The 72,089-nt window shown below is 36.2% G+C and overlaps 2 protein-coding genes and 1 pseudogene across 3 annotated transcripts; all 3 read right to left on the bottom strand.

Annotated features, from left to right (window-relative positions):
• Positions 1–11,103: 11,103 nt before the first annotated feature.
• Positions 11,104–12,148, bottom strand: LOC143623178 (protein DETOXIFICATION 24-like). Its single transcript, XM_077094143.1, has 5 exons — positions 12,105–12,148; positions 11,667–11,905; positions 11,460–11,575; positions 11,282–11,371; positions 11,104–11,178 (listed from the first exon to the last, which is right to left on the bottom strand). Exons 1-5 carry the CDS (start codon positions 12,146–12,148, stop codon positions 11,104–11,106), a joined length of 564 nt encoding a protein of 187 aa, XP_076950258.1.
• Positions 12,117–16,921, bottom strand: LOC143623284 (protein DETOXIFICATION 24-like; annotated as a pseudogene). Its single transcript, XR_013151863.1, has 3 exons — positions 16,815–16,921; positions 13,040–13,292; positions 12,117–12,954 (listed from the first exon to the last, which is right to left on the bottom strand). The product of XR_013151863.1 is annotated as a protein DETOXIFICATION 24-like (transcript).
• A 34,665-nt stretch (positions 16,922–51,586) lies between these two features.
• Positions 51,587–53,168, bottom strand: LOC143623233 (putative F-box protein At1g49610). Its single transcript, XM_077094184.1, has one exon. It carries the CDS (start codon positions 53,099–53,101, stop codon positions 51,773–51,775), a length of 1,329 nt encoding a protein of 442 aa, XP_076950299.1. The 5' UTR covers positions 53,102–53,168; the 3' UTR covers positions 51,587–51,772.
• Positions 53,169–72,089: the final 18,921 nt, after the last annotated feature.

Consider the following 72,089-nt stretch of genomic DNA (forward strand, 5'->3'; position numbering starts at 1 on the left):
ACTTTACCACGATTTTTAAGATTTAATGTTGGAACAACTAGTCATGGTGGTTCATGAAAGTTTTCCTGCTTTTAAATCCTAACACACTATTTCAAACTTCAAAGATTAAAACTATTTAACATTTTATTTATTTACTTGATTTACTAACAAAAGAAGTTTTTTTTAACATCCTCATCCTCATAACTCTAGGACTCACAATCATTAAAACTCCATATTTACTCATTTTCCTCATACTTATATCAATTACCCCAAACTTATATAATTTCTCTTTTATTATTTTAGAATACCTCCTCTTCGACGCCACACTCGCAAGCGGAACTCCGATCGTCGGGTGGCCGCTATGGTTGTTAAAGAAATCGCCGCTGTGATTCCCGGACTAATAACTCAAATTCAAGCCACCCAACCCACCGTTACTCAAACCACACCTAACCCCACACCTTTCGCCTTGAAAATTTTCACCAGTGCCAACCCATCTCAGTTTCATGGCAATAACTGTGCCACTACCTTGTTGCAACGGTTCGAAAATATGGAAAGCGTTTTTAATCTTTGTGAATGTTCCGAACCCTAGAAAACCACGTACGCCTCAAGCATGTTCGAGGGAACCGTCCGCACTTGGTGGAATGGCGAAATGTTCGCCAGTGGGGCGGAAGTAGCTATGACCTACTCACGGACCAAGCTCAAGGAACTCTGATGAATAAATTTTGCCCAAAACATGAACTCCAAAAACTCGAATCCGAATTTTGGGAATTTAAGCAAAGAGAGTGGTGACAACTCCGCCTACTCCAACCGCTTTCATGAGCTTAGTCTCTTGCTTCCTCACTTGGTCACTCCCCTCAAACGGGCGACTGACAAGTATGTCGGTGGTTTGCCCATGCAAATCCGAGACTCGGTGATGAGTAGTAAATCACAAACACTCCATGATGCAATTACTTTACCTGGTGCTCTTACCGAAAACCATGTTAAAGCCGGTACCCTCACCATCAAAAAGCCCAAAAAAACCCAATGAGAAAAGTACACCCGAACCATCAAACCTCACCAAAGTTGACCCGCAACCTCAATCCATAAACTACTCCAACTCATCCCACAACTCCAAGAAGAAAAGCAAACCCAACTACCGAAACTATGCCATCACTTACCAATCCCAACCTCAATTTCAATCCCAAGCACTCCAAAACCAAAAACCGTATTCCGGCACTCATCCCTTGTGTAACACTTGTCAACGCCATCATCCCTCTTACTCCGCTTGCCGCCATTGCACAAAGTGTAATCGTTATGGTCACCTTAGCAACGTGTGTCGGGAAACCTCCCATGGGCAACCCCTTCCATCAAGGTGCGCTCCATAGAATCAAACCCGACCCGCACCATTTGGTAAAAATCCTCTTCCTCAACCTAGACCTTGTTTCAATTATGGAGACCCAAACCATTTCCGCAATGCTTGTCCCCTACTTACGTTTGTTAACCAAGCCCGAATCATACCCACACCCTACTACTAAACCCAAGCCTACCAAGTTCAAACCTATCAACCTCAAATCCCACAACTTTTGGCTCCTCTGGCTCATCCGCTCCAAGCAATGCAAGCCCTTCCTCCTCCGCCACTCCCGCAAGCAATGCAAGCCCTCCCTCCTCCTCCAGCTCAACAAGTCAACCACGGCAACCAAGGGGAACCAAGCTCAAGTTGCCAACGATGTGGTGAACGATACGTTTTTAGTAAATGAGCATTTAGCTTTAATTTTATTTGATACCGGAGCTGATAGGAGTATTTCTTTTAAATCTGAATCTATCCTTGTCGTACATCTCACTAAAATTTCTCGCCCTTTTTCTGTCGAAGTCGCCAATGGTATATCCATCACCATCGATTCGGTCATTCGAAATTGCATTCTCACTCTTTGCAAGCGCGAATTCTCCATCGACCTCATTCCGATGCAAATGGGAAGCTTCGACATCATAGTAGGTATGGATTGGTTAGCTTTGCACCGTGCCGAAGTCGTTTGTTATGATAAATTTATTCGAATTCCGCTCGTCAATGGCAAAAAACTCAAAGTCTTTGGCAAAACGATTCACAAGAAACTCAATCCCAGGCCATGCTCTCGATCTCGTAAGTACTCACGCTAAAAGTACGTTCCATTCCTAGCCCAAGCGGTGGTGAAAGACCCCGAAGAAAATAAAATTCAAGACATTCCCGTTGTTTGTGAATTTCCCGGCGTTTCTCTCGAAGACGTCTCTGGTCTCCCGCCCATTCGTCCGGTTGAATTTCGAATCGACCTTGTGCCCAGAGCGACTCCCGTAGCAAAGGATCCCTATCGTTTAGGTCATTCGGAATTGCAAGAGTTATCGAACCAACTTCAAGAACTCTCCGATAAGGGTTTTATCCGTCCAAGCTTTTCCCCTTGGGGCGCTCCCGTACTCTTCGTGAAAAAGAAAGATGGCTTGTTTCATATGTGTATCGATTACCATGAACTCAATAAACTCACCGTAAAAATCATTACCCTTTGCCTCTAATCGACGCCTCTTCAATCAATTCCAAGGCGCAACTTGTTTTTTCAAAATCGATCTTCGATCAGGTTATCATCAATTGCGTGTTCATGAAGACGACATTCTTAAAACCGCCTTTGTACTCGGTATGAACATTACGAGTTCATGGTTATTCCATTCGGATTAACCAATGCACCCGCGGTATTCATGGACCTGATCATGAACCGCGTTTGCAAACCATTCTTAGACAAATTTGTAATTATCTTTATCGATGACATCCTCATCTTCTCCAAGACCAAATCCGAACATGAGCGTCATTTACATTCCATTCTCGATCTCCTAAGAAAAGAACAACTTTTTACCAAGTTCTCAAAATGCGAATTTTGGATATTAGAAGTTCAATTTTTGGGACACATCGTTAACGATAAAGGTATTCATGTTGATCCCGCCAAAATCTTGGCCGTAAAAGATTGGAAAACTCCATCCACACCCACGGAAGTCCGATATTTCCTTGGTTTGGCCGGGCATTTTCGGCGATTCATTCTAAAATTCTCCAAAATTGCGTTACCCCTCACCGCACTAACTCATAAAGAAAAACCTTATGAATGGGGACCGAAACAAGAAGAACCTTTCCAAACTCTAAAGCATGTGCTTTTCACTGATCCGGTTTTAACCCTTCACGATGGAAACGACGACTTTGTGGTATTTTGCGATGCATCCAACCAAGGTCTCGATTGCGTTCTCATGCAAAGAGGTCAAGTTATCACATATGCCTAGAGACAACTTAAGGTTCACAAAAAGAATTACATGACTCGTGATCTCGAACTTGGTGCCGTCGTTTTCGCTCTCAAAATCTGGAGACATTATCTTTATGGCACGAAATGTGTTGTATTCATCGATCGTAAAAGTCTTCAACACATCTTTGACCAAAAAGATCTCAACATGAGACAACGTCGATGGGCTGAACTACTTAGTGATTACGATTGGAAAATTTGCTACCATCCCGGTAAGGCGAATGTCATGGCTGATGCCCTTAGTCGTAAAGTTAATGTCAAATCCGTTTTGCTTCATAGCAACATCATCAAAACCGATCTTCAAACCGCATCTATGAAATTGCTCACCAACATTCAGGTTGACAAATATTATTTTATGCATTGTTACATGTTTAATTATTGGTTGATAGGAGTTTGAAGATGCTATCTTATTTGAGACCGTTTAGGTTATTAGAAGAATGAATAATTAAATACTTATATTTGGTGTTATTTGTATGAACAAGATGTGTACTTTTGGTGATTGAATGAAATTAATGAGTTGTTTAGATATTGTCACATTAATAGTGTCTTGTGTTCATGGGCAATCCGTTGCACCCGGCATGTTCCGCCTCCTTTGGTCGGGGTGTGACATAAGTGTCATAATCTGCGGCTTTGGTCGGGTGCATGACGAAGGAGGTCAGTCTCGGGGTTGTGGAAACCGAGGGCGTAGTCGAGGCCTGGGTAGTGGCAAAGACCGAACCTAATTGATTGGTAAACAACCTAATCAAACTAAGGGCAAGGAGAAGGTCAAGAAAAAGGTTCTTCCACTTTTAGTTTCAGATTTTTTTTTTTCTTTTTTTCTCCGTCCCTCCCCCACTTTAAGTTTTAGTTCCCATTAACATTCTAGATCTTGTTGCGAGTTCATGTTCAGAACCCACACCTGCAATTCCCACGAAATACTTTTCGGGTCTTACGCAACTCCTTCAATCGATTTGTTACAATCCACTCGCCAATCACTGTTGCTATAACAAAATCAACTGTATTTGATATTTCAATGTTTAATTGCATCTCATTATTAATCAATTATTTTTAGATTCTTACGCAACTCCTCCTTACCTATTTTTCTATGTTTAACTTTTCTATGCTTGTTGAGTTATTTTCGGTGTTTACCGGTTCATCATAATTCAAGTAAATTTACAATTAACAAATTATAAAAAACATTTTCATACCAATTATTCAAACCTCTTTACATTACATACAAACAGACTTGTGAAAGCTTTCGTAGATCAATTAATTAGAAAGTTGCTAATAGTTTTCATATGATTTCAAATAAAATATTCCGAGATGTTACGAAACCTTCTTAACCTAGAGTTAGCAAGGCAGAACTGACTGATGTCTTCTATAAGAAATTTCGATAAATCATGTAAAAATTCCAAGTCAGCTATTAATTTATTGTGAACTAAGTTACCTCATCATCCCAATTTGCTCTCCAAATGATCATATATGCAAGGGTAATAGTTTGCGCTTAAAAATCCAAAACTTTAATAGATTTTGAATCCACACTTTTTTTAGGTTTTTGAACACTAACTGTCTCAATCAAACACGCACACACACTCACAAGTCCACACTTTTTCGTTTTCACAATCGGATTCGCAAACCGAATATTAGGTCTAGTCCATTTCAGGTAAAACAAAGTCTAAAATATTCCAAATCTAGAGTCTTACACGAATCCAAGCTCAGATTTACTAAACAACTCGATCAAAATCAAAAAAGATGACCCGAAAACCTCCAAAAAGTTGAGCCGAAGCTTTGATACAAATTGTGGATTCCCGGATGGATCTAACAACTTGTTTCGGATCAATCCATGGTAATAGTGAGAAGAAATCATGTCACACAAGTCCACATTTTTTTGCTTTCACAATCGAATTTGCAAACCCGAATTTGCTAAAATTCAAACTTAGATCTAGTCCATTTCGTGTAATACAAAATCCAAAACAGTCCAAATATTAGCGACTAGCACGAATCCAAACTCCGATCTACCAAACAACTCAATCAAAATCTAAAAAGATGAACCAAAAATGTCCAAAAAGTTGAGTCGAAGTTTTGATACCAATTGTAGATTCTCGGATGGATCTAACAACTTGTTTTAGATCAATCCATGTAAATAATGAGCGGAAATCATGCCCAAAAAGATCTCAACATGAGACAACGTCGATGGGCCGAACTACTTAGTGATTAGGATTGATTTGCTACCATCCCGGTAAGGCGAATGTCATGGCTGATGCCCATAGTCATAAAGTTAATGTCAAATCCGTTTTGCTTCATAGCATCATCATCCAAACCAATCTTCAAACCGCATCTATGAAATTGCTCACCAACATTCAGGTTGACAAATATTATTTTATGCATTGTTACATGTTTAATTATTGGTTGATTGGAGTTTGAAGATGCTATCTTATTTGAGACCGTTTAGGTTATTAGAAGAATGAATAATTAAATTCTTATATTTGGTGTTATTTGTATGAACAAGATGTGTACTTTTGGTGATTGAATGAAATTAATGAGTTGTTTAAATATTGTCACTTTAATAGTGTCTTGTGTTCATGGGCAATCCGTTGCACCTCGGCATGTTCCGCCTCCATTGGTCGGGGTGTGACATAAGCCTCATAATCTGCGGCTTTGGTCGGGTGCATGACGAAGTAGGTCAGTCTCGGGGTTGTGGAAACCGAGGGCATAGTCGAGGCCTGGGTAGTGGCAAAGACCGAACCTAACTGATTGGTAAACAACCTAATCAAACTAAGGGCAAGGAGAAGGTTAAGAAAAAGGTTCTTCCACTTTTAGTTTCAGTTTTTTTTTCTTTTTTTCTCCGTCCCTCCCCCTCTTTAAGTTTTAGTTCCCATTAACATTCTAGATCTTGTTGCAAGTTCATGTTCAGAACCCACACCTGCAATTCCCACGAAATACTTTTTGGGTCTTACGCAACTCCTTCAATCGATTTGCTACAATCCACTCGTTGCTCAGCCACCACTGACAATCACTGTTGCTATAGCAAAATCAACTGTATTTGATATTTCAATGTTTAATTGCATCCCATTATTAATCAATTATTTTTCGGTTCTTACGCAACTCTTCCTTACCTATTTTTCTATGTTTAACTTTTCTATGCTTGTTGAGTTATTTTCGGTGTTTACCGGTTCATCATAATTCAAGTAAATTTACAATTTACAAATTATAAAAAACATTTTCATACCAATTATTCAAACCTCTTTACATTACATACAAACAGACTTGTGGAAGCTTTCGTAGATCAATTAATTAGAAAGTTGCTAATAGTTTTCATATGATTTCAAATAAAATTTTCCGAGATGTTCCGAAACCTTCTTAACCTAGAGTTAGCAAGGCAGAACTGACTGATGTCTTCTATAAGAAATTTCGATAAATCATGTAAAAATTCCAAGTCAGCTATTAATTTATTGTGAACTAAATTACCTCATCATCCCAATTTGCTCTCCAAATGATCATATATGCAAGGGTAATAGTTTGCGCTTAAAAATCCAAAACTTTAATAGATTTTGAATCCACACATTTTTTAGGTTTTTGAACACTAACTGTCTCAATCAAACACGCACACACACTCACAAGTCCACACTTTTTCGTTTTCACAATCGGATTCGCAAACCCGAATATTAGATCTAGTCCATTTCAGGTAAAACAAAGTCTAAAATATTCCAAATCTAGAGTCTTACACGAATCCAAGCTCAGATTTACTAAACAACTCGATCAAAATCAGAAAAGATGACCCGAAAACCTCCAAAAAGTTGAGCCGAAGCTTTGATACCAATTGTGGATTCCCGGATGGATCTAAGAACTTGTTTCGGATCAATCCATGGTAATAGTGAGAAGAAATCATGTCACACAAGTCCACACTTTTTTGTTTTCACAATCGAATTTGCAAACCCGAATTTGCCAAAATTCAAACTTAGATCTAGTCCATTTCGTGTAATACAAAATCCAAAACAGTCCAAATATTAGCGACTAGCACGAATCCAAGCTCGGATCTACCAAACAACTCGATCAAAATCTGAAAAGATGAACCAAAAATGTCCAAAAAGTTGAGTTGAAGCTTTGATACCAATTGTAGATTCTCGGATGGATCTAACAACTTGTTTTAGATCAATCCATGTTAATAATGAGCGGAAATCATGCCACACCCCAACCTACGATGGAATATGTCGGGGTGCAACTGATTGCACGGTAGCTTGCAAGACACTGTTAATATTAACGTGACAATAACTAATTATTTAAATTCATATATTCAGAATACATGAAAAAATCCATATCAAAAGATTATCCAAATAAATTATTTATTTTTTCAACAACCTAAATCTAACTAAATGTCTTCTCGAACTTCTAATTCTTCAACAAGCAAACATGTAACAAGCGTGAAAATAAAGTTTGATCAAAATAAAGTTGAATGAGCAATACACAAGTTTAAGTATGTAATTATATTGTAAAACAAACAAATTCGTATGTGATTTTAAACTATTACAACATTAATGATATATGACAATTACCAAATAAAATAGATGTGGACCCTTTCGGTCTAACACAAAGCCAACTTACCAGGGTAATATATGCATACTAGATGAGGAGGTGGCCCAACCGCCAAACTATAAAAATGAACACATAACCATATAGCATGTCATCGATGATCAATAAATCCATAAACACATAATATCGAATTGTGAGTTGATTATATATAGATGTAAATAAATAACTTGATGTGTATGGGACACATATTACCCCTTAAAGTAAAATACGAAAAGGGTTGTGAATTTATAGCTTGAAAGTTGAAAATAAGCAAGTGACGAGACAGATAATAAAACAAGAAAACTAAAGTTAAGCGAGCCGACACTCTGATTCAACGAAAGATCCCTAACATGAGGTCAAAACCATAAATACATAAGACTTATAATATTTAAATAAAATATTTAATCAAATCTGAGATTTTTAAGCGAAAAACAGGAAGTTCATTTTTAAGCGAGTGTCGGTTCGTATCCGACCCGGATGTTGATTTGAGGTCAATTTCGGGTCCAACATGAGCAAAACACTAATACAAACACAAAACATTAAAGAAACATAAGCTAATTCTGGTCAATTCAAAATCTAAATGAAAAGCCCCAATTAGTTTCTAACATAAACCCTAGATCGAAATCGATTAAGTTGAACATGAAATCCCTCAAATCCTTTTGAATTAACTGAGGGCTTTCATTCTAGGCTTTATAATAATTCATATAAACATAAACTTACCCGAGATTTGATAATAGAACTAGAAGAAATAATATTTAGAGACCCGTTTGGCTTTGAAAAGTCAAAGCTTGAAGAACAATTGAAGTAATAACTTGAATTTGTGAAGTGAGAGAGAATTGTGAGTTGAGTGGCAATTAATGAACAACCTACCACCTCTCTTTATATTGGAATCGGATTTAGCTTCATGTTTATCATCAATTTGATGATAATTCGTTTAACACTCAAAATGAATGAGATAAACACAAATCCTTTATCTATAACTTGAGTTAGACGATAGAATTAGTAAGATTATTATAAAATATACCTAGGAATATTTTCGAATTTTTGTATTTGAATTACAACACGATTTTGAAAGATTTTGAAGGGTAAACGAGTCGGAAAACAAACTACACGAGCTGAAACACGAATCAAACTATTGCAGCTACTTGGACGTGTCACATGGCCAACAAGACCACCCTCGTCGCGTGTGGTGGTTTCCACTAGAATTCAATTTTTGTCATATTTGGTCTTAAGGATGTTTTAACATGTTTAAATACCAAAATAATATAAATAAATTAAACCACCCTAATTACTAATAAACACTTGATTTTATTAATAAAACAATTCAAATACAAGCCCGGGTCAGGTAAATGATTACAAATACACAAAACCGAAAATGACTGATGTCACAAATCATTACTAACACTCTGATCTCAGATCGATTATAAGCAAAACAAAATGAAATAAGAAAGAAAGATGAAGTTGTAAAAGTATGCCAAAGATGTCCAAGGACCATGGGCGAATAGTGCTCCTTATATAGGGAGCCCCATGCTCATAGGGTTTTTCATTGGATAACCCAAATAGGCTTGATGAGCTTACATATAAAATGGTATTAGGCCCAATACAACTGTTAAATGAAAGCAAAGATAACTGTAATATTATATAGTAAATCTATCAAATACATAATCCTTACATAACAAAATAACGCCTAACAGTTTAATTTGATCTCGTTATGCATCAAATATTATCTCTTTACCTATTAATTATTATCTATGAAACACCAAATTTTATTTTAAAATAAATAATACTTTTAAGATTTATATCAGAGTAGGTCCTAGATTATAACAATCCAAAATTCATCACTCATAGTGACGTGTCATTTTTTTTAAAACACATTTGTTTTGCAACAACTTTATTATACCAACTTTTAAACAAGAGTAGGGTTTGTTTGCCACTCCACCCACTTTCACGAAGCTACTATCTCTAAGGGTGTGTTTCCTGAAAACAATTTAAAATTAAATTTTTATTAGCTTTCGTTAAGTATACCTTTTATTTCAAAAGTATATTTTATTTATATATGAAATTAAACACCCAAATTCCTTAGGATTTCAACTCCCGAAATTCTCATTACTTTTGGGAATTCAACACTCATATTCCTTGTGCGATTGTTTTTAATCCATAAGGATTATTAACTTCTCTTTTTACTTTATTCGGAGTTCAATACCTAAACTCCTTGAGATTTCAACACCCGAAATTTGTTTATATGAAAAACCATAATTTTTAAAGTCTCAACTTCCGAAACTCTCAGGACTCATAACCCGTTTATTTTTATAGGGGCGTACCACCATAAATTATATATTTTCTTAAACCGCTCATTCACATACCTGGAACCACAACCTTATAAGTCTTTTCTAAAATAATCATGTATATGCATGCGTACTATGTAAACACCTATAGTAAGTTATAAAAAAAGTATATGATTTATTTTTGGTTGCATGTACTTACCTCTCAGATCAATACTATACAAGAAATGTGTTTGCCACCTTTCAACCCGTTAACGCCTTAGTAATTACACTCTTGTTACTACTCTTTTTACTTTTATTTGTTCCTCTCTTAAACTACCTATGCTTTCTCTATATTTATTTATACACATACAAGAGCTCCACAAATCTTACCGACGAAGAATTCTAATTCACAATTCTTCATGGGAACGTGTCCTCACTTATCAAAAAACTCTTTATGTGACATTCCTATCTCAATTTCCTTAGTTACTAAGGCTATCGTCCATTATTATTCTATAATTATTATTGTTTCAAATTTTACTACGTGAACTTTTTTATGTAGAAGTTTTATACCAAAAACAATAAAATTATTATTACTATACTAAATCACACTCACACATGCACTTTCATTTTTATTTTTACTCCTTTTAATAATATTAATAACTATTATTAATATTTTATAAGTATCTTTTAAGTGATATTGAATACCATCGAACGCTCGTTTACACATATCTTATTTGAATGAGTCGATTCACCCGACATTTTAACAATATTTGAAACATAAGTTTCAAATATTTTATTTTTACTAACAAAAAAATAGGATGTTACAATCGAGTTGTTATTAGTTAATTTGCATATAGACTTAACATGAGCGTTATCTAGTTAGCTTATTGACTTATTTCGTTATCTACTCGGTTCATCATAATTCAAGTCAGTATACAATTTACAAATTACAGAAAACACTTTCATATCATTTATTCAAACCTCCTTACATACAAACACACCTGTGTGGAAGCTTTCGTAGTTGGCTAGTTAGAAAGTTGCTCATAGTTTTCATCTGATTTCAAGTAGAATTTACCGATACGTTCCGAAACCTTCTTAACCTACAGTTAGCAAAGCAGAACTAATGATTGCCCTCTATATGAAATTTCGATAAATCATAAAAAAATCTAATTGCAGTTATTAAATTATTGTGAACTTAGTTACCTCATCATCCCAGTTTGTTCTCCAAATGATCATATATACAAGGGTAATAGTTTGCGCTACAATACCTCCTATCATTCCAATCCATATACCCTATCAAGCAAATCCAGTTGATTATCATACATAAAATTAAAAATCAAGACTTTGGTTTCTAAACGATAACATTTTATACATAATGTACCTTAACTTGAAGAGACGTATATCCGAGCAAAGCTCCCAATGGGATACCAATCAAGTAATAGCAAACAAGGTTAATGATTGCCACAGTTGCCTGCATACCTGCTCCAATCGCCACCCCTTCTCGATGACAAAATATTGTTTTACTCAATAACACGTAAACTTTCCAAAGTGGTAAGTGTGTAGTGTGCGGGCTATGAAAAGAAGTTACCTGAGAGTATGGGATATATGCTGTTTAACAGAACCGAAAAGGAGAGTAGCAAAGAAAGATCAGAGACTGTATCTGCGACTCTAACATCATCTGTAAACAAGTATGCAAGTTTTCTCCGAAACACCAAACACAGAACAAAGAAGAACACCCCTATCGCGATGGAAGTACCCAACAAGACTTGTACGGAGAACCTTACTGCTTTAGCATTTCCTCGCCCTAATTCATTTGCCACCCGAACACTTTAAGCATGTTCAAGCCACAATAGAAGTCGCATTAGTCATATATAGAAAAAAAAAAGATATTACAATGTATGATATAAAAATATCTTATTAAAAACAAACAATTTATCAGGTTCTGAACGTTAACCCTTAGGGAATCATTACTACACAAACTAAACCATTTTTAAAGAAGTTTATTTAGGAATCGTTGATCACTAACCACGCGGCACCTAAAAAAGCGAGGCTTATAGTAAACTCCCACATGTTAATGTTCAGGCTGCAAAAATAGCAGCAAAAAATGAGTTTTATTTCCTTCTAAAATTGATCAAAATAGGAGAAATAGTAACACGATCGAGTTGATACCAAATGGAGAAGGCGGATATTGCAACCCCAGCATCTTCTGTGTATCCAGCAAGCAAAACTAGAACAGCATTGTACCAGAACTCCAAACTACACGATAATAAAAATGGTCACAAAGAGGATGGGTCCGGTCTAGGGGTGTTAAATAGGTCGTGTTAAATCCTTACCAGACCATCACACCAGAGGATATTGAGAGCTTCACAGCAGGAACAAGATCCTTAAAATGCAGCTATTGTAAACTCTTTCCATGAATGAGGACACCATCCTCCAAAAATGTAAATGAATTCTCCGATCACAAGCAACCACGAAGATGTAGATAATGCAATCATGGCACCCGCGACCCCCATGTTGAGCTTATACACGAAAAGTATTGACAATAATATGTGGATAAAGAACTGAAAAGTCGCAAGCCATGCTATAATCATGTTCTTTACTTGTGCTTGTAGGTACATTTGTATAGTGAGGCTAAAAACATAGTTATAGATAAAAGGGATGAACCATAAAGATATGTATCCGCCACTGTTTGCTATCGATTCTTCCTCACCCAAGAGTTTGAAGATTTGGGTGCCAAAGATCAAGATCGGGAGCAAAATGGTTATGGTAATCAAGTCAATGACCCACGATCGTTGCAAGTGAATGCCCATCATGTGGTGTTGGCCGGCTCCAAATGATTGACCGCAAAGGGTTTCGGTTGCACTAGACATTCCCACCTGGAATAAAGACAATATTTCTCAATTTGAATCTTATGTCTTTGTTATTAATGACACAAATGCGTTCAGACTACGGTGAGCTTACAAGTAACCCGTTGATAAATCGGATGGCAAGTGTTTGAACAAGAGCGTAGCCTGCAAGATCTATGTCGCTGATATGGCCGATAAATGACTGGGTGACAACGAGTGTTCCGAATGAAGTAACCCTTGCTATGATGCTTGGCAATGCAACCCTCCAAATCTTTTTTGATTCGTCCCATATCCTGCGTTTTAGATCACCGTCTTCTTCTTCTTCATGTTGAAGAAGCTTTGCCTTCATCCCATAATCCATCCTGAAACTGATAAATTATAAAGTGAGTTAAGCTGCAGATTTCCTAATAAATTTATATTCACATATGAGTTTATTTACAAAAAAATATAATAATAATAATAATAATAATAATAATAATAATAATAATAATAATAGTAAAAAAAGGCACGATATTAAATTTAAAAAGGTTTGAGTTGGAACTGAAGGCACATCATGACAATAGTCTATTTTGGAATTAAATTTGTAAATGATGTAATTTAGTAACCTGATTAATATCATCTCTAATTACATATGTTTTAAAAAGAAAAAAATTGATGTCAACTGTCTCTAACCAACAGATCAAACAGTCTGATTTTACCTATTTTGAACTATTATTCATAAGCTAGCTCATTATTTTAATGTGCTCCTACTTTCGAAGTATCATTATCATAATTTCTAATTGGAGTCAGATGGACAAAAAAAAATGAATAATAATTCTTGAGAACAAAAGGCCCCTATTTTCCGGAATCCATAAATCAATCTACCTCAGACTCCTCCAAACAAGCTCAAACACTCCCTATACTCCTCAAGAGCTTCCCATTTTTTTAAATAAAGTCTTTTGACGTCTCACCTTAATCACTTGAGTTGGAGATAATTGACATGTATAAACTATTTAATTAACAAGTATTGTTTGGGCTAATCAGTTAATATTGGCCCAAACACATTTAACTAAACAAGTTAGTTCACTAGCTCAGTTAATCTAAGAGCATTCACATCCGTATTTATAAAGTCCTCATCTTTAAATTTTGAAAGAAATCACATAATTCTTGTATCTTTTTATATATATATATATATATATATATATATATATATATTAGCTTTCCCCATTATCCATCTTCAAATTTTATGGGAAACAAATAGTAAATTCCAAATTTGATGTTCAACTATTCACAACTATCATTATTTTTTTATATCTTTTTCTAGTGGAAGAAAGAAGAAAAATATAGTAAAAGTAGAATAAATAAGTAGTGTTGGGTTCAAATAAGAAGTTTAATTTTTCTAAGAGGGCTATGAAAGAGTTAATTTTAGTCTACTACCTTAATATCGAAACTCATTTAATTTAATTTCAAAAACTCATTTAATTAATCTTAAAAACCCACTTAAATTTTCACTCATCTCCTACAACCACCGCCACCACCTTGCCGGAAAAGTCTTCGGAAATTTCCTCGAAAAATTTCGCCGGAATGTCACCGGTAAAACACTATGAAAAAAACACAATGAAAAAACATAATTAAAAAAATACTATGAAATAAAAGCAAAATGACAAAAACACAATTAAATCACACAATGTAAAAAATACAATGCAAAAAACACTATGAAAAAATAAAACACAATTGTATAACACAATTTTGGAAAAACACAATTTGTAAAAAAACCACGAATTTTTTTTATTTTTATATAACAATATGGTACTCATACAAAATATAAAAAACACTCGTTATTAAGGTGAAATTTTTATTTAAAAAAATGTCGTATAAAAAATTACGGACGTTTTAAAATGATGGAAGAATTTGACATGTGTCTTGCATGTAGAGAGAAAGTCAAAAAATGTGTTATCCTATTATGTCATTACCCTTGTTTTACACTTGATTTTCTCTCTAATCTAATCTCAACCATTCAAGTATAAAATAAATGGACAAGATTATTTCTATTATTCCTATAAAAACTAATCTTCTTATTATAACCCATCTTCAACCCATCTATTATTTAATTGAATATAGGATAAATATGTGGAGATGCATAAGGCTTTTTAAAGTTGGTTAATCGGAATATATAATTTAGTTTTTTAGTTAAATTGTAAGGATGAAGATAACTTCTAAGAGCATTATCATCCCTTCCAATGTCTTCAAAATTTTACAATAAAACATACTATATTTTTCTCTAATTCTCAATTAAATAATATATTTTATACATTTTCTCTTTCATTCACTCATAACTATTTTTAAAATATATTAAAAAATTATTGGGTGCTATGAGAACTTTTCAATTTCTTTATTTTTCACTCACAACAACCTCAGACACACCCTAATCCCTATATTATAAAAATCTTACTAACTAAAATTGATGGATATATTATGAATGTTCTAAATGTTTACAAGTTGAAAAGGTGGTCATAGGCGGGACATAAGTTTAATGGGAAACGCCCTACGTTCAGGCGTGTTTAACTTAAAGGTAGGGTGGCCCACAATAAGATCCATAATTTTGTTGCTCTATGGGCCCAAATCTCCACCATGGCACCTTGCCCTAGTGCCCAAGATATAATTTTGATACGCCATAGCCCGTAACCATCAAAGTAAGTTTGAGTCCATCTCCCACTGCCTGACTTTTGAATCGGACTTCCCATCTTCGCAACTCACAACGTGATTGCATCGCCTGATCGACCATATATAAACCATTCACAATCTTCAAAGTTTGAACAATCATTTGCAATCGAAAGATTTGAAATTCAATCATTTACAATTGAACATCTTAATTGGGTAGCCTCTTAATTAATAACCTCTGTTAAGAGATAGTCATAAGTCTAAATGGTTAAGAGTTAACTAAACCCTTAAGAGATAGCATGTTTATAACCATTCAGATTTAAGGTTACCTCTTAACCATTAAAAGATTATAAACCATTAAGAGGCTAACAAACAACCCCTTAAGGTATCTCTTAACCATTATGAACAACAGCCCTTTAGTAAGTTTAACATTTTTTATTTTTCTAACCTCTAATTCTTGATGATTAACTTGATGTGAATACATATTTAATTGCGAATTTACATAAATACAAGTTTAAAATTGTAATATATTTCATTGCGTTGGTGATTTGATCATTTGAAAATATTGAGGCGGGATAAATATAAGGAGACAATCATATTCTAGACAAATAACGAACGCCAAACAAAACACCCTCACATCCTCCGTCGGCGCCAGATCCTGCTACCGCTAGTACACCAGTCGCTACTCCAAAATTAGTTTTTCAGTTTTCCATTGAAATTGGAATCTTAATGCCATTAAACTAATAGTTAGTTGTTATTTATATGCTTACTTTCATAAAATTTAGGGTTAATTGTTTGATTGTTATTTATGTTTAGTTGTTATTTATATGTTTAGTTTTATAAAATTTTGGTTCAGCTATATGTTCACTTTTATAAAACTTAGGGTTAATTGTTTGATTGCTATTTACTTAAGATCCAAATTTATATTCACATTCGATACAATCTTTTTTAGCAATTCTTAAGAGACGATCTTGCTCACCATTATTAGACCATGTCACCATCACCCGCCCACAAGGCGATGACGAGATATTATGGTGGCTAGCAATATGGTGGTGGGTTGCGATGACAGTGGTGCTGTGGTGGCCGTTGCGGTATAAAAATCTGGTGGTCGGTGGTTGAGGAATAATAACTATGGAGTATGGTAGCTGTAGTCTCTTGTATATGCATATGCATATATCACCAATCGTCGAAAATGAAAATTGGTATGCATGTATGAATAATAATAAATAATAAACGACGAAGAAACTTACAAGTTGAGGTGACAAGATCGCCAGATAATGGGAGAGGCACTGAACGAGTGTTTCCAGGTTTTGGTTGGTGTCCTTTTAAACTAATTGAGTCATATTGGCCTTTCCTGTCTCGTTATCATGTGGGGGGTAGTACGTTTAGTGTCCATCTAGTTCATACACGTGCCCTAATAAGTTTGTTATTTAATTAGTGCAAAAAAAAAAACGTAAAGTTTGTTACGTTAAAATATATATATATATATATATATATATATATATATATATATATATATATATATATAATTTTTCCTAAATGGATTAGAATTCGATGGTAAAAAAATTAAAAATAATATTGCATGAATAAAATTTAGAGAACTCTAAGCATTACCAATCAATTTCCTAAATTTATGTGAGAAGAGTTTGTAAATTATAGGGTATGGGTGTTCAAGATCCGAAATCCGAAAAAAACTAAAATCCGAACTGAAACCGAAACCAAAACCCAAATAAACCGATTCGAAATCTTATTCGTATATTCGGATCGGATCAATCCGAATATCCGAATAACTAATTCGGATATGGAATTTTAAAAAATTTGGATTGTTCGGATTATTCGGATATCCGTTTAATCCGAATAAAAAACATGTTTTTAGTGGTATTTTCCGGTTTGATATATTTATGAGACTATTATTTGAAGCTTTAACTTTAAATTTGTGTTAAGAGTAATTCGTATTTACCGGCTTATATGTATATTGTAATTCTAAACTATAAAATGTTAGGAACAAAAAATTAGGAAATATTTTTAGGTTTATTTCGGATTATCCAGATAATTTCGGATTATTCGGATATTATCCGAATCCGATCCAAAGGGAATTCGGATAGATTCGGATCGGATAGAAATATTCCTAATTCGGATCGGATCGGATTTCGGATAGGGTCCAAAAATTTTCAAATCCAAACAAACCGAATAATCCGTTATCCGATCCGATGAACACCCCTATTATAGGGTTGAGTTTTGAGTGGTTGTGAGTGTAAATTTGGGGAAACTTTGTTCCCTAATTATTTTTTAATATTTGTTAAATTGGTTGTGAGTAGGGGAGAGATAAAACTGTAATGATAAATGTATAAAAAATATTATTTAATTAAACATGAGAGATAAATATAGTGTTTTGTAGTGTAATTATAGAGATGGGGATGAAAGACGGTATCGGAATACTCTTAAGACAAGTGAGCATGGAAACTGCTTCACTACCCATTGCGATGAGGTGGTTGTCACGATGGAGTTTTTGCGGGGAGGTAGAACGGTATTGCGTAAAGATATCACGCTACAGTGAAGGTAACCGAGGAAAAGGGGTGACAACAGCGAGGGTTTAACGAGACGAGGAGGCAGCAGGGAGGCAACTACGTCCATATGCCCTCGTTGCGGTGACGGGTGAGCGGCAAGTGGTGAGGAGCGGTGTCCTTTCCCTCCTCGTTGCACATGCTGTCATTTAATTGAACGTTTCACATTTTGCCACGTTTCACATTTTGCTACGTTTCATAAGTGGCGTTGTATCTTTGAGAAGCTAGTCAAATAATTCAGTGGTCCTTGTTAAACGTCGTTGTTGTTCATGTTTTTGTTTTTGTTTTTGGTTTTATATTTGTTTTTGTTTTTGCATTGTATTGTATCGATACAAACCAGCAGAAACGTAAACAAATGGTAAGCAAGAACACATAGTAAAAACACCAAACGATAATAAAATATCGAAAGTTGGAAACTTGATTGAATGTCCAATAGGTATGATAATCGAAGTAAAGAAAACTGATTTGGTTCACGAAATGCTTAGGAATTATAGTTGAATTGGAATTAACTCTATCTAAAATCGTGTTTGGTTGGTCCAAAAAAAATTTGTAAGTAAATTTCATTCCAATCAAATCCCTCAATCAATGGATTTTAACATTATTTCACTTAAGTGACGGATTGTTTAACATTCCAACGGAGCATTTATATATACATTACTAAAATGTCCTCTCAATTCCATTAAACTTAATTGATTTCTTGTGCCATATTTTTATTTAATGAAACTGGGAAACCATTGAAATCAAACTTAAAATACATCAGGTATCCAAATCAGTTGAAGTTAATTGTATCGAACCCAGGAAGGCGAATCATTGAAATTAATATTATCAATTTGTAGTAACCAAATTAAGTTGAACAGTTCAAAAATCTACTTCGTTCGATCCATTTGAATCTGCAACATTCTATCGATTGCCATCAGCAATAGCCGAACGATTGGCGAAGCTGGTTTCTTGAACAAAACAGATAACCAAAAACAGTTGATTGAAAAAATCAAGGAATGAGAAGGAGAATAAAAAAAATACACTATACAACATTAAAAAAAATCCAAGGAATCAAGTAGGGGTACTCGTTATCAAGAAATCAAATAGAAAGTCTAGTTTAGAAAATGAAGACTCGGAGAAAGTTGTACTAGGAGTATTTGGGGAAAATGAGAAATGGAAAAGCGGATGTTAAAAAGGGTAATTTTGTAATTTTGACTTTTTTAAATTGCAATTTCTAACAACAAAACATTTTTATAATTCTTTATGGAATTAATTCCAGTTCATACAAATTCTAATTCCTTTGAAGGATTCCAATCCCTTTCAAAACATTCATTCAAATTATTTTCTATATGAATTGAATTCAAAATCTTGAATTTGAATTGATTTATTCGCGAGAAGCTGGATGAGAAGAAACTCTCAAGTCCGGTTCTGTAGTAGAGATGGAATTAAAAAAAACCCATCAACTATAACCCCAAAAGAACCAGATTTCGTAAACAACATGGAGGAAAAATGAAGGGAACGTCTTATGTATCAAGGTAACACGTATAACATATGAAAATGAAATTTGAAAAATTATTGAGAGATTTGTGTCAAAGAAATCCTTCTTAATAAGCCTTTGCCACCACCTTCTATACACGGATGACTCCACACCCAATCGGATCAACCTATGACCTAAACCCAACAATGCAAACATAACCATCAATGGAACCGCAATCTGCGGATGCTCCTGCATCGTGTTTATATAGACACAAATATAATGGATTAGAAAAACTTGAACTCACGTCCGTTTCACTAAACCTACACCGTTTAATTATATTTGAATGCATATCAAATCAATTTCATTTCTTTCCACTGTGAATCGACAATTCTTATTCAGTTCGAAACAAATACAAAACCATGAATATTAATTCTCCATTTTTACATAAGATTTTGTTCCCTGGAAAACTATGTGGCCGGAAAACGTGGGTATGATCAGATGGGGAAAATGAAGTACGAGGGAGGTTGAAGAAGAAGTGGTGTGTGGATCTAGTTATTATATACTTAAATATTTCAAAATGTTTTACTCAAAAAGTCACTGACATTAAATTCCACATCACCATTAACAACTTATTTGTAAAGAAAAGTTGTCGAGCCAGCATTGTGATTTGTTAGAAAAAAACCATACATTAGGTGAAAATTGAACGGGCTAACTTAGACAAGCAAAATTTAAGTGTTAATTGATACAATATTAATAACTTTGTTACATTTCTACGAAGTTTTCCCTATATGTAAATATCTACAAAGATCATGCGTTCGTTTGACTCAAAACAACCCACACATGAGAACAAACTGGACGAGTTAAAAAGCGTCAAATAGTGATAATTTTTATGGCTAATTTCTGAAAGCAAGAAAAACTTTACATTTACATTGGACTCTTATAAATACCCTAGCTTCCGATAGTTGAGAAATGAGACACTCCTTAATTACAATACAACTACGCATTATCCATGAATTAAGTTGGGATAATTTAACTGGTATAGAAACTCCTAAATTACAATAAACCGATTTTGAGTACCCTTATATTTGGCTTTACTTAGATATGTTTATTTCTAGTTTTTTAGGAGTACACCTATTTTCTTTTCAATAAATGCCTAGACCTACTAAATAACAACTTAGTAAGAAATTCAACATGTAAATCTGGATCGGAAAATAACAACTTAGTAAAAATTTGCATGCTTGTTTCATTGATTCCTAAGTTTAAGACCCAGCATTGACTGGGTTCTTTCTTTTATCTTCAAAATTGTTTTCGAGAAGGCTTTCAATCATATTAGCTGGGAGTTTTTAGACTCGGTTCAATGTCAAATGAATTTCCAAGACAATGGTGCAGCTGGGTTCGCCTGGTCCTTTGTTTTGGTTAACGGACCTTCGAGTTTCAGTTCTCTAGAGGTAGCCCTCTTGTGCATGATTTCGTGTGCCTGTGACAAGAGGATATTTCATGGAATCCAAACTCCTAATAACGGCTAGATTATTTCACACTTGCTTTATGCGGATGATGCTCTCATTATTGGGAAGTAGTCACGCTCGAATGTTCTGATCTAGGCCACGTGTTACGGTGTTTCTACCTAGCCTCGAGTCGGAAAATCAATGTTGATAAGTCTAATAAATGGTATTAAGGTGGAGTCAGATGATATTGATTTGGCGGGTTCCCAAGGCTACAGTTCTGCTTCGATACGGTTAAATTATCTGGGCCTCTTGCTGAGTGCTAATATGAATAGAATTTCTGTTGGGTGGGTTAGTTCATAGTTGGAGTAGGAGATTACTACTCCAATCGAGGCCGGAGGGTTGGGTCTTACTCCCTTAAGAGACGTGAATATCGCTCTCGTTACAAAAGTGGTGATGGAAATTCAAAACTAATGATGCTCTCTTATTTCGATTCATCCAAATTCGCTCGGGTTCTTGTAGTATATACGGAGACAATTCGGAAATGGCCAGCCAATTTCGGTTTTGAATACCATCAGTGTGTGTTGCCAGATACCTCCGATATACGCATTTTCAGTATGAGATTTACTCGTGCTTTACTCCTCCGCTCTGCCGGTTAGAATAAGAAAAAAGTTTTGTCCGGTCTTTTTCGACAACTACTTGGTGCATTTGGAAGGTGAGGAACGCTACTGTTTTGAACGGTAAATCCCATAAATTTCTATGGAGATGATCAAGTATTTGGCTTTTCTATGGATTAAGAATACTTCCCCCGTTTAAATCTTTGAGTTCAAGCAATTGGTGTAATTTTTCGTTTTAGTTGTGTTGTGCCATTTTAATAAATGTAGCTGTTTATAAAAAAAATAGAAATAAAAATAAAAATAAAAATCGCACGTTAAAGTCATTGAATGTTTCCAATTCGATCGATTGACATAACTGGCAAATAATTGTGACAATAATATGATTATGGCAAATAATTGTGACAATAATATGATTATGCCGGTGGGTAGATGGCCGATCAGACTGCTCAAAAACTAAATTAAATTCGCGCCCACCAACCGTGTATGGCTGAAAATGAATATATATATATATCTTCACAAAATTGATAGTTGAAAATGAAAAGTTGCAGTTAATGCCACGTATACCACGTGGAGTTCGATCACCTCTTTACTGCTTTTGACAAAACATATTTTATGATCGACCCCAGCTTACCTGTTCGAACTGTACTGTATTTAAGGACCGAAAACAAAAATTAAGAAGAAAAAAATAGAAATACCGTTAAATTTAGGGTAATGATATATGCATCAGGCCAAGTTTGGCCTGACACCACGCACAATATGCATGCAGGAGCCTCCTGCATGGGTACCGCCTTTGACTTTGAAAATTTTAAACTGTGGTTTCTAGCCTTCGCACAAGGGCGGGAGGCATTGCGATGACCAATTGAAAACTGAAGAGGAGTCGGGTACATGTGTGGCGGGTCGGTCGGCAAGATTGAAGTTGGGTGGGAGGTGAAAAGGATGAACGACTAGCTAGCGGGAAGGGGTTGAACAATCATTTCATATTAATCTAACTTATTTTTTAGTGTTAATTAGTGTCAAGATCAGTGTTACAACTGAATCGATGATAAGGGACGTTAAAGCGTGCTAAAATGGTAATATAGTCTTATAATAGTAATCACTCAGTTAAATTTTAATAAGCATCTTTTTTTTATGAAATGGTATTTCTTATATACTTATTGATTTCATTCTATTGACCAAATACTTTTTTTTTTCATTCCTTTGTTAAGAACCCAAGGTTAGGTAGAGTCAAGAATGGGATAGGTAACCTCAGTGGCGGGATCCAAGAATTTTTTTCGGGTGGTGCACTACTTTTAGATGTTTCAATTTCATAGAGTTAGGTATAAAAAATTTAGGGTCGGTTTGAGGTTCGGGTCGGTTCAATAGTTCGGGAAAAGTTCATTACATAAAAAAAATACGATAAATAATAAAAGAGACACCGTCATTAGAAATTAAAAAACACATAATATCAATACAATAGTCTTTACGAATTAAAAAAAATACTTATAGTTGTTCCCCAACGAGTCTTCATCTTTTGAATCGTTGCATTACTTCTTCAACCGAAACTTGTTAGAGGAATTCCCTTTCAATGTAACAAATGCAAGAATCGTTCATGTATTCATCATTCATCCTATTATGCAAATCCGTTTTCACATTCTTCATTGAAGAAAAACATCTTTCAACACTTATCCGTTGAAACCGTAACTTGAAGATGATGATCCAATGTTCGATGGTTTACTTTGAAAATATCTCTTCATATTCAAAATACCTCCAAATTAACAATTACAAACTAACAAATTTAAAACTAAGAAACTAACAAAACTAAGAAATTAAAACCAACAGTCTAAGAAATTAAAACTAAATTTAACAAATAACTTAACAATCAAGAACAATTAGCATTTAACAAAAAAAAAACAAGAACAATTAACATTTAACAATGAATGTAAACTTACCTTCAAAGTTCAAAGTGGGAGGATTCGAGGGTCGGACTGACGGGGATGGTGGAGATGCGCCGGCGGACTGATGGGGACGACGGTAGGTTTGAAGTATGAAGAGGCCAAGAGGATGGGGCTGGAGCTGGGGCTGGGGCTACAGAGAGGCGCTGTGTGGTGTGGCTGGTTATGTTATGATAAAACCCTAATTGATGTTAGGGTAAATTAGTAAAAAAAAAAAAAAAGTCAAAATCCGGAATCGAACCTGTGACCCGAAGGTCACAAAACCAACATGCTACCAGCCAGACAAGCGATTAATATGTTAATGAAGTGGTTCCTTTCTAATTTATAGGGTGGTTCCTGTACTATTTTCTATACATAAATATACTATTATTTCGGAACTCGGGTGGTTCCGAGGAACCACCCATTTTAACCGTAGATCCGCCCCTGGGTAACCTGTTGAGCGGATCAATCTCAAAGATAATTAGAGAGAAGCCATAGTAGCAATTTAGAGAGAATGTTAGACTTTCATAATTTTCATTCATATTATTCATACGAAACCTAAACTCCTTATAAAGGATTACTAGAACAAGAAAATAGGAACTAAACAACTAAACGTGAGAACATGGGTAAACCCTAACCACCCACTACATGCAAAATTCATAAAAATAAATAACTAAAACATTAACTAATAAAGGTACATAACATCCTTCAAAATGGTCAATTCCATTCCGCATGTCATTTATGCATATAATTAAAATGCTACATTAGGATCACTAGTTTTGACATACTTGTCGATAATTTTGTCACTCGGTCTGTTGGTTCAAGATTTCGACTTGTAGCCAAGAGTTGAGGTCGAACTTGGTTTGATGGTGTGTATGTTTTTTTTAACTAAGTAGCTATTGTGATTTGGGATGTTTTTTAAGAGCCAGAGAAAATGCATCTCATGTACTTCAAGACGTCATTTTTAGTAGGTATGAGATAATTAATGCAAGATCTTCAAGGGAAAATGATTGATTTACAAATTCGTCAATATCTATAGTTCTCAGTTTAGTTATTTCCCTTCAAGTAATGCGTATGAGTCTCTTAACTCGAAATGTTGATTTGCCAACTACTGCATTAACTCTGTATATGATACATAGTGAATTATCGAGTATATTTACATACAATCACCTTTTACACTTGGGGTGTTCTTCGGGTTTGTTTTTTGGATTTCGGGTTTTCTGGGTCGGGTTTCAATGTTTTAAATCTTGACCCGAAACCCAACCCAAATCTCTCACAGGTTTTTCGGGTTTGGGTAATTAAGGTTCGGCTTTTCCGGGTTAGTTTAATCGGGTTTCGAGTATCATAGAAAAAGCATCTACAATGTTGAAATAAAACAACATAACAACATATTCTTCTTTGCTCGTAACGTAAATAGCCAAATAATAAAACAACGTAACCTAAGAAAACTATTAAAACGAAAAGTAAAATAAAGTCCAACCATAATCGTCTTCAATCAGACGTGATTTGATTGTTCAATTATGATTACTATTAGTCACAAACGGGAGACATAAATTAACAATAAACAGTCGATTCATATATCCATAATATATGAAATGACAATAATCGATTAGGGCAACTTTAGTAGCTAAGGCTAAGCCTATTATGCATAAAAATATATATTGTTTTAAAACTAAAAGTTTATTCGGGTTGACCTGAAACCCATAAATCAGACCCAAGAACCAATCGAAATTACTTCCATTTGAGTTCGGGTTAGTCTTTTTCTCGGGTTTGGGTTTTTCGGGTCGGGTTGGTTTCAAGTAAAAGTGGCCGCCTTATTTTACGCATACGACATGTTGTATTATTAGCGCTCGATGACTATGATATAACAGTTATATCTAAGCAATCTATATGATTTTCATCATCATACTAAACAATCGCTCCTAGTTGTCTACAGAAATAATAATAATAATAATAATAATAATAATAATAATAATAATAATAATAATAATTTGTGCTATAAATTCAATTTACAACCTTACAATAATCACATTTTTCACATTCCCCGTAAAACTTTGTCTGAAAAATCAGTTAATAGCCATGTTTTAATTTATTAAACAAACTTTGTTATCATTTATTGGTCCCGTGATAAATAATGGCCCAGTAATGAATAAGCAGACGACATTTTTAGAGGATGAGTGGGTATGATTGATGAAAAGGTAATTATTGCAAATAATGATATATATGTATCGTAGAAAAATTCAAAAATCCTTGAAATTGATACCCTAAGCCTGACTATAGTGGGCAACAAGCGGGCGATTTTGGATGTGAACACCCCACCCCAGCGATCGCAGGGCGGGCCAGGGGGGGTTGACGATTACTATTTTTCGCCGTTCAAACTATCAATAATAAAATTTTATTAAATTGACCGTTGAACGATCATAACAATTAAAAAAAAATTATAAACATAATATAAAGACCAAACCAATTCAATCATTTTCATCATTTCAAATACAAACTCAAATATATATAAAACTAAACCAGTTCAACCATTTTCACCATTACATACTTCTTCATCAATACAAAACCTATTTTCATCAAGTTTTTTTTTTCAAAATGGATTCCCCGAACTCTTCCGACATTTGGGATCAACTAATTGAGGATATGAAGAATATTCATCAGATGCTGGTCCAGCAGTCAATAGAGGAGGAGGAAGAGGTCATGAGCGTAATGCGGACCGTCGCCAATAAGATATCGTCTAGCTCTACTAGTTTTTCGTCGCTCCGTAGGCGATTGTATATCCTTCGAGATCGTCTGGATGTGGGCAATCGTTTGATGAAGGACTACTTCAACGACAAACCTAGATTCGATGACGTGACGTTTCAACGTCGTTTTCAGATGTCTAGACGTTTATTTTTGCGCATCGTAGGAGATTTGGAGCGGGAGTATACATATTTTCAACAAAAACCCGACGCAAGAGGATATTTATGATTCACCGCCATCCAAAAGTGTACTTTGGCGCTACACATCCTCCCGTGCGGCAACACGACCGACATCAACGACAAGTATTTAAAGATGGCTGAGAAAACGACGCGAGACTCGTTGGAGAATTTTTGCATCGGTAAAATCTAAATTTTTTAAACGTATTGTGTTAAATTGTTTATATTAATTATTTTTTTAATTTAAATATTTTTTAATAATTTATTTCTATAGGAATAATACAATTATACGATGGTCGTTATCTGAGGATTCCAACTTCAAACGACCTAACTCGCATATACGATGTACACAAAAGCATACATTTTTCCCCGGCATGATCGGGAGTATAGATTGCATGCATTAGGAGTGGGCCAACTGTCCAACTGCATAGCGAGGTCAATACACTCGTAGTAACCATGGAGTACCAACGGTTAGTCTTCAAGCCATTTGTTTGCACGACCTTAGGATTCAGACAACCTACTTCAGCTCCGTTGGGTCCAACAACGACATAAACGTTCTCAAAGTGTCGCCCATGCTATAGTATTACATGAGTCGTGGCATACCGGTCTTACAGTTTTATCCCAATGGTACCTACTATCGTTACGGATACTATTTGGGAGATGGGATATATCCGGAGTATTCGATCATCGTCAAGACGTTTCAAGACCCGATTGAAGAAAAAAGAGAATACTTTAAGAAGAAGCAAGAGTCCGCGTGAAAGGATATAGAGAGGTGTTTCAGGGTTCTAAAAAACGTTGGCATTATGTGAAAAAGCCATGTCATGTATGGTCGATGGCAAAAATTAGCGATGCCATGTAAACGTGTATCATATTGCATAATATGATTTTAGAATTCAAGGGGCAAATCAATATGTCAACACTATATACTGGGGATCGTTCCAGAACAATTCCCTAAACCAACCGAAGAACAACGAACACGAAATATTCAGGAGCTCACATTAAGTGAGATACATAACCAACTTGCGTCGGATTTGGTTCAACACGTTTGGGATTATCGTCTCGTTGATGTCAAAGACGAGGACGAATACGAGAAGGTGGGCGGGGAAGAAGACGAAGATGAAGACGAATAAATTAGTATTTTTATATGTATTTTTTTATTTTATTCTTTGGTATGTTTTTTATTTTGATTTTAATTTATTTTTCTTTTATTTTATTAATTCAATAAATTTTAACAAATTAATGGTTTTTGTATTTGCTTAATTTAATTATAAAAATAAAATAATATAAAAAATGTGACGTGACAAAGGTTGGGCCACAACACCATTACACTCATAAAACAAAACCTCATCATTTGCTGACTGGGCGCTACGTGTAGCCATTCGCCCCCTTTTGTAGCCCCTCCACTAAACATAGCCTAAGACCATCTCCAATGGTAGGCTTATCTTGGTTTAAACCAACCCAAAAACCACCTAAACCATTGAAGTGGTTGGTTCAAACCAAAAATCAAAGTGTGAGGTTTGATTTTTCAAACCATCAAAAACCACCCATTGTGGGTAACACACATCACATCTTTTACCTCCCCCCTCCCTCACACACACACACACACACACACACACACACGTATATATATATATATCCATATTTATATTTATAAATATATTAAAATATTATACATATTTACATAATTTTTATAATTATTTCAAAAATTATGTACTTTTTTGTTTGTCTATTTTTTACGTAACGGCTAGTTTAACAATTAAATTTCTTAACGGTTAGTTTTTTAAATGGCTAGTTTTTTTAACGATTTTATTATTTATTTTACAGAGTTTAATGATTCAGGGATTTATGTAGCAATGAAACTCATCATGCACTTCGAATTGATTGAACAATTGTGGACGGTTAAGAATAACAATAATTAATAGGTTTTATTATTACGTAAAAGTTCCAACTTATCTCTCTTTCATTTTGTTATTTTAAATTATGTCTTTTTTTGTTTATCTATATGTTATATTTTAGTTAATCTGTTTTTTACTATATTTTAATTATTTTGCTATTTATTTAAATATAAATTATAATAATTAAATATCTTATATTAGTGTAAAATTCTTATTTAAAATAAATGTAAAAGTAAGTGATGATGTAAATGTAAAGATTGTCTGAGAATGTGTATTGTTGGAGTAAAAAAAATGTGGTTTTTAAGAAAATTGATGTGGCCGGTTTGAATCATAAACTGTTGGAGATGGTCTAAATAGATATGTTCAACTTAATAAGACTATATGGACACAATGCAATATTGATTGTAGTTGGCCATCTAGTCTAATGGCATGAGATTGATGGTTAAAGTTTAGGATTTAATTAAGATCTCAAGTTGAAAACCAACCTTAAGGCTCACCAAAGTATTGGAGATGGTTAATTTCAAACTTTGTTAAAAATGCAATATTGATTTTCAAAGATTACAAATTTCTTCTTCATTATAACTTTACAAATTATCTTTAAAAATGAAACACCCCCTCCCCCCCTCCAAAAAAGGGGGAATTATTATACGGTCCTATACCGGTGGGGGTATAAACACCCTCATATAGCCCCTCGTATAGAAGGTGTCTGGTGTCCCTTGAATACCCGTTTTATAGCTCACAGAACTAAAAATCATATGAAAACTTCTTACATCATTTATGTACCATTTGTCCCCACATCACATGTAATCTTGTTAAAACAAAACGAACCGTGGGAACATCACATGCAAAGTAATCATGTCCGGCCATATCATGGTTTTTAAGTCCAGTACCAAAAATTAAGCAGCCTGGAAAATAAAACTTATTCAGAAGAAACATAACCAGATACACTCGTAACTTCATAGTCGACCGCCCTAGGATGTCTCTCAACTTCTGCAACCATAGAGATAGGTAGCGGTGATCAAATGAATTAGTTCTGCGAGACCCGACCTGAATCCGATCTGGACACATTTCGTGTGAATTAACGGGTCTGATCGGCTCAGGCCTCACCCACTTTATATAAGGAGCAAATGAGTTAGAATCGCGAGACCCGACCCAAACCGGACCCATTAATGGCATACTTAGGATCCGGGAACAGACCTTATTGTAAATAACCGGGTTTGATAGTTTCGATCTATTTACGTATGAATCAATTGTTTACCGCCTCTTTACCTTTTTAACCGCCTACCACCTCTTTATTTCACATAGTATTTCTATTACTTTTTTTTTACAAAATATATATTTCTACATATTAAAAACACCAAGTTTTAAGATTTCTGATTTTTATTAAATTTGAAATGCATGTATAATCCAATATTTATGCATGTAAAATCATTAAAACTTTATCCATAATTATGAATTTTAAAGTTTAAATTAGAAAATATGTTAGTGTTCTAATTTAGTTAAGTTACGAATAAAATATATATTGTCAATTGTTAGACTGTGTGTAGTGGATGGAGTTTCATAGAGGCGATTTGTGTCATTAGAGCCACACCACCATATGGGTTTTTTCGGTTAAAATGGGTGTAGTGGATAGAGCCCATTCGAATCAGTATCTTATTATTATTTATTATTACTCGTATATTAAAAAAACAAATAATACAAACCAACCAATCAACAAACACCTTATTCCCCCATCCGGCGCTTGGTGGGACACCCCCCCCCACCCCCACCCAAAACAACCCATAACGGCGTAGAGGTGGTTTTCCCAGCGCATGGTCTTATTCATAAGTTTTTTATTCTAAACTTAAATAGTTTGACTTGAATATATGGTGTAAAAAAGTGATGTTAAATTGGGTAAATCTAGGGTTTAATTTCTAGACAGTGTATTTATAGTTGATTGAAAAAATAGAGCTTTAGGTGTGGTTTATATTAAACCCGCGTTTAAAGAGGGCTTCATATTATTTAACGCGGTTTTATAGCTTTAGAAGTGGTTTTTACATAACAAATTTTTATGGGTATTAGAAACCCTTTTTAGACGTGGTTTTGGGTGTGAACCGCATTAAAAAAAGTAATCTCAACCGCGTCTAAAGTTTGTTTTTCTACCGGTGGAGATCGAGCCGAGTTTAAAATATCTTAAGTCCGAACTTCACTTATCGAGCTTGTGTAGCCTTGCAAGCCAAATAATTAGATATTTTAATATATTAGATATTTGTTTAAAGAAAAATTATTATATATATATATATATATATATATACATATATATAGTCATGTTATCATATGATAATCCTTAATGTACAAAAACGTACGCGAATCACGCTCAAGGCAAAAACAAAACGCTCAATGCCAAAATACAAAAACTCTCAAGCCAAAATACAAAAACGCTCAAAAAATCATAATACGCTCAAAACGGGTTTCGTGTAGAAAAGTAAAAGATTGATCGGTTAACCATCTAAATCTGTTTTTCGGTGAATTGACGATTAATTGGGTATGTATTGATGACTCCGAAAAGTTGGGATGTGATTTCATGGATCAATTTCGTGAATATAGGTGTTTTTGTACGTTAAGGATTATTGTATACTATCATTTATCTATATATATAAAGAGCAAAGTTAGAATAAGAAATAGTTTTTTCCTAAGAAGTGTAGGAAGAAACAAATTAAGAAAACTCTTATTAGTTGAAAAACCTTGAAAACTCTTTAGAATAGAATTAAAGTGAATTTTTATTTGATAAAAATAATATTATAATATGTGAAAGTACAAGGACAGATAATATGGGAATGAGATGTTCACATGCTCTCTCCTCTCTCATATGTATCTAGTGGCGGACCCAAAATTTTTTCTCAATGGGGTCCTGTTTTTCCGATGCTTAAAATTTTCAGGTGAGTCATTGTTTGGTTCGGGTCGAGACGAGGTCCCATACTCCCATTTAAGTGTTTTGTTGTGATAACTATTCAGCTTACCTACATGAGTGATGCTAGACTATCGCTATCTAGTAAAAACAATTAAATCAAGTTCCTAATCACCTAAGCAAGCTAGGGTAAGTAGAGTACTGTCGAACACGAAGAGTATGTGGTCAATGTAATCGTGTAAACAATTTCTAATATTATAAAGTATGACTGGTAGTGTTGATCACACAATCAACTAAGTTTGAATTTTAATACTAATGAAACACTTTAACAAATTCAAGCAATTAACAAAAGCAAATCACACCCGCGGTTCAAGTATGCACACAAACAGTAATCTCATGCAACCTAACAGATTAACTATCACTGATTAACACAGACTGACTAACAAACTAAACCTTAGGCACCAACAATCGCCAATCGCTAACCCATGACACTGATTATCAAACAATCCCTACCGGTGTGACTCAAACAAGGGCAATTGCATGCTTCATTGGATTCAACTAGTCAAAACAGTCATATGAGCAATTATTGCAGTAACCGACAAACTAATCGTTCGGATCAAGTAAACCTAAACCGAGTGAATGCACATCAATACTAAACGTAAATCAATACTCATAGATTAATCAATAATAGTTACAAAGTATTCGTTCTTAATACATGAGAAAATTGAAAATGATACAAACTTTATATCCCAGGTATGACTCGAGAGATTTAGCCGAGCCTCGACATCGTGGAATCTTCAATTATGATCAAAAGGAACATGGATATGATCTCGGTATGATTTGGAGTGATGGATCCGTCCTCTCTTTGCTCTAAAAACTGCCTTGAATTGGTTATGGAATGATAGGGTCGTCCAAAGAATAATAACACAAAAACCCTAACATTCCCATCTTCGTTGCCCATCGCGATACGCGATGGGGTCTTCTGAGGTCCATCACGTATCGCGATGGACCAAAGTCAACGATATTAAAATAATAATCCCATCGTGATACGCGATGGGTCTTCAGGCCAACACCAAATGATGTTTTGCATTGTTTTGTGTGTTGGACGTCCTGGGTCTTCATATCGTGCCTCAACATGTCCAAATTAGCTGCTTTAATATCTGAGACCTGAAATGCAATAAACACATATGAAGTATTGAAGTTCACACGATAAACAATTAAAACTTGATGTGCGTAAAGTGGTATATAAATATCTAGCAAATAATGACCAAGCACAACGAGTAATAAAAACCTAGAATACCCTAAACCAAACCACTAGCAACAGGCAAGTGAACCTATCGGGTGTAGAATAGCTATGGGAAGACCGGGAATATCGAACCCTTGAGACACTATTTAATTAACGAGACTAGTTCTAAAAGCTAATTTAAAGTAATAATTAAGAAAATAATATTTTTGGATTTTTATTTATTTTATTTTAAAAGCTAATATTTAATTTAAACTAATTACTTAATTAAATTAAAGTAAACTAAAAAATTAAATTACCGATTTAAAAACTTTAGCAAATTCAAATGAGAGCAAGAGTTACATAGGCAAGGAATCAGAATTGTAACGACTCGGGTTTTTATCGGTTACGAGTAAATGCTACGGGAACTGGGAATCTAAAGGTATGAAGCTCTAGGAAACTTAATGGATCCTTAATCACTCTCAAGGTGTCACCTAAAAGGAAATCTTAGAGATCATGTAAAAACACCGGCTTACTGGTTCACTTGTCAGTTCACCAACTATGATTAATTACCCTAGAAACAGCTAACCCGTCGGTTTCACTATCTCAATGCACCTAAGTACACGGGGTGGTTTTTGAGCATTCTAAACGACACGGGTAAACAGTGAAATTAAGGCAAAAATAGGCAAACCTCATGTCAGATAATTTAACCTAAAACCCTAACAACGCTGACAAACCCGACAACTTATCACCCGTCGGATATTTAAGCTAGTAATAATATATACTTCTAATAATATGCAAAAAATCAGTTTCTATGGTGAATGAGCTCAATAAACCATAAACAAGTTGCAAAGACACAGTAAACAACCCTAACATGCAACCTATAATCAAAAGACATTCAATCAAGTAACATGTGAAACATTCATTCAAGCACAAATCAAAAGTAAATACGCATGAGACCCATCCAATAAAACTAATCAAAACATTTAATTAATCAAAATCCCATAAACAAAACCTGAAAACAGACAAGTCCAAAACAATCAACAAAACATCATCTAAGCCTAGATAACTAAAAGTGTTTAGCCAATAACCATGTTCAAAACAGCCAACAAATAATTATATTCAATAATTGAGTTCATAACTAAAATAATAAATTTAACCCGAACTAAAATTGTGTTTGCTATCTCTTACGAACTGAAGCTTCCCAATAAAATAATAGCTTTTGAAATATTATGTTTGCTTCCTTTGTATCCGCCACACTCCACGAAAATAATAATAGTATTGTGTGTGTTGCGGCTGCTGTGTCTCACCTTCTTTTTCCAAAACCCTCACGTAGGGTATATATATAATATCACAATTATAATAATCTCCTGCCTTCTTTAATTATTTTTCCACCGACCTCTCTAGAAAACATGCGGTCCTTTTGTTCTTGACCTCATCAACTAATGGGCTTTATCATTCATCAAGATGGGCTGCGTTTTAAACAAATTAAATTAGTTGATAGAAGAATACGAAACCCATTATACTCTCCTGTAATGCATTTCCATTATATATATATTAAAAAGTATCATTTGGTTGTGAGAAGAAAATACTATTCATCAATGTACTCCCGTTAAAGCTACTTGTACAATCATTTTAAGCAAGCTTTCATATTTGTTTCATGTGACTTCTAATACGTGGCAAGTCAATTATGACTGGTGAGTTAGACTTTGACTTGGATGACTTCACTAGAAGGGTTGTACATAACGAAGCAAACAAAAGCAACTCTTGCATGGCTAAAAAGGAAAGGCAAGAGTGAGATTGAACCGGTTTTGAAAAATGATTTAGTTACTTTGTTGCATGTCATTTTGTTATTATTCTTATTGTCATTTACAAACTAGAGAACTAACCGTATATTCATCATCGTTAATTCAAAGACCATTTTTGACGTCCCAACGTTGGTTGTTTTTTCATGCATTTAATGTTTCAATGTTGGTTGTTTTTTCACGTCTTTACGTCTCTGCGGCAACACGCGGGAGAAAGAACTAGTTAAGTAATAAAAAGGCATTTTAGCATTAAAAAAATTGATTTACTTTCAAGACCTTTCTTTTTTTTTTCTTTTCATTCTTGATTAAATTAAACGAACTAATAATATTGTTAGAATCTATAACAATAATAACAGTAACATGAGTATTTATTGGATACTAATCACTTTAGCTCATTGTATCAAGTTTAATACAAATACTCCATATTAGCTCATTGTCTTATGAAACCACTAAGATCCGAATGTGAACCAATTGAGAATAATATTCAATATAAACATTGCTCAAAAGTATCTAAAAGTGTAAGAAATATGTATATATTTATATATATATATATATATATATATATATATATATATATATATATATATATATTTTAGGCCATATCAAAACTAGTAAATAAACGAACTTAAATATATACAAATTAACCAACCATCAATGACCAACCAATTTCTTTTTTGTTCCAACCATGATATCCATGGATCAGAAATGCATATTTTTGACCCTTTTTAATGAACAAGTAACAAACCAAGCATTAATAGGCTTTACACTACACTATAGCCAATAGTTAAAGTTGTTAAACCAATCTGGATTAAATGGTCTTAATCTACCACGAACTTCTCCCTTACGGCTATATTTTTTATAACAGGTGTAATTTGTAATTTTGTCAACTTTGCTTGAAATTAACATAGATAAGTGATTCTATGTTAGCAAGTGATGCCATACTTGGTTTATAGGAGCATGCTCTATATATAGGTGTGATAGTTGTTATTTTAAAAATCGTAACTGCTATTGAATTGAATATTAAAAAAAAAAAATGGATTGAAAGAGGCTTGAACACATGACCTAGTAGTTATAAAAGAAGGAAGTTACCATCACACCAAAGTTCACGTTAAAAATTTTGAGTTTCATCTATTAATTATTATGTGGTCCATGAAAATTGTAAGATACCGCCTTTAAGAAATTTTTAAAAAACATTGGTGTCCTGGACCCCGATCCACACCATGTGGGTCCGCCCATGTCTGCACCCATTAATCATTTTAGCATGATAATATGATATACTCTTGTGTATATAAATGTATACATGTAAGTGTAAAAGTGTTTTCGGTGTTCAGTGTTAATATCCGAGACATTCAAGGTCTCGAGTGTGGGTGCCATTTGATGCACAACCATGCATCGTGTAACTGGCACCTGCAAAAGAGTAAAAGAACATAAACTAAACGTCTCAAATTTTGTTCTAAAATAAAACCAAGTTAGAACTATGCAGGTTAGTCTTACCTAATATTGTAGTAGCCTCACCAAACCCAAGGTTATCCTTATAGATGTTAACACTTTGATCATAAGAAGCAAGCATTTCCATGTTCAAAGATATAGCCCTAACTACTGTAGGGAACGCCTTCATTTGCAGTAATCCAATGAAGTGCATGAAATGCATTTGTGTAATTATGACTTTGGGCGGCAAGTAACCCTAAATTTAATCCGCATACGAATCATTTCTAGGTCAGCAGGGCTTCCTACAGAAGCTCAATTGCTCCAGCTGTTAGCCCGCATAAAGCTTTCTGGTATAAAAGCAAAGGTTTTCCATCATTGACCTCAAGTGCTTTGTTTGACAAAATCCTATTGAGCAATTAAAATTTCACATTAATAATTACATGTGATGATGAGAATTAGGGGTGTTCAATATTCAAATTTATTCGAATTGACTAATTCGAATTTTGAAATTTTAAAGCTGGATTCGAATTCGAAATAAATTCGACAAATTCGATTTGATTCGAATTCAGAATAGCTCATTCAAAATTCGATTCGATTCGAAAATGAAGTTCGAATCTATTTGAATTTAGTTAAAAAATATGTTTTAATTTCAAAACCACTATAAATTTGAGTTTTTAAACAATAGAAAGTATAAGAAGGCAATATAGCTAACTTATTATCAACATACTTGCGCACGAAACAGAACATTTACCAAAAAGAAGATCATGAGCAAGATTAGTTGCCTTTTGAAAGTGAATTAAATAAGTACTTGATGTTTTATTTTAATTAGAATTTGGAAATTCGGTAGCTAGTTAATTTATGTAATAACTTACAATTGCATATTCAAGTCTACGATTGGATCAACAGGAGCAATATCAAAAGCCGTTTTCAAACTTTGATTCTGGTAGTATCGGGCAAAGGTGAAGATAAAAGATTAATGAAAACATGAAGAAATTTAACAAGTACAAAGAAAATAAAAAGGATATAGCAAGCAAACCGTGGGCAAAACAATTCAGTTGAGTAGATAACTTGGATGAGGCTCCAGCAGGCTCATGATGCCTTGGCCATGGAAGATGCCAAGAAGCTCCAAGAGATCTTGGACCAGAGGGGGGTGCTTGACCACACTGAGCGTAAGCTAAAGGGCGTCGAAGAGGCTGCAGCCAAAGATGTGTTGCTTGCCAACCTCACAAAGAACGAAGCCGAACGCGCCCGTAATGAAGCTCAAGCTGCCCTCCAGGAGGCTCTGGTTGCCAAGGAATGGCTTCTTCGAGAAGCGTTGTCGCAGGTATGCGCAGCTTCCTAACTTCTAACTTCTTTACGCTTTTCCTTACTCTTGAGTTTTTGACAAACTTCTGTTTTGTAGGTTGTGCATCGGGTGTTCACGAACACATCATATGACGATGCGATGAGCGCAGCCCTCAACGCTTCTCATGAGGATGGGGAAAAGGCTTGCTTCCTGCTTGGTCTAGGGTTTGTTGAACAAGGCATCCCGCCTTCCAACTTCCCTCTTTACAATGTGGATACTGAAGCTGCGTATCACCCAGCAGTGAATCAGTATGCTGCCTTCCCGCATCCGGTGGTGGAGAAGGTGAACGAGATTGCTGCTGCTGATGATGGGCTAGCTATCCTTAAAGCTTTCCTTGAACCGCCACACTCTACTGATGGTGCGGGTCCAAGTGGAAGTGGTCCTGAAGCTTGATCCTTTAGATCCCTTTCCACCATTAGAGTAGATTTTTATTTTTGTATAGCTTCTTTTGTATGCAGGTATGTACCCAGCAATCTTTGTAATATTTGAATTTTGATGGAATAAAGATTATTTGCTAATGCCTTGCCTTTTTATTTCACGCATATTTTGATTTAACTTAGCAATTTCTTTAGTACTTAGATAAGTTAAATTTTCAACGTGGCAGATAATAAGTTAAAGTTTTGCTTCCTCTTTCGTGATTGTGCGGATAAGACCGTCACTTGCACTTAGTAGGATGGCCAAACTTTACCTATATCTGACCTGCGTGGAAGTTTTCCTCATCTTTTCCTTTGAAATTTTCTAAGTGTTTTGAATAAGTTAACCTTTCGACGCGCGGTTGCCAATTGGTCAATGTTCAGTTTCCTTTCATGATTGTGCGGGTAGGACCGTCACTTTCATTTATTGGGATGACTAAACTTTACCTATAGCTGACCTGCGTGAAGGTTTTCCTTAGAAATTTTTACCGTTTTATGTGTTTATGCGGATTTTGCCGCCTTCCACACGCAACGACTTACTTCTTCCCATATTTATGCGGTGAATACCGGCATATCAGCGTGGGAAGTTCATAAGTATAAAGGTAAGGCTATCAACACAATGTGAAAGGAGAATCATTTCCATTAGAAGTGGCTCTAGGCCTTTTCTTTACAAGTTTGGAATTGATCTACATGTAACATTTGCGTAATTGAGCTTCGTTCCATGTTCTTGGGATAGGAGTGCCATCGAGCCTTTCGAGCCGGTATGCGCCTTTTCCCAAAACTTATTTGATAATGTACGGTCCTTCCCAGACCGGTGCCAGTTTTCCTGGGCGCTCTTGGTTTGAAGCCTCGTTGTTACGCAATATGTAGTCTCCTACATTGAAGTTGCAGAGTTTTACCCGCGTGTTGTAGTACTTCTGCATTTGTCGCTTGTAGTTTTCTTCACGCGCTGCGGCTAAGTCTCTGCGCTCCTCGGTTAGCATAAGGTCTAACCGTCTTTCCCCATCATTGTCTTCTGGCTGAATCAAGACCCTTGGTGAGGGTAAACCAATTTCGACTGGGACCATGGCTTCAGTGCCATAAGTGAGGCTGAACGGGGTTTCTCCCGTACTGGCCTTTTTCAGCGTTCTATTTGCCCAAAGGACGTGTGGAACTTCGTCTACCCAGTCGGATCTGTGTTCCAGGAGTCTTTTCTTTATGCCTTCGACGATGCTTTTATTTGCTCTTTCCACCTCACCGTTACCTTGCGGGTGTGCCACTGAGGTAAATGTGTGGGTGACTTGAAGTTCTTCTAACCACTTTTGTAGCTTCTTGTCAGCAAAGTTGGTGCCGTTATCACTCACCAAAGTCTGTGGAAGTCCAAAACGACAAATAATAAATTCCCAAATAAATTTTTTAATATGTTTTGCGGTTGTTTGGGCTAAGGGTTTTGCTTCTATCCACTTGGTGAAGTAGTCGATGGCTACCACTAGGAACTGAACGTTTCCTGCTGCTGTAGGAAATGGGTCTGTCACATCGATGGCCCACTTCTGAAATGGCCATGAAGAGGTGACTGGAACAAGTTCATTCTTCGGGCGATGCGTGTTGGGTGCGTAGAGCTGGCAAGACCTACACTTTCTGATGTATGCCAGCGCATCCATATGCATCCCCGGCCAAAAGTATCCCGCGTTGTTTAGCTTAGCTACAACAGCGCGTGGACCTGCGTGTACTCCACAGATGCCTTCGTGTATTCCCTTAGGAGGTAGTCAGCATCTTGGTTGTCCACGCATCTTAAGAGTGGGCCAAGAAAGTTACGTCTGTAATGGATGTCATCAATGAGTTGATAGTTTAATGCTTTACAACGTATTTTTCTTGCCTGTGTTTTTGACTCTAGTAGTATACCCGCTGCAAGGTAATTTATTATTGGTGTCATCCACGTTTCTGTACCGGTTTGGATGACACAAATTTCCTTGTGCGGGACTGATGGTGCTTCAAGGAGTTCAATGCGGATGTCCTTTCCCAAATGGGTGAAGGCTAATGATGCAAGCTTGCTTAACGCATCCGCAGATTTGTTTTCGCTTCGCTTGACGTGTATGACTTTACAATCATTAAAATCGCGCATAAGGGTTTTTGCTTGTGCAAGGTACAGGGCCATTGTGTCGTTCATGGAATCAACGCAAATTTCCTTGTGTACGTTCCGTTTATCTGATTGGCAACTAACATGGAATCAACGTGGGTTTCCAAGTTTTTCACTCCCATTTTACGCGCAATTCTCAGCCCTGCCAAGAATGCTTCGTACTCGGCTTCGTTATTCGTACTTGGAAAGTCCAGTCGAATAGTGTAAGTGTATTCTTGGCCTGCTGGGTTGGTTAATTTCAACCCTGCGCCTGAACCCTCGTTGCTGGCTGCTCCATCAGTGTAGAGTCGCCAGACATCATTGAAGTCCTGTGCTGGGGAGGGTTGAGCCTCCTCCTGGCACTCTTTCTCCCGCGAAGCGGGGACTTCTGTAATAAAGTCGGCCATGACCTGGCCTTTCATAGCTGGTCTTGGCTTGTACTTTATCGCATATTCCCCCAACTCAATTGCCCATTTGGCTAGACGTCCCGATAATTCGGGTTTGCCTAGAACGTTTGCGAGTTTGAAGTTGGTGAGAATGGTGATTGGGTGACCCTGGAAATATCGTCTCAGTCTGCGTGAAGCTTGTACAAGTGCTAAGACTAATTTTTCCAAGGTGGAGTACCGGGTTTCTACATCTGTTAGGACACGGCTAACATAGTAAATAGGCATCTGGATACCTTTCCGCTCTACTAGCAGGACTGCCCCGGTTGCTCTATCTGTGGCAGAAAGGTATATGATTAATTCCTCCCCCGCTTCTGGTGCTGTGAGCGTTGGGAGTTCGATCAAGCATGACCGAATTTCCTGAAAAGCTGCTTCCGCTTCTGGTGTCCAGCGGAAGTGCGTTTTCTTTAAACAGTTTCTCAATGTTGACACGAATGGGAACGACCTATCCGCATGGTTTGACAAAAAGCGGTTAAGTGCGACTAGGCGTCCATTCAGTGTCTGAGCTTGCTTGATGGTAGTAGGTGATTCCATTTTGATAATGGCTTCGACCTTTTCAGGGTTCGCTCTGAAGCCATCTTTAGTTTGGGTTTAGATGAGACGGATGCGATGCATACCTGGGGGATACCGGTGATCATCGCTACACCTTCAGCAGTTGGCCATCCCATCATGCCGTGGACTGAAGATACCACGGCGTTGAATCTTGCCATCCCGTCTCTCCCGAAGAGAATGTCGTATGTGTGATGTGGCTTCCTCATTACGACGAAGTCCACGTCTTCTGTGCGGGAGTATTTCCCGTCCGTGAGAATGACGGGGAAAGATAGGATACCCAGGGGGGTGTTTGTGCTGCCGTCGAACCCTTCCATTGAGGCGTAAACCGTTTCCAGACGTTCTTTGTCTTCGTCGTCTAGCTTGTCGAAGAACTGCCTGTACATAACCGTTGACGAGGCGCCGTTGTCAGCAAGAGTGCGGGAAGTTATGTAATGCCCCAGCTGGCTTTTGATGACGATAGGGCCTTCCTTGCTGGGTCCTCCTGGCACTCGCGGGAAGCGCACCTCAGCTTCCTTCCATTCGCATGGTTCTATCGTTCGTCTTTTTCTTCCTCTGATGTTGCCATGAACCATGTGGATGCTGATGTCAACGGGCTTTCGTCCATTGCCTTTATACCGGTTATCATTCCTTCCTCCGTTCTTGATTGATGCCACAAGGTGTGCAAGTCTTCCACCCTTGACGAATGTTTCAACAATATCCTTCAAGGATGTACACTCCTCTGTACTGTGACCCTTTGTCCCGTGGAAGTCACAGAATTTGCTCTGATCCGTATTAGGTCGTTGCCGGATCATTGGAGCTTTCGGCCATGGGAGTTTTTCGGTGGCAAATATCTCCGTGACGCTTTTGGTGAGTGGCGTCCACCGGTGTTTTCGGCTTGAAGGGTGCGTGTTATCCCTTCCGCCAACAAGAGGGCGAGAGCTGGATGAGGTGTCAAAGTTTACCCTTGACTGCCAAATACCTAGCTTCCTCTTTTTGTTCTGCCGGGCGATCCGAACATTGTTTTCTCTGGTCCTCTGCGTGTAGAGATGTGTACTCTGTGGAAGGTCCCTACCCAGTTGCTTCTCCGTCTCGGCAAAGCGCTTGGCCGCCGTCATGATGGCATCCCATGTGGATGGAATGCCGTCCTTACCCGTCAACGTGCGGATAAGCTCTGAGTATTCGGCACCCTGGATGAAAGCGGCGCGAACAAGATCTTCACTTATGTCGCCCAGACTCAGCTTTTTGGAGTTGAAGCGAGTGATGAAGTCTAGTAAATATTCATCTTCCTCTCTCACGCAGTTGAGGATCGTCCACTGCTCTTCAGTATATTTCCTCTGTTGACTGAAGTGTTGGCTGAACTTTTGTTGAAAGTCCGCCCAATCATAGATGTGGTGGACCGGTAAACGATCAAACCACGCCCTGGCCACTCCAACCAGCATCATTTGGAACATATAACACCACGTGGGTTCCGTCCAGTTACTGACGGTTGCCCCCGCTATGAATCTGTTCAAGTGATCGTCTGGGTCAGATAGACCATCATAAGTGCCGATGTTGGACATCTGTTTGGCACTTCTCGGGGCGATTGCTTCTGCAATGTCCCTTGCAAACTTGGACTTTCCCGCATTTGCGGCAGTTGGTCTAAAGGTTTTGGAGAAGTCACGTGGGTTTCCTCCCGCGTTCCTTGGTTTGAAGGTTTCTCCAAAATTCCTTCTTGGTTGGAAGTCCGTTTCCTTACGCTTCCCTTTCGCCCTGTGGCGAGGGTTTGCGTCGGTGTCGGATTCCTCCCGATCATTGTCCTAGTACTCGCACTCACTGTTCATGTTGAGCTGTTGTCGAGTATTTCCGAATTCGTCAGCCTGTTGGAGTGAACGCAAGCGTTCATCCAACTCAGCTTGGAACTCTTTCTGACGTGCTTCGGCCCACGCCTTAACTTGATCGAGTGTTTGGCGAGGGAGCCTCGCCTGTTTCTCCAACTAGGCATCAGTGAACCCCAGTGAAATATTGTTTACTGCACTTGCCCCGGCTTGGGTAACCGGGGTAGTGTTCGTAAAATTTGTATAACCGCCGGTGTTCCCCCCAGTAGCTGGGGTTGTGGTTACCGGGGTTTCCTGGTCACTTACTGGCCTTGGGACCGGAGTAACGTTAACCATTTCTTCAGAAATTTTGAAAAAACTGAGAATTAGTTCTAGCTTTTATGCACGGATGGCGCCAATGAAGAAACACTAATAGACCCCGAGCAGATTACGGATAATCTGAGGGTTAAGTAATGTTTCCCACGAGGGTTAGGTCCGGCAAAGAAGGATGTTCTTCAAATGACCTGCAAAACAGACACCGTGAGCTCGTCACTAAGAAGGGGGGGGGTTCCTCCTTGTGACCACCCTCCGGCGTGAGAATCAGACTAGATTACTCTGAATATAAGTGTATATTGAGAGAAATAGCTAGTGAAGGTAAAATACCATATGATAATACCGTTCCAAGGTGTTGGAGTATTTATAGCCGAAGGTAGGTTTCCAAGCAGGTACAGCCAGCTGTATAATAATCCTGTTCTACCAACTACGGGCTACGCACGTGCCATGCTGGTTGGTGGGTAGGCAGCGGCTGATAGTGACCAGGCTGGCTGTGTACTATTCCTTTTCCACCAACTGCAGGCTATGTGCGTGCCACGACATGGGTTGGTGAGTAAGCAGCGGCTAATAGTGACAAACAGTACTAGAGCATGCTCCTCGTACTGTTTGTTGGTGAGCTGTCACCCTGTGATTGGTTCATGGGCTGCTTTGGTCAGATCTTGTCTATTAGTTCCATACCTTGGCAGGTATAGTACAAAAGATCTTCCAGAAGCATACGGACTGGCTCATTTGGGCGGGAGTATTCCCGCCTTGCTCATTCCTTCAGGTGACACTGAATTATTGAGTTAGTGCCTTGTGCGTGTAGCCTTCCATGATGGCTTGTATCCGCAGCTGCGGGGACAGGTGGGGTACTTCACCATTGGGAGGCTTTCCCTGCGGTAACAGCTGGCGTACTGCGCGTAAGGTGAGTCTTGCGGAACCAGTTGGTCCTTGCGCAGACGTCCCTCTTCAAGGTGAGTCTTGCGGGTCCAACTGGGCTCTGCTGGGACCTACCTCTTCAGTAGATAACTTGGATAGCTTCAGCCAAACAACGACTACAAGAAATGAGACACTAAAACAAATGACAATAATTTAAAAAGACCATAAAAATAAATAAATTACTAGTTACCAAAATAGGGGTAATTGATGCCACCTACAACTTTCGTCTCACTTCCGGGATGATCTGCCACCTACAATTTTCGTCTTAGATCCTGCATAACTTAGAATAAATCGGAACCCGCATAAGTTAAACCCAAAAATTAACCAGGGAGATGAACCTAGATGTTTACAATATCACATGCATTTCAAAGAGTTATTCGATCCATTAAACATAACTTCCAAATATAGATGAAAGTGATGTTGACATGTTGTATATCGCCACCAATTGATATCCTTAGACCATGTGTAGTCATAACTCTTCACATTTAGGCATTTTGCGTCATGTGACGCACGGTGACGGAACTAGAACTTTTCAAACGAGGGGTCAGAATAAAATCTTTAATATCCTTACCGAGGCCGAACCTACAATTCGAACTCTCTTTACATCATAAAATTGTGTCGCACAGTTATATATTTTTTATAAAGAACAATTATAATAAAGGTTAAAATGTTAAATCGAATAGAGTAAAATAACATATCTATATTAAAATTAAATAATAAATTTTAGATACATCCTAAAACTATATAAACTATATAATATAATATAATACATAATTAAACATAGAACTTGCGTTGCACTTTAAGTGTATATAATTTAATTTTTTAAAGTTAAATAGATTAACTAAAATAATAACTTTTACATATATCACAGGAAAATTGAGCACACTTTTACATTTACCGAGGAATTAAATATTAGTTTTATCATTTAAGAGCTAACCTCTTTCTCTCTCTCTCTTCACCCTTGTTTATCATCTTCTACAAACCAGAAACTCAAGCACCGTCGGTCGTCCCTGCAACTTTTATCGAAAAGCTTGTCCGATCAAATTATTTTCTCTTCTTTTCAGTGACAGTATTCTAACTACTAACATTTTAAGGGGTCAAACTATAAACAATGATTCCGGTATATATCACTAATAAGTCGGAAATTTGGCCGGTCGGAGGGTCAGCGGACCCCTGACCCCTGTAGTTCCACCCCTGGTGACGCAGTCAGCTTTTCCAAATTTTGAAAAAAGAGGGTGTACTCATAACTCTCCACCCTTGGGCATTTTGCACCACGTTGCACTCAATCACTTTTACATGTTTTGTTTTTTATTTTTTTATTAAAAGTAAACAAATAATAATAATATTTTATTAAATAAATATTACATTAAAATAAAAACAAAAACTACTCGTCTCCATCGTCACCCTCGTCATCGTCTTCATCATCGATCTCGTCTTCGTATTCATCGTTGCCCTCGTTTTGGTTTCATTTTCTCCTGGGAAACATTGATTCATCCAAAGATATTGGACCGAATCCCCCTTAAGTGCGATACGTATTTTTCTTGACCACACGAAATACGCGTTTTCAAGTCTTTGCTCCATACTTGCTGGAGTTTGTGGTGGACCCAAGTTCGGTATGAAAGTTGACATATTGCTCTTCCCTCATCTTCGATGATCATGTTATGCATTATGATACACGCATACATAACACTTTTCATTCTTTCTAAAGTCCATAGACGACAATGATTTTTAACAAAATGCCAGCATTGTTTAAGAACCTCAAAACACCTCTCAATATCCTTTCTCGCAGACTCTTGTACTTTCTTAAAATACTGTCTTTTTTCATCCAACGGGTCTCTAAATTTTTTCACGATAATCGCATACGCTGAATATATTCCATTGCCCAGATAGTACCCATGATCGTAAAAGTTTCTTGTTAGCCAAAACGAAGCGATGGGAACGGTCCCAGATATGTAACTCTCGAACACAAGTGACTATTCTAAGACGGTTATGTCATTGTTGGAACCGGGAACACCAAAGAATGCCGACCAAATCCAAAGGTTTATGAAGCAATCGCTTGAAGGCTGACCGTTGTTCCTTTTGGTCAGCTCGTGTGTATTGACCTCGCCATGCAGTTGGACAGTTAATTAGCTCATTTCCAATACATACAATCTACACTCCTGATCATGTCGGGTAACCATGCGCCCTTGCATGTGCCTCATAAAGATGTTGTAGATCGTTCCAGTTGGGATCTCTTAGATAATGTGGTCCATATAGTTTTAATATTCCTATATTTTATACAATTTATAAAATAATTAATTAAAGTAAACAAGTGATATAATTATTTAAAAAAATAAAATGTGCCGTAACAAAAATACTCCAAGGTGTCCCGAGTAGTTTTATCGGTAATCTTTAAATACTCGTCGTTGATGTCGAACGTGTTTCCGCGGGCGAGCACGCGTATGACTGACGTAACCTTCTGAATAGCTGTGAATCCTAGCGTCCCTCGATCGTCCGGTTTTTGCTTAAAGTAATCAAGCTTACGCTCCAAATCACTGGTGATGCGCATAAATAAATTTTTAGACATCCGAAAGCGACGCCTAAAAGTCTTCGGGTTCTTGTATATCGGTGAGTCGTTGAATTCGCCATCAACCATTCGTTGGCTTCGATACGGCCCTGTTCGATATATGTTCTTTTTGAAACGGGGGTGGAGGAGAGCTAATAGAATTCATAGAAGTTGTCGCGAGCACAATCGCACTCGTAACCGCCTCCTCCTCCGCGTTGTCTTCGACTTGTCGGTCGGCCTGAAAAATTGGTTATAAATAGAAGTGGGAGAATCCATAGATTAGGTTTTATCGGGAATTTGGTGTGAGGAAATATAGAGTTTAAGAAATAAATGTTTATAAATTTGATAAGTTTTGATTGGGGATGAAGATTATATATAAAAAATTGTTTTTTTTAAACGGTAATATGAGCGTTTTCAAACGGTCAAATGGTGAGAATATTTAACAGTTTGTGCCCATTAAGCGTTATGTACAAAACACCCAACCTACAAAGCAAACCCATAACGCCGGAGAGGGGGTGCCCCCCACGTTTTTCGCCGGCTAGCGCCACAACTAGAAACCACTACGGATGGTCTTACTAAGTGCATAGGTGGTTTTGTAATTCACTAAAGAAGATGCTGTACATATTGTATATCTAACAAATAATCAATTTTGTGTACTTTCTTTATAGATGAAACTGATGAAATAGCCAAATATTCAGATAAGAAATTTAAAGCCCTAACAGTAAAGCGATTTAGAACTACCCATGGAAAGCTAGTAAACACTATATCCAAGAGGCCATGAGAATCTTATCAACATCAGCAGCTACTTAATTTAAATACGAAATTGTGTCAGGAGTTTGAATCATTTGAGGCTGTTAAACATCAATTGACACTTAAAAGAATAATAACTGTACCTTAAAATCGAAATAAAAAAAACCCAAAAACATTGTTAGTGCACGGTTTTGCGTCTTGAGTCTTTGTAATTATCGTTAACGTATTTGTTTTATATTTAATGTAATAATTAGTTAAGTTATTGTCTAGTTCATTATATGTAAGGTCTAGTTCGCTAGGGGATGTTAGCGAAATAAGATTTAAGCTTATTCCCTCCTGATTCGTTAAGGGATGTTAACGAATCAGGGGGTGTTTCGTCTTATTAATGTATGTAACGAAGTAGTGTCTGGTTCGCTAGAGGATGTTAGCGAACCAGACCTATCTTTTATATATTGTGGACACTGTTCACGTTTAATTTAAGTTTTGAGATCTAATTAACGAAACTCTGTCCAGATTCTCTCTCAATCTTCATCCTAATATTATACAATTACTATTATATACATACTGATAATACATACATACATACAACACTGAATCAAAGTTAATTATGAGCTAGATCTATAGTTTAGGTATTAATCTATTATAAACAGATCTGAGATCTGTTAATTGTTATTGGATTGATACGAATCGGGTTCCAACAAACATACCTCTAGAAGGAAGTCTGATCGGAACCCTAGGTCAGCGATTCTAAGCCAAGTGCGTTACAAGTACCATTAATCTTCGATATTAGGGTTTGATGCTATTTAGGGTTTCTGAGAGCTCTCACGTTTGTATGTAGGCGTGAGATTCAGATTTGAATTTTGAATGTGGATTAGAGTCGGCGTGCTTTAACTTTAAAAGCTAAAGATGCTAAAAACACTTGTACATCATGTTTAAATAAGTTGTACCTCTTAATTATAAGAGTTTTTCTGTTAAATTGCTAACATGTAGTCCTTCCTATATACATTTTAATATAGTGTATATATATATATATATATATATATATATATATATATATTAGAATCATGTGAGAACCATTTTAAAATTGAGAACTTTGAGAACCATTTTGGACTACAAAAAACTTCTTTTAAAAAAACTATAAAACGAAAAAATGAAAAAATAAAAAATTTAAAAAAACAAAAAAAAATTATTTTTCATCCTGGTTTCATAAAAAAATATAAAAAATTAAAAAAAATATCGGTTTAGCAAAATTGTACACATATGTATAATACTTATTTTTTATATTTTATACATGCTATTCTTTATACACATATGTACAATTAAGATAATTGATGATGTACATATGTATACATTATGTAAATCGAGATTAAATACAAATATAAATATGTGTATAATTAAGTTTTTTATTTTATTTTTTTTATGAAACCGGGTTGAAGAATAAAAATTTTTGGTTTTTTTAATTTTTAAAAGTTTTCATTTTTTTTAAAATTTTTTAAAAGGTTTTTTTTTCTCAAAATGGTTCTCAAAGTTCTCAATTTTCAAAGGGTTCTCTTAGGATTCTCACCCTATATATATATAGGTTTTTTTTTATAAATTTCATATATTATATTATTGTAAAGAGTTATTAGAGTAAAGAGGCGAGAAGAAGCAATAGCAATAGAGTTTTAGCCATCAACTTTTACCTAGTGCTCTTGGTCAGCGTCTTCTTCCTAGATCTAAGGAGACGCTTCCTAGATCTAAGGAAGAAGATGAAGTTAAATAAATAGAGATACCATTAGGGGTGTTCAAAATACCCGAACCTGATTAACCCGACCCGACCCGAACCCGAATAAGCTAATTAGGGTCGGGTTAAATAGGGTCAAAAAGTATTAATCGGGTTATTCGGGTCAACTCGAATAACCCGAATTGTTAATAGGGTTGGGTTTCGGGTTTATTTTTGGAAAAAAGCCGGGTTTCGGGTTAACCCGAATACCCGATTAGTGGTGATACTTAACTTTAAATACAATGATGAAATGAGGAAACAACCACTAAAAAGGCAATATTGTAAGCTTCATAGAGAAGTTAATTAGTACGCTTGATTGTTCATGAATCGTTCGGCGGAAAATTCATTTATGTTGTGTTCGTTGAACTAAACGAACGAACATGTACACATGTTTCACTCGTTCATCTATGTTCGTGAACGCTCGCTTATGATCATTCATTTAAGTTTGTTTATAATCGTTCATGTTCGTTTACATATTAATAGAAAATTATAAAATATAATTTGCTTTAGAAATTATATCACCCTAATGTGTTTTATTTATATATGTTTGTTTGTGTTTATTTAAATGCGTTTGTTTATGTGTGTTTGTGTTCGTTAATGAATGTACATATATGATCCTTCATGTTCATTTATCTTTTTTTAATTATGTTCATTTTTTTTCGTGAACGGTTTTTTTAGTTTTTGAATTAACAAACATAAACGAACACGAACATGTTTAGTTTTTTAAGTAACGAACATGAACACAAATATTTGTTTGATTAAGTGTTCGTGTTCGTTAAAAGTTAAATGAACGAACACGGACATAAATTTGTTCATGTTCGTTCGGTTCGTTACATGCGTATATATGTAATTATAAGATAATTACTTGTAAAAGAAATTGAAAATGAGTGGAATGAGAAATTTTGAAACCTACAAGTTACAAAAACAAAAAACAATTTAAAATTATAAAGTAACATTGTTAACCCGAATAACCCGGCAAACCCGACTCGAAAAACCCGAAACCCGAATAACCCGAACCCGACTAACCCGAACCTTAATAGGGTCGGGTTGCGGATTAGATATTTTTAAAGGAAAACCCGACTAACCCGACCTGATTAACCCGAAACCCGATCGGGTTGACCTGATTAACACCCCTAGATACCATGAGCTTATTTTAATAACTTGGCCCACTATGTCAAACTATTTTTATGTTATTTCTAATTTATCACATTTTGTCTGAAAAATGAACCACAAAATGTAGTAGCCTTTATACTTTTTTTCTAGTATGTTTTTAACTGATTGTATTTTTTTCATTTATTTTATTGTATAATGAATTTTGATGTTTATTCCCTGTTTACAAAAAATGAAAATTAAATCCTATATTTATTACTTGCGATTCACTTTATACATTTTTTATAACATTTTCTAGACTTCTTTATAGCAACATTTATCATCATATGAAGATGAAGATGTTAAGTGTTGAAAAATGATTCAGTTGTAAAACGTTTTCTTGTTTTTTATTATTGTTGATGATATCATCAGTAAAGGACTTATTGATATAAAAAATAAAAAAGACCCATTTTTCTGCTCGTCCTGGGCCTTGAAATATTTAGGGTTCTCAGGGACGACCCAGGACATGATGATATTCAAATAATGTTCAAAACATGGCAGAAATAATATACAAATACAATAGAAATGATATTCAGATCCAGCTCACTCAAAACTGGCCATCCGATCTTCACAGTGGAACATATATTCCCGAATGCATGTCTCACAATCCAAATCACACGAAGAACTTAGCAAAATCACCTAATTAAACCTAGATATGATATTAGTTGAAATACAAATGTAATCGAACCAAAAATAGGTGGAATAAAGTCACATGGTTTTAGCGATAGTTCTAACAACAAAATCCCATGGGGTTATTATCACTGGAACCCGTTTCATCCGCTGGAGCTTCAAATCACTATTGAGATTACCTTGATTCTCCCACTTCAAGGTCGTCTTCTTACTTCTATGTTTCACCCAAAGGAAGCAGGTATTCTAACATCACTCTTAACAGTTTTGTAATCGAGCAATGCTTGTTAAAAATAATACCGTTATTCATCTTCCAAATTAACCAACATCACACCCCCATAATTGCTTGAACAGCTTCACTCTTCTTCTTGATAATCTTTAGCCTAACCAGAAACTCCAAAATATATTGTAATGAATTAAAGCTTACATTGCATGCATGGACCAAAGTCCAAACCAATCTAGCTAGCTCGCTCACAGTTCAGCATCAAATGCTGTGAGCTTTCCAGGAATACCCGCACACCAAACACCTGATATCTCCCACATCAATACCTCTTACAAGTAGCGCCATTTTTGTAGGAATACGATCCAACATTAGCCTCAAAATTAAACAATTCACCTTAACCTGCAAAACCATCTCTGCCAATATTGAAAATTAACCACCGAATTCTCGTTATTGTTATTATCGATCTCCATCTCAAGTCTTTGACTAATAAATGATTCTCCACCTGATCAATCCCAACCACTTTTGTGATCAAATCCACACAATTATGCAGTTCTTGAACCTCGCGACTGGCCCTCAGCTGACTTTTCCATATCCACGCACAAAATCTCTCCTCGTTCGACTGAATATACATGTCACAGATTAGCACATCTTTTTTGGTTTCTAAAGAGAGTTAAGTCGGGAATGACAATTTTTAAGGTTTCTCACAAGCCCACGAGTCCAACCAAAACTGTGTTTTATCACATTTACCCAATTTGATTTTTAATCTCTTCTTTTATATTCATATTAATTACATATTGAGGTGACCTTCTCTAAATTACCAATGCCTTTCCACATTCAGTTAGGTGCCCATTTCCCAAAGCCCAAACTACAACTTTCAGTTAAATGGTGTATACATTTTATAAAACATGCATATAAGTGAGAAAATATTAAAATAGAAAAATAGTGGTTATTTCAAATGTTAAAACATGCAAACTCATAGTAGAAGACAATAGCTGTTGCAAACTTAATAATAGCTCAAAAAAAATACTCCATTTATCAAGACTGAGTAGAAAAATTTAGACTGAGCTTACCAGCAACCACACAATGATATATTCATGCTGCAGACAAATGATTGGATCACCAGGTGTACAGGAGACGCTATGGTATTGGATCATGCTCAATATGAATCTTTAAATCTGGAGAGCTGCGACGGAAATAATTGAGAACACCATCAAATGCAGCCAGGGATAGAGGGAACTGGCATGAAAGCAAAGTCAGACTTTGCAGGCTCGTGAAAGGACAATTTCGTGTTTCGAGCAATTCGGGGAACTCAGAAAGACCCTTAAAGACATTTAAGTTTAATGTAAGAGACTCTGCCATACAGAGTTGACTGAAGGCGTTCATCCAATCAGTAACCTGTGGTTCGTTGATTGTCTGAAAACATACTGTCTTTAAGGAAACAAGATCTTTTGCAGATAATGAGAACTTAGAATAGCCTTTATAGGTGAAAGATGAGAGTTTTGGTGCTGAGACCACAAACTTACATGATATATAATGAAGATTTAATAAGGACAGAGTCTCTAACTTACTAGACTTGATGATGAAAGTCTTCAAAAATAACCAACAATCATCCAAGGCAAGAGTTTTTAGATTGGGAAACTGGGAACAAAAATCATTAGACTTACTATTGTCATTCAGTATAAAGTTAGCATGGTTTATGCTCAAAGTGGTTAGAGCTGGAAAATCCATTGTCAGAGGAGGACTAAGTATGAGATCGAATTTAATGCTCAAGAAGAGTTGTTCAAGATGACAGGATCTAAATAAAGATGCATCAAGTTCACCCCGTCTGGTTTTCTTATCACCTGAGAATTCAATCTTTAGCTTCCGGGTCCTATGAGACATTGCATAGACAATGATCTCTCTGAGAAGCGGAAGGCCAATGAAATTGGATTGGAATTCAATGGTGGAAACTTCTGCAACGGAATCACGCCTAGATAGAAACTTGTGCACAAAATCTGGAAATTTAGAGCCACTTGCCCGATTGGGAGATCTAATGATCTCGGTGCTCAATTGAGGCTGGGATTTCCAGGTATCTCTCCAGTTTCTTGATAGAACACTAGATTGAACAGCATATCTAGTATCCATGAATGAAAAAATGTGATGAATCAAACCATCCGGCAATCGGCTTAGTCGATCATCGTCATTCAACGCTTCGCTAGCCCTACGCCTAATTTTCTTTGATTTCCTCTGCGCCATTTTTAGGGACAAGTGGACGGATCCTAACGGAATTCTTTGTTCACCAAAAGAAGTGGCGATAAAGGAATTGAAAGGAAGCGATTTGGAGTGTGTGTACCTTTGTGTTGGATAAAGGAATTGAAAGGAAGTGAATTGGAGCCCCAAATCTGAATAAGCCCTAGTGTTGTGATTTTGGGGCTTTGTATTGACGATTAGCGGTTTATATGCTTGCGCTTGTAGCTCTAGGTTCATTGAACTTGGACAAATACGGATACCTTCGGAAATGTGCTATTCGGTCTATACTCAATACGCACACTAAGCAGTCAATACATCATCAAATATACGAGGATCGTTAGTTTTACTTAACTTAATCTGCAAGTATTATTGTACTCATAACTCCTTGAACTAAAATTCAGAACTCCTGTGACTGATTATGATGTAATGGACAGAAGATCAAATTTCAAAGAAGTAAGATCACAGTGAAGTCAAGTTTTCAATCAAATGAAGAAGAGAGAAAAATTCAATTGTGTATACACCTCCAGTTTAATTAGCTATTAAAAGGAATCAAGGCGACCTTACGGAAAAAATATCAATGTAAATAACAAATAATATAGCTCTGAGTAAGAAGAATCAAAATAATCTGTCATGAATGCAGAGATACAAATTAAACACAAAGCTACCACAAATGACTATATTTAATCAAACATAACTACTTATGCATGTTCTCATTGAGGCAATTTCCTAAAATTAATGAGTAATGCAACATGAAGAAGATATTTAAAGATCACAACCATCATAGTATGTAAACAGTGACTTCCAATGCAAAAAAAAGAAAGAAAAACAACAGCTGAGTTTCATTAACAGAACGCAGCATGAGCTAAAGAGAACTTTGCCAGCAGCATTATAAATATCCTGAAATGACACTTGGCAAAGTAGAAAGGACAAGTAGCATCTAAATCCTGAGATGTTTGCCAAATTCAGGAATTATACATACCCAATCAATATTCAATCTTTTTGTGTGCAAAGTAATGATTTGGTTATGCATAAATTCTTCAATATAAGATCAAAAAACCAATCAAGATTCATTCTTTTTTTATGCATGCTTATGCCACCAATTTTTAGTTTTCAGTTTAAGATTCAACTTTTTTCTTGAATTATGATATGGGTATGTATAATTCCTGAAAATGAGGTTAAAAACTCATATAGCTTTCAATTGATGAATCAATTTTCCCTGCCTTTTATAATAAAAATCTGATATGCATGTGTACAGTTCTTGCATATCATATCAAAATACCATCAAGATTCAGTATTGGATAGTTTCCCAACAGCAAGAACAGTATAACAAACAACAGACATAATGGAAAGACTAATTTAAGGAGCCAAGCCACCATCATACCGTGGCGTTGGCAGTGGCTCATAAAGATCACAAGGTGAAACTGCAAGCAGTTACAGCTATATGAACTGTATCATGATCACGGTATTAGCTTCCAAGCTGCTGAACTAATATACCTTATCTTGGCCTTTGAGTATCATCTTGGCCTCTGTTTCCAGGGTCAGCAAGTTATTCGGTCTTAAATATATAAAGCCACCATCTAAAAACACATAATAAAATTATTTGTTTAGTAAAATAACTAACAAACAAATTCTCTGACAGAGATCACACCATTGATCTTTTGTGTGTATATCAGCAGTGGCTGCAATTTAACTTCTTCACCACAGCTACAAGATCCATTCTTGAACAAATGAAACTGATTTGCATCACTAACAAAAACTCCCTTTGAATAATTTTCGATATGCCACGATATGAAAATCCTCACAAACCTACAAATATTTCATTACTTGATGCGAAATATATTCATATAATCATATTATTAACCAAAAATATTATTGTGCCCACCCTAAAATTACAAAAAAATTTTAGAAATAGGAAATATTAAATGGTTTTTAGGAGGGAAAAAATATTTTTGGGTTTCTAAGTGTTCCGCCATTTCTAATGGCGGAACCCAGAATGACTGCAGAGTGTGTCAGAAGTTGTCTGGTGAGCTGGAGGTTTTTCGGGTGTTCCGCCATTTCAAATGGCGGAAGTGACATTTTTTCCATGTGTTCCGCCATTTCAAATGGCGGAACCCCACTTTTATCATTTTATAGCCTACCCCTATACATTTGTTCCACTTCCGTCATTTAAAATGGCGGAAGTGAATAGTAATATTCCTGACATAACTTAGAAGACTTTTCTCTCTCCTTTTGACCATACTATTCACTTCCGCCATTTCAAATGGCGGAAGTGAACAGTACTGATATGTGACATACACTGACAAGACTTCTAAGTGTTCCGCCATTGCACTGACATGTGACTCACAAGTGAACAGCAAGCACCTTGTGAGTCTCCCCTGTCCGATTCCAACTGCTTGTGCACCCTCAAACTGCCTATGAAAGAAAGCAAAGGCATCTAATTTAATAGCAAAAAAATCAGCATACTTCCAAAGAAATTTTTTGAATGAAATTCACTAAAACTCTAATATGTGAGATTGTGTGCATTTTAGAAAACATATATAATAAATTATAGGATGACAAATCAAAATATTTCAACTTGTAAATAGAAATGAAAATATATAGATATTAATCGGGGTCGTGGGCCCGATACTAATATACCTTAAATACTATAATACTATATTATCCAATACTTTAAACTTGCTTCTGATGCAGTTTTAGAAACAATCAATGGCTCAAGAAATTCATGATAATCAAAGACGATAAATCGAACCAAATGCCGTAAGAACAATGCTCAATGTCAAACTTAATCAAAAACTAAGAAACCAAACAACCATGGATCTCTATTAATACTAAACAAGAAAAAAAGATAAACTAAGAAACGAGATAAACATAAAATACTTAAAGATTAAAAATCAGAATTCAAACAAAGAGATAATTGTATAAAAAGGTTTTCTTCCAAAAGTTTCAGTTTATGTGCAAGTCAACATATAAACTAATAATAACCTTGAACGGTTACATATAAACATTAAATAGTCAGTATAATAAGGTGTTGGGTCAATTGTTGTTTGGCCAAGTGTAATTCTCAATTCAAGAATTAGGTTTATTATATTTGGTAATGTCTTGGCTAACAAGTTAGGGTTAGTCTATATAAACCGAGTTATGGTTAGACATTAGGCATATGAGTTTGGTGTAACCGAGTTAGGGTTCATCAAGAGTCAAACCGAGTTAGGGTTTGAGGGTTTGTAATCAGTTTTTTGAGTGAGATTTTCTGATTAATATAAACGAGAGTTATTCGTTTAATATTAGTGTGTTGATTATCAATACGGGACTTGAATTGGTATCAGAGCCAGGTTCAAGAAATCGATAATCAAGTTCACGGAGATCGACGGCTAAGGAGTTACGAGTCGACGATCGGATTGTAGCGATTTCAACGGCGGGCAGCAAGTAGGTTGTTCGTGTGGCGAAAATTCGGTAAACAAGTTGGTTTCCGTGGAGGTGCATCTGTTATTTGCGACGGAGTTCAGCAAACAAGCAGGGTTTTCTGATCGGTGTATTTTACATAGGAATTTCCGGTATCGCGAGTTAATCGAGAACCGGGCAGTTGCTACCAACGTGTGATTGGTTTAGAGAGATATTCTGAGCCGATTACTAAGAATTTGTATCCAAGTTCTTCCATCGCAACAGGTTGTTTGTGAAGCAATCAACAACCAAGTTTCGTGGACGCTGCCACTGAATAATTTGGTAGACTTTGATTTTTATAATTAAATTATTATAATTAGGTTGACAAAAGTCAAAAGGAGGTTTGGTATTAGTTTGCACAGGTCTCAAAGAAAGGAAAAACCAAAAGCAGAATATTTATTTTTGGCCGTTCAATTTCTTTTGTGCACGATTGTTTGTGAAAGGTATTTGTGAACTGGGTTTTTGCGAACAAACGAGTTTTGTTTTGAAAAGTTGTTCGAGACTGATTTGTTCGTATTTGTTCTAACGAAGTGGAGCAAGGGGGTTCGGTGTTGTCAATGGCAGGTGACAAAGAAGAGCCAATAGTCTAACCCAAAGCGAGTGGGGGGATATCGTTACAGGTTCCAAAGTTGAATGGAACTAATTACATCACATGGGCGATTGTGGTGGAAGCGATCTTAGATGATCAAGAGTTATGGGAAGTTGTTCAACCGAATGAGGGTGCGATTATTGATGCGAAGAAAAATAAAACGGCAAGGTCGTTTTGGTTCCAAGTTATGGAAGGTAATATTCTTCTTCAGGTTTCTCAATACAAGAATGCTCGAGAAATATGGGCGGCTTTGAAGGCACAGTTTGTTGGGGCCGAGCGAGTTCAAAAGGCTCGACTGCTAACATTGTGTAACATCCCTAAAATTTTGATCCAAATTTGACAACTTAGGAAAGTTGAGGGATCAAAAATAATCTCAAGACAAGTCATGAGAAAATATTAAATAAGGAAATATAAGAAAAATAAGGAAAATAAAAATATTTCCTAAAGTTAAGTTTACTTACATGAAAGAAATTCCATCCCACATTGGAAGATGTAAGAAAGTGGAAGCATTCCACTAAGGTATAAATAAGGAAAATGGAATCTATTCCACATGGAAACTGGTAAATAAATGGAAGCTCTTTATAAGAAAGAGATTTTCCATAGTAATATTCTTTTATGAATATCATGCACCACGTGGTCCTAGTGGAGGGTGCGTAGCACCCGACGAGCACGCGCTCGGGCGATGGCGAAGGGCGTTGGGCGCAATGTGGCGCTTTGATGGCGCACTTTGCACTTCGCACGCTCGCATCGCCGCGAGCCGCCTTAGTATATTTGGACAACGAGAATTAGACTAGAAATGACAAGCTATCAAAGAAGAAGGACTAAAAATGAAAAATAATCTCCAAGGACCCATTGCGGTACGCGATAAGTCCAAGAAAATGGCCATACAAAACAGACTAGAGGTCTGAAGCTAGATCGATGATCTAGTTATTTATACAAATGTTATTCTCGTACTATAGGTCCGAGGTAACAAAACAAGAAGAAGGAATCAGAAAACAGGAATCAGTAACAGAAACTGATTATAAACTGAAAAGGTGAATACGCCCCAAACCTTTTATAATGAGTCTGAATGTTTGCATAGGATTTACGAATCCTTAAAAACTTTGTGTACAATAATAAGAAACGGACACTCTGATTAAGAGTATACATGTGTCTGGATCCAAACATACATGGTGACTCGGAGTTCCCCGAGGCCATGCGTATCATCAACATGCCTCTGAAGGTCTACGGGACTGTTCAGACAAATGATATTGTGTATATAATTAATTGTACATGGTACTTAGGGTAATCTTATCCCAATTTAGTTGGGTGCCTAATGAGTAGTCACAAAGGTATTATTGTTGGTTTCACAAAGGTATTGAAAAGAAGATTTTAGAGTCAGCGTCATTCACCAGCTTTGTGCTGACGTATTTTCCCCCCATGTTATAGGGAAACAAGAAAGGTTAGACAACCAAGAAGGAATAGAAGATTGGAGTATAGTCATTAGATGCTATCTGATGGCTCAGATATTTTATTTGAAAATATTATAAAAGAGTTATGTTTTATAAAGAATTGTATTTAAAATATCAAGCGGGTATTTAAACCCAAGATTTTAATAAGTTTTCAAAGTATTAATATTTTATTAAAGACTTCCGCTAAATTTAAACCGCAACTCTGATATATTTACAAAACAAGTACCAACTTGTGGTCACACGCCTAGGCCCTAAAAGTGGGGTGTGACAGGTTGGTATCAGAGCCATCAATCTTAGCGAATTAGGTATTTAATTTTACCTAAGCTTTGATTAAGGATAAGTTTTGAAAACTTATTATACAAGTATTGATTCAAGCAACATAGATACTTAGTTGAAAAGTATCTAAAAATCATTCGAAATTAAATACGGATAAGATATAACAAATAAGATAGGAGCGTCTACCTATCCCTAAATTTAAATCTCGCACAGATGTCCGATTTTCAATCTAGCGAAGAATCCGTTAAGCCTCGATCTGGTAAAGGAAAAGGATTTATGGGAACGTCCTTTCTCCCAATTCCTATATCTAGTGATGAAAGTACATGTCAAACAAAAATGGAGGAAGATTCGGATTCATATGATTCTGACATTCCACTAGCTCAGATAATTCCAAACACATATGGAGTAGGATCAAGTAGATCCAAGAAACCAACGATGTCAAGAGAAAAAGAAGAAATAACTTATCCGGAAGAATATCCTCGGAAACAAGAATATATTCCGACAACTCAAGATTTTCACGTTGCTCACAATAAAGAAGCAATGAAAGAAATGGAGGTAGAAGAAAAAAAAAAGGAGACTATCAAGAAAGATAGCAAGATTAAGAAATTAGTCATTCATTGGAAGAAATAAAACCTTAGAAATTGTAGAAAGTATAATTGTAACAAACATGCACTCTTGTAACTATAATAAGATGAATAAAAGATATGTTTTAAATTCTTCGATTATTTGACTTATCTTTTAAAATTTTATTGTAGTATGTCAAGAGAAGAAAGTGCAAACTCTCACAATAGTCCTCCCAAGAAAACTGTAATGAAGAAAATGTTGAAAATAAGGATAATGAAATTCCCGCTCAATATATAAAGGGAATTCAAAAGATGATTAAAGAAGCTATGAATGATATATCTACAAGTCAAAGTCAACCAAAATCTAACAGGAGAAGTCGAGGTAAGTCTGTTCCTTCGAGAAAAGAAGAAACTTATGATAGCTCTACAACCAATAATAAACCAAGGAACAGGAAACGAAAGAGACGAAAGAAACTCAAAATCAGTGGATGTTCATTCAAAGACTTCAAGTATTATGGACCAAAGGAGTTTTATGGAGATAAGGGAGCCATCACAACCGTGAGGTGGCTTGAGGAGATGGAAACAATAGTGATAACAAGTAAGTGTACTGATGAAGAGAAGATTCAGTATTCCGCCTTAATGTTTAAAGGAGAGGCGCATGAATGGCGGAATGCTCTGTTGATGAGCAAAGGGAGAGAAGAGATGTATAACTTAAGTTGGGAAACATTTAAAGGTTTAATATTAAAGAAATTTTGCCCAACTCATGAAATGGATAGAATTCAAACGGAGTTATGGAATCACAAGGTTGTTGGCACAAATCTTAGGGAATATAATACTAAATTCCTAGAATACTGCTGACTGGTTCCACATCTAGTAACTCCGGAATATAACAAAGTAACTCGTTACATATATGGACTACCAAGAGAGATAAGAGATATGGTACGATCCAATATGCCAGAAACAGTTGATTCGGCTATGGAATTGGCCGGATACTTAATCAACAGTATGATAAAGAATCAAGAAGAAGAAAAGACGAAAGATAAAGAGACTAAGAAGTCAAAAGATTCCGAGAAGTTAGGAAAGGAAGAAAGTACTCCCAAGTCAGCTTGTAAGACTTGTGGAAGAAAACATACTTGGAAGTGTCGACTAGAAAATTCAAATAATTGTACATACTGCAAGAGAGCAGGACACACAATAGATGAATGTCGTAAGAAGCTAGGAGTATGTTTACATGTGGAGAAACGGGACTAGAGGTCCAAATGTTTACACAATTGTGCTACGTTTTTTCTTGAAGAAGAAACGTAGCATATGATTGATAAAGAAAGGGACTAGAGGTCCAAATGTTTTATAAATGATTTTATCAAGGTTAAAGCTATACAAAACAGACTAGAGGTCTCAAGCTAGATCGATGATCTAGTTATTTATACAAATGTTATTCTCGTACTATAGGTACGAGGTAACAAAACAAGAAGAAGAAATCAGAAAACAAGAATCAGTAACAGAAGCTGATTATAAACAGAAAAAGGTGAATACGCCCCAAACCTTTTATAATGAGTCTGAATGTTTGCATAGGATTTACGAATCCTTAAAAACTTTGTGTACAATAATAAGAAACGGACACTTTGATTAAGAGTATACGTGTGTCTGGATCCAAACATACATGGTGACTCGGAGTTCCCCGAGGCCATGCATATCATCAACATGCCTCTGAAAGTCTACGGGACTGTTCAGAGAAATGATATTGTGTATATAATTAATTGTACATGGTACTTAGGGTAATCTTATCCCTATTTAGTTGGGTGCCTAATGAGTAGTCACAAAGGTATTATTGTTGGTTTCACAAAGGTATTGAAAAGAAGATTTTAGAGTCAGCGTCATTCACCAGCTTTGTGTTGAGGGAAACAAGAAAGGTTAGACAACCAAGAAGGAATAGAAGATTGGAGTATAGTCATTAGATGCTATCTGATGGCTCAGATATTTTATTTGAAAATATTATAAAAGAGTTATGTTTTATAAAGAATTGTATTTAAAATATCAAGCGGGTATTTAAACCCAAGATTTTAATAAGTTTTCAAAGTATTAATATTTTATTAAAGACTTCCGCTAAATTTAAACCGCAACTCTGATATATTTACAAAACAGGTACCAACTTGTGGTCACACGCCTAGGCCCTAAAAGTGGGGTGTGACACATTGAAAAGTGAATTTGAGAAACTCAAGATGGCGGAAGACGAGACTGTTGATCAGTTTGCGGGAAAAATAACCAGTATGGTTTCAAAGGCAACGGGTCTTAGTCACGTATTCGAGCAAGATATATTGGTGAAAAAGTTACTTGACGCGGTTCCAAATAAGTACTTCAACTAGGTAGCCTCAATCGAACAAACGGTTGATCTTGATAGTATGAGGTTTGAAGATGTTGTTGGAAGACTTAAGGCGTTTGAGGAACGTCTACGAGGGAGAGAACGCGCTTCAAATTCACAAGGTCATTTACTTTTCAATCGGTCAGAAAGTAATTACAAAGGGAAGTCGTATGATCAGTCCGGTAGCCGAAGTAAGGGTTGGCCGAGTTCACGGGGACGTGGAAAAGGCCGGGAAACCGGAGGTCAAGACCGAGAGGATGAGGATCAAGATGGTTGTGACAACCGATATGGTCAACATCGTGGGTCAAGGTACGGGTCAAAGGAAGGATCGTCAATGGAGAAGAAATGATATGTCACAGGTTCAGTGTTTCTGTTGTGATGAGTTTGGTCACTTTGCGTCTTCATGTCCGGAACGTTTGAAGAAAAAGGAATAATCTAACTTGAACAAAATAGATGATTTTGATCCAAGTTTATTTATGATAAAAGGTGATCAGAAAACGGTTTTTCTGAATGAAGATGGTGTGATTCCAAAGCGTTTCGAAACCGAGCCGATGGAGAAAGATGTTTGGTATCTCGACAACGGAGCATCGAATCACATGACGGGTAATAAAGCGTATTTTTATGAGTTGAATGAATGTGTTACGGGAAAGGTGAAGTTCGGAGATGAATCTTGTATTGATATTCTGGGAAAAGGGTCGGTCTTAGTTAAAGGAAAAACGGGGGAGCAACGTTTGTTGACCGATGTCTACTATATCCCGAGCCTACAGTGCAATATCATAAGTCTTGGTCAAGCAACGGAAGGTGGATGTGAGATTCACATGAAGCATGATTTGCTAACCATGAAAGATGATACAGGTAAGCTTTTGATGAAGGTGACAAGGACCAAGAATCGATTATACAAGATCAATCTCAAGATAATAAGTCCCGGTAAACGAGCTATCATTGGAGTGAAGAATTTTGCGGGTAGGGATCTTCAAAGTATTGGACTGAAAGAAGACAAGCCGGTTACGAGTCAGATTCCAATCAAAGATCCAAGTTCCAAAATTCAAAGTCCAAAGAAGAGAGTTCAAGAAACTAAACGCGTGGTCAAGGAAGTGATTCAAGCCCAAGGGAAGGCGTCTAATGATCAAATGAAGCAAGTGTGTCTTCTAGCCAAGTGGAGCCGAAAGAACATTGCAAGAGATCATGAAAAGCCTCGAGAGAATCAAGAGAATGATGACAAGCGTGAAGTTGAAGACCCGCCAATTTCGAGTAGGAAATTAGGGGGTGAGTCGGGTGACTCGGGTACAACAATTGCGGGGGTGATTGTTGGGTCAATTGTTGTTTGGCGCAAGTGTAAGGCCCAACCCAAGAATTAGGTTTATTATATTTGGTAATGTCTTGGCCAATTTCAAGTTATGGTTAGACATTAGGCATATGAGTTTGGTGTAACCGAGTTAGGGTTCATCAAGAGTCAAACCGAGTTAGGGTTTAGGGTTCATCAAGAGTCAAACCGAGTTAGGGTTTGAGGGTTTGTAATCAGTTTTTTTAGTGAGATTTTCTGATTAATATAAACGAGAGTTATTCGTTTAATATTCATGTGTTGATTATCGATACGGGACTTGATAAGGAACTGGTAACAAATATCTGAACACAAACATAACACTCTGAAAATAAAAGTACTTACAATATAGAACACGAGAATGTTTTATATAGCTTACAGAATATCAGGAGATAACTATCATGTTCATTGTACTCCAAAACATGCACCTAGATCAACAGATACAATTGTTCAAGTACTTCATGTACCTACTACCTAGTGAAATAGATCCCATGTGTTTGAAGTTATAAAAACACCAATTTTGAAAGCATTCCCTCATTTGTAGAATCTTTGTTATCAACTATGATAATTTACGTTGCAACTCTGTTCTTTCTAACAGATCTGCAATACTATCTTTTAATGTTCTTGCCTTATTGGCACTGTGTTTTGTCCAAAAAAAAATCATTCACCCCTTTATTATTATTTGATGTTCTGAACTACTTGTTTTATTATAATTGTGCAATTTGATGATGGTAGCCAACTGGAAGGATAAAGTCACATAAATCAATCAGTCAGTCAATCAATCATACCCAGTGAAGTCCCACCGACAGCAAAGCTATAAGTAGGGTCTGGGGAGGGTGGGATGTAGGCACACCGTATTTCTATCCAAAAGGATAAAGAGGTGGCTTCCAGAGAGACCATCGGCTCTAAGTACATATGTATGGAGCAAAAGAAAGGGAATCAAAGTTCAATAGCTATGTAAAGAGCTAATAATAATAATAATAATAATAATAATAATAATAATAATAATAATAATATGTATGAAGCAGAACAAAGGGGATCAAGTTCAACAGTTATATCAAAACTAATAATACTAATAGTAATAGTAGTAATAATAATAATAATATATGCGGTGGAAATACCATTATGGTATGTGTCCTAAATAAGTTAAGTATAAGCCATAAGGTATTCATTTATTCCTAAAAATCCTTAACTTTAATTCTACTTCTCCAAAGATTCCTATTCTCAACCATGTCCTCGGAGAGGTTTAGGTCTATGAGATCATGCCTAATCCTCTCATCCCAAGTCAATTTAGGTCGTCCTCTAACCCTTCCCCTTTCTACAGTAATGTTTTCTACGGATCTAACAGGATTCGTCGACTGTCTTCTCTTCACAGTAAAGTCACATAAATGCATAAATCAATTAATAAAAGAAAAGAAGATTGTGCTATTGTGTCAATTTGGTTATATAGTAATGTTCAAGCCCAAGAATTAATAATAACAAGTTCTTCATCGCCCAGAATAGAAAAATGTAACAAATTATATGTGCAGTTATCCATATATGATTCCCTGTAAAATAAACAGCAATATTACCAACATAACTCAATAAAAAAGCAACCTGTTATCAAAGAGTATATGCACCCTTCATCATTATTGACTGGCGACTGTGAAAGTAATTCACTACCATCTTAGCAAGTTCACTAAAGTTTCAAATTCAATGACTCGAGATTCATTGGTGCATATTTCAATTGGATAACCATAACTTTCTTTATTCATCTAAGCTTGGAATTCAAATTATCATATTCTTCCTCTAGTCATTAAGCTTATCTAGAGGTAGACTGTTTTAATGCCACCTATTTTTGTTCTTAAACGATTTATACCAAAGCCCTGAAAATATTAGATTTATCAACTCTGGTGTATTGACCAAAGCATCAGACTCGTCTCATAGCAGCTATGAAAACCCGACACAATCGCTGTCATCCACCAACACATGTGTCTAATATGACAGAGAGAGCGAATAAGGGCAATGAATATGATATGATTGTGTGATCTTCTTCTTCTTCCCATCTTTCTCTCTCTAATCTGATCTTAAACTGAATCAATATAAAGCATCCGATTAGTTTCTTATTCAAATAACGCCATATTGTGTTAAAACCAGAACACAACAACAAGGGCGAAGTATAGTTAGGGCACGGGGTGGCCCCGCCCCCTGTTTTTTGCGCAGTAGTGTAAATTTACCCGTTTTTGCCCGAAAATTTTTATACGTAGTGTAAATTTTGTTAAACTTTTAGCAAGGGAATCAAGAACACGAACACGAGATTTGATCAACACACGATCGACTCTTTTATTAAGAAAACGACAAACGAGAAAAACTTAATAATTACTAATACAATGTACGGCTTATATAGAACCCATACATGACTAATCCTATACTAACTTAAATACACAATTTGAATCCAACACAAATAGGATTAAATAAAATAAGACTAACTTATCCAATAATAATAAACAAATTATTATATTAAATATCTCCAATATTTTAGGAGCCTTCAATCTGCTTTGGTGTTGGACACATTTAACACTCCCTCTCAACACCAAACTTCTTCTAACCGTGACAAACACGAAACACTCGACTCGAAACAACCCCGTGACTCAACGCAATAGGTCACGTCTTCTGACTTCGGCTCAAATGTTGAATTCCAACACTCCCTCTAGATCCAAACTTGTTCTTCTAAGTTCTTTCATAGCCCACAACACATGTATCTCTTTAGACATAATTTTTGGACTTGTTACAAGCCTTTACACGAAGTTGCGTCTTGGTTCGTTACTCCTTAATCTAAAGAAGATCTAGGATATATTCAACTCACCTCCAAACAGCTTTATCGCATGCCTTGATCATCATCGGTGCTCTTCTATGAACACATAGTTCGTACATGTCGATCCAGCCCCGACATTACACTCAAAATTACCGAACATGTTATCCTATTTGTGGTTCTAATTGGCAGCACAAAACCACTACTACTTGGTATCTTATGTGCTAAAAGTAGTTATAAAATGAATAACTAAAATTATACTAATCTAGATACTAAGTAATACTCTAGAGCCTTAAACTACTAACGGCAAGTGAACCGCTCGAATCTAGTACAACTAAGTAAGTCCAGATATCGAACCCACGAGACTCTTTAAATTACAAAACTTGCAAATTAGACTCAATTACAAGACACGACTATTTATTAATAATATTTGAGGGGGATTTTAAAACTAATTAATTAAAACTCCAATAATAATTAACTAATGATTACTTTAATTAAACTATTAATAAACTAATTAATAAAATAATAAAACAAACCCTAATTATTTAAATAATAATAAAACATAATCATACTTATTAATTAATTAATAAAACTTAAACCTAATTAATTTTAACTAATAAACAATTTAGAAAACTTGGATTAATTCAGATGATTAAAATAACTACCCAGGCCAGAGTCCCCAAAGTTACGGTTATTAATTTAAATGAAAAAACGCAAGTTACGGAACCGGGATCATAAAATAGACCCTTGACAGAAAACCCGAACAGGACCCTTGAACTTCAAGAAGACGCCTATGGATTTCTAACAAGTTTTAAGACTCACCAGTTTTATATTAAACTTCCGTACGGTTATTTAATCGCTTATGTCTAAGTATCTTTTATGACGAAAACCTACCTTACAGCGCGGAATTCAAAAGATAGCAAAGCAGACTCAATTAATTTAATAGACTAAGCTGACAATCAATCCTAGACGGACTCCTTACGAAGAACTAAATCTAGCAATCCCGACAAGCAAAGATCTATCAACAGCCTATCACCTTACAGTTTTCTAGGCTGGCAGTTCACTTTTATCTATTTACTTGATTTTATTGTTTCTATGATTTTAATGCATATTAATCACAAACTAGCCAAGAACACACAGTAAATGACCTAACAAAACCCTATCCTATGAAACAATCACTAAGGGCAATGTGAAACAATAAATTTGAAACAAAACCAAGCAATGATACGCAATAATTAAATCAAACTCAACCGTTTACTTAGAACATAAAATCCATAACGAAACGAAAATCCAAATAAAATCAAACCGAACTAAGGTTCATCACGACCTAGGTAGTTTATAAGTTTAGCCTAGCATCATAAAGTCTAATTCAAATGAAACAATCAAAACTGAAAACATGGTGAAATAATATAGAACGAAAGATTAAAGGCGAGAAAACCCGTATTCTTCGATCTTAAACGTCTAGCTCTTCACCGGATGTTCTCTTGCCTTCAAAATCACCACAAGACTCGTAAGATAGCTCCAAAGACTCTCTAATTCGGCTGGTGGCTTAAGGTTATGTCAGGATTAAGTAAAAGGTGTTTAAATACCCAAAACAAGGCCCGACAAGAAGCAAAAACGAAAATAATCTAGCCCAGCTGTGCCTAGGCGCCGCGCCTAGGGATTTTGGCCTTTCCCCTTGGCGCGGCACGGCGCAGCGTGCTCTTCTATGGGGGCGGTCAGACCGGCCCGGTCTGACCGGTTCTCTGCTCTGGTTCTTCCTGACGCGTTCCGGATCTCTGTTTCGGCTCGTTTTTCACCCTTCTTGAACACGATCAAATCCCGGAACCTACAAAACATAAAAACATTAGTAGTATACAAATCTTGAATAAAAACGAACAAAAACAATTAAAATATTAAATAAAATAAACAAGGGAAACATAAATATTTAGCATTATATCAAATATCCCCACACTTATTCTTTTTTCGTCCCTGAAAAAGTTTGATGCAGTTGGATCAGAATCGGAAAATTACAGTCTAACAAACATATAGGTTAATTTTTAAAGCTCAGAAAAACACAAAAACCGCGATCACCGATATTGTTGTCCACTTAAACCCATGCCTTAATCTTTACCGGGACAAATATGATCCGACAATTTTTTACTCAGTGGTTTACACAGTTAAGACCCGCTTATTTTCAGCTTTTATCGGACCAGACCACTCCAACTTGAATTAAACCTCAAAATTAGCAGATTTAAAACTTTTTTGTTGCTCTATATTTTTATGAATAGTTAAGACGATCAAGGGTATTGTTTATCCACCTAAGCTTAAGCATCAAAGTCTACCAAGCAGCCATTAGATATTATCAAGGTACAACTATTTTATAACTAGTGTTCCCCACAACATGACATACCCCCGTTATCAAGCAATACACCGAACCATTACCATAGGTGAGTATGCAAATTTTTATCTGTAGGGCTTACATTTGGCGTATCCCTTGTGGTCCGTTTCTTAATGGTAATGAGACGCGAGCAAGGGGACCCCACATGGCTAACAGCGTGGATGATCAAGTCTGTAATGCATTTGTACTTTTGTACTTTTTGTGATCATGTTTAAATACTTATGTGGCAAAAATCTGCGGGTTTGCTCTCTCTTTTTTTAGCTTTATTTTAAATATTCACAACCCCATTTGGAATTGTGAATACCCATATGAATAGTCGGCATACAGACCCATGGTCTTCGGACCTGGGGCATCCCATCAATACAAGATTTAAGGTTATAAAACCATACGCCAATGATGTGTAAAACACTAAAGCTAGCAGTTTAAGATTTATATCACAGGCTACACGGAATACTCTAACGTTAAACCTACCCAAGCATCATATGATAACGTATTCAATTTTTTTTTCTTTTCAAACTTTATGATATTTTCACTTTTCATACCAAGAATTGAGGCTTGAGTATGGCTGACCTTTCATTACTTTTTTTCTATGGACAAAACGTTTTACCCACAAGAGATTTCCGACCCATTTTATCAAATTGCCCTTTCATTTTCAAGGCTGAGCCTACCGACACATCCCAAGTTAAGTGCGCTTTCTTTTATTTATCTCTTATTATTAGTAGTTTGAAAAACCAATTTCCGATAAGCATCATCAACTCCCACTTTCACGCAACAAAAGCTAGATTCAAGGGACATTTTTAAAACATTTTTTTAAATTTTTTTTTCATTTTTTTGATTTTTTTATTATTATTATTTTTTTAATATTTTTTCTTTTTAACTCAAACTCAAGTACAAAAATGAAAACAAAACTAAATTTAGTTAAAGGACATGTATCCCATCCCCACACTTAAATTTTGCATTATCCTCAATGCGGACATGGGAAATACGACTCGAATAAAAATTAAAAACAAAAGCTAAAAAATTATAAAAATAAAAAGCAAAAACCTAAAAAGATAAAAACAAAAACATAAAAAATAAAAACATAAAAACAAAGTACAATGGAAAAGACTTAGCTGGTAATATGCGAGACTGTCAATGTGCCTGTCTATTTCCATGGTGCTCTCCTCACCGACCGCTCAACATAAAATGGTAACTCATGCTCTCTTTCTGAACGGACACAGCCTCTCCTCTCGATAAACCTAAGTAACATCAAAAATAAAATCTAAAAATAAAGGTTACTTATAAGTTCCAAATGTCCACCACTTCCAACCCGAACCCAACCAAAAAGTCTAAAATAATAATCCATACAGACCAAATAAACACAAAAACATCATAAAAATAAAATAAAAACATCACAAAACAAAAATCCCAAGTCAGCTCGTCAACTCAATCCTCGTCTTCTTCCTCCTCCGACTCTGATTCCTGCTCAAGAATACGGTATGGCTCAGCATTATCCAATTCTAGATCACCCATCCTATAAAAAGGTACTTTATGACCATAACCCGAACCACCCGGAAAACCTGATCCGCTCGGACCCGCATCGTCCAGCTGTCGAAGAGAAGCAGGCAAATCAATACTCAGTGCACTCATCATATGCCTCATGTGCTCATCCAGCCTCCTCTGGTTCGCCTCTATCATCTGTCTCAACTCGTCTCGACTCTCGGTCACATAACCTCTGATCTGATCAAAACCGGACTCCATCCGGTCAAATAACGAATCCAACGTAATATCCTCGGGGCGAGGCTCTCTGACCGGTAACTGACCTCCGGTCTCTCTGATCTGTGAAGTCGCCTCTGGTTATGAGACGGTAGACCGGCTCTCATAGCCGCAGCAGCCGGCGGTCCTTGCCGGCGCTTGAATATGTGGGCCCGTCTTGACATCCTCCCACTCTACCGGATCGGTACCTTTCAAAATCCCAGCATTCCTCAAATCCTTAACCTCCAAAAACTCTCTAACGGGTCCCTCTGTCAAAATATCCGGCTTAAACCTATCAAACAAGCCCAAATATCTAGCAATCCCTGTAACGTATGGCCCATATCCAACCTTGACCTATTTTTTGTTTCCCCACGTCTCGTCCGATGAAATGACCACGCCAAAAGACTAGCGTAGTTTATCGGAACCTTCTCAACCATCGCCATCAAACAGAAAATATCCAACCAATTTACTTTACTGTCGCCCAAACCGCGACCAATCAAAGTATTAACCATAACCCCGTGGATAAACCGAAGCACGGGATCTCGAATATCCGATGCTACATTCGCTCCCGAATACGAGTAAATAGAAATTTTGTTCCAAAAAGTGGCCAACTCGTTCGAACCGATACTCACATCATACTTATTCAAAAACGCACCCCGTAGACTCGTCACAAACCCCGGTTCTCTCAATTCCGCATCCGTATAAAAACCACTTGCTATCGCGAACTGTGTGATAGTCATATTGTGCAATTGTCTTCCCAGAGAAAACGATACCGCATTCGATTGAGCAAAATTACCATCTTTATATTGAAATGTGCTCAAGAACTCAAGTGTCAGCTCGTGGTACTATGGTTCGTTTAAATCTAACATCTCCCTAAACTTCGGGCCAATAACTCTTCAATGCGGTCTCTTTGACCAATCGAATCCAATAAATCCCAATTTATCATTTTAAACGTGAGAAGATCCGAATTAACCAACTTACATAACTGCTCATACTCGGCCGAATCAACATCAAACTTGAGCAATGAATGTTTCTTAAGGTTGGTAGTTTTTCTAAACACAATCTGTCCGGGTTGATACTCGATCACCCGAGCTCTCGGATCCATGAAGATTACCGGTTCCGGATCACCTCGTGGTTGCGCGGCCGGACCTCGTTTTCTCTTACAGGCTTCTTTTGACATCTAAACACATTTAAACAAGCAAACAAACATAGGAGGAAGTAAATGAACTAAAAAGAATAAAAACAAAATATTTTTTAATTTTCGGATTTTTTAATTTTATTTTTAATAAAAACTGAAAATAAAATAAAATTTTTGGAAGTTCGGGTTTCAAAATATTTTAAACCGACTCATTTAGATGGAAAAACAATTAAGTGCGAGTGGTTTAATTATTTACTTAAAAGCTAACGTATAACCAACTTGTTAAGACTTTTACTAGCTTAAAAATCCGAAACGATCACACCGACTCAACAAACATCACCCTCTCCCGGCACTTTAATTGTCCCAATTAAACCCAAATGCCAAAAACCCGAAAAATTGAGTCGAAAACGAGCGAAAAACCATACTGTTAGTAAAATATATATTGCATAAAAACTTGTTTTTCGGCTCGTTTTTAACTACTAACACAACAAAGTTCAACGCCTCAAACCAAATTCCAACACTAAATAACTCGTTTAGACCCCAAACCGACAACACTAAATACTTCGTTAAGAGGGATAAGACTCACCAGTTTTATATTAAACTTCCTTACGATTATTTAATCGCTTATGTCTAAGTATCTTTTATGACGTAAACCTACCTTACAGCGCAGAATTCAAAAGATAGCAAAGCAGACTCAATTAATTTAATAGACTAAGCTGAAAATCAAACCTAGACGGACTCCTTACGAAGAACTAAATCTAGCAATCCCGACAAGCAAAGATCTATCAACAGCCTATCACCTTACAGTTTTCTAGGCTGGCAGTTCACTTTTATCTATTTACTTGATTTTATTGTTTCTATGATTTTAATGCATATTAATCACAAACTAGACAAGAACACACAGTAAATGACCTAACAAAACCCTATCATATGAAACAATCACCAAGGGCAATGTGAAACAATAAATTCAAGTAAACAAAACCAAGCAATCATACGCATTAATTAAATCAAACTCAACCGTTTACTTAGAACATAAAATCCATAACGAAACGAAAATCCAAATAAAATCAAACCGAACTAAGGTTCATCACGACCTAGGTAGTTTATAAGTTTAGCCTAGCATCATAAAGTCTAAATCAAACGAAACAATCAAAACTGAAAACATGGTGAAATAATATAGAACGA

Source organism: Bidens hawaiensis, unplaced genomic scaffold (assembly GCF_021521415.1).
Source record: "Bidens hawaiensis isolate Kalapana, Puna unplaced genomic scaffold, B.hawaiensis_p1.1 tig00003356_1, whole genome shotgun sequence".
Lineage (NCBI taxonomy): Eukaryota > Viridiplantae > Streptophyta > Magnoliopsida > Asterales > Asteraceae > Bidens > Bidens hawaiensis.

Bases quoted from the DNA above. Each gene is read 5' to 3' on its own strand.
- LOC143623178 (XM_077094143.1), bottom strand. From the start codon at position 12,148: ATGTGGGAGTTTACTATAAGCCTCGCTTTTTTAGGTGCCGCGTG. The intron at 11,372-11,459 runs GTACATTATGTA...TTTGCTTGATAG, and splicing joins ATACGTCTCTTCAAGTTAAG to GGTATATGGATTGGAATGAT. The intron at 11,179-11,281 runs GTAACTAAGTTC...TGCTAACTGTAG, and splicing joins GAACAAACTGGGATGATGAG to GTTAAGAAGGTTTCGGAACG.
- LOC143623233 (XM_077094184.1), bottom strand. From the start codon at position 53,101: ATGAACCTAGAGCTACAAGCGCAAGCATATAAACCGCTAATCGTCAAT.